Here is a 55,526-nt window from a genome sequence, read left to right as displayed (position 1 = left end):
ATTTTCTTCCCCATATCCTTTTGTTACTTGACTAGTAGGACGACTAGTCCGATCTTGTTTAACCAGCGGGGCTTATCTTATTTTCTTTAGTATCGGAGTTTCAATCTTTTCACTTGGTTGTTTATGACTAGTGGGGCCGGTCAGCTTTCTTGGGCTGAACATCAGTCAGTTTGTTTTCCTTAATTGTTGCATGCATCAGGTTTTTAAGGAATAAACGTGGGAAGGTATAAACTCCTTTTTCTTTATAATTAATTATTTTTGTCCACTCACGCTAACATTTTTATGTACATTCCCCTAGGCCATTCGGTTTCATTTGCCCAGTCTGCAGAGTAGTTGGTTCGGCATAATAGGATTTGGGGCATAGCATCTGCTGCTGTTGTTTTCATATTGTAGGTTAATCGCTGAACCTACTTGTATTATGAATTCTTTTTCTCTATTAGATTGCTCTGATAACCCGTGGAACAAATGCTGTAGAGTTTAGGAGTTACACTTGTGTATTTGGTTTATGTTGTATTGTTCGGATTTCAGTTGTTAATTGTAGAGTTGTTGTGTTTTAGGGAGCATGGTGGCTCCAGAAGAATAAGGATGGTTTATTAGAAGTGTAAATGTATTTCTATAGATTTCGGGTAGTCCAGTTTAGAAGTGACTCTGCCGAATTTTCAGTAGAGTTATTCCTAAGGTGGGCCCCACAGGGCCACCACAGATTTCAGAGTGAAATTCGGGGTGGGTCCTGTCATTGACAGGTACATAACCATTTAATAGTAACATCACAGCTCGATAATTACTAAATGTCAAGGCCTTGATTTCCTAAGTTGACGTATTGAAGCTCATGCCTCTTGATTCCCCCAAAGTACGCATCAAAAACGTCAAAAGGATCCACCTAACTAATATTGATCATTCATCAGAATGCGGTTAACACGATTATGCCTTCAGTAAAAAAAACTAAAGAAGTACTACTGTGTATACATGTTTGTGCATATATGGAAACAAATAAGGAAGCATTGATGCATCATGCAATATTTGTTCTCAAAATTTTAAAATACTTAAAGAGTTGGCACACTTTAACTCATCAAGATAGTACTCAATCTTTGTTTATAATCAATTTCTTCACAAACTTTCAATCTTTCTTTATTTTTAACTTATTGTAACTTGCTAAAACTATGATTGGGGCTAGCCAAACCAACCCCAGAACACAAAACCATATAACCAAATAAGCCAAAATCATATACCATTTGTAACCTGAAAATACACTTTTACTGTGCCCAATGATTGCAATTGGTACACGATTTGCTCAACATGCAAGTCATCGGCCTCTCTATACGATAGTGACCATATTGAAAGGTACCTTCACTTTCCCAGAAAACACAAATACCACAGCTAAATCAGCACAAAGATATTTGGGCATGCAATAATGTACTAAAATTGATCATAAAACCTGTTAAACTCAAATACCAAGGTCCACAGCCTTACCCATTTCCAGTAAAGTCAAAAAGGAAGGAACTAATTCCTTCATTTTCCAATGCAGCAGCAATATGTCCAAAACTAGTCAGTTCCTAGATATCAAAAGAGAGGCTATAAATCTGATTATGAAGCCTACCCGACATTATAGTTTTCACATGAATTAGGTACTCAACTACGAATTAGATAATATATCTAACCAATCAAAATTCCAAAGCTATTTTCTAAATCTATGAAGCCCCCCAATAGCTTGCACTCAAATCTGCATATTACATGAAGGATTACAAAGTCAAACATAGAACTTAATTGCACAATCTATATGACCCAAATGACGATACATTGGTAGCTGGTTATGAACAAAACAACTACCTCTTTTCCTGATTTCAACAATGTTGCTCATTAAGAACTCGAGGGATTTTGGCTTACAATCTCTGTAAGATGTTGCCAGCGTGCTAAACAAGCTCACACAGATTAATGATCGAAACGCCTAGCCTACTTTCATCCTTGCCAGTGTCCTCAACTCATTAAATACTCGCATATTTGCCAAAATTGATCACTGCCACACATAAATCAAAATTCCGGTTATAAACACCAAATCAAATCAGTTTAATTACAAGGAAAAATCAAGCAAAGAGCTACGAGATGTTACAGAGTTTGTTGTATTTATGAGGCGAGAGCCTCGAGGTTTGGAGCTCGAAGAGCATTTGAGACGAGTATTTGAGAGCTTGTCTGAGATTGTTAGTGTCCTGAGAAAAGTTGAAATCAAAATTAGGTTTTCAGAGATTGAGGAATTGTATAAGTCTAATAGAAATAAGATTAGGAAATGGGAGTGAAACTTTGCAGGAAGAAGGCTCAGTTAAGAGAACAACCGGTGAAAGAGAGAAGGAAACGATGGACTGATAGAGGTGAAGGGCTTGAAGTTGAAGGGACTGATGTCATATCGACGGCAAATTGAAGCGAGATGGTCTTTACTTTGCCGAACCCGAACCACCGCCAATCTTGTCCACACAATTTGGGGATTCAGTAAAAAAAACCCTAATCTCAAATTTTCAGAGAGAGATGGAGGAAAGAGAAAGTGAATTAGGGGCACCACAGACAAACCTAGGCAGAGGAGGCCAGTGAAGGACAACAATCCAAATCTAATTGAGAGAGGACTAAGAGAGAAGGGGTTGAGAGGGTTCAAAAACTGAGAGAGATCGAGATGCTTTCTGTCGAGAGAGAGAGAGAGGGTCAAGAGGCTAGCTAGGTTTTGTTTTATATTTTTCTTCCTTTTGGACACGATGTGGCATGGCAATTAAACCTAGCAAAAAATTCAAAGTTATTCACACAACAGAAACCTCACCAACTATAGTCTGACTGCAGCATTAAAAATCAAAATGTGAAATCATGGGGGGAAACATGGTGCTTACAACATTTTGGCTCAAAATATTGCCGTCTAGTTCCAAGTTCACATAACAGAAAAGCTTAAATCTATTGTACAATTTCTATAGCTTGCACTAGGCCTATTTAGGGAAAGACATTCAAGCAAGCTTCCTCAAACTTTGGTGCTCAGTTTTTCAATCATACAACGGAAATAGTGAAACCGTTAGATCTAGTAGCCCAAAATTCAGTGTTTCAAGAGGCAACCAAGACTCTAGAGTTAAGGGAAATCTGCCGCTGAATTTTTTCAGACAACGGACAATACTTAATTCTATTATGCAATGTAGTTTTGATAAAAAAAAGTTATCATTTTGTTGACATTCAGACAACAGAACATCACTAATACCGTTGTATAATATAGTTTACTTAAACACACAACAGATGATTTCTATTCGGTTGTGTGATTAACTTTTTGTAGTAGTGACGTCACCCTACCATAAAGTGATAGAGACTCATTGCTGGCACAAGGCCATAATTAACTAAAAATAAACAACAATAATATATAACAGAAAATAAATTTAAAGCCAGAGCCCAAGCCCAGGCCCAAGAAGCACTAGGCACAGCAAGGAATATGCAAGATTCCAGCCCAATCCAGTGACACCACAGCCCTACTAACACTGCCGCCACCATAGCGTCACCATCACCGCGCCTCTGTAGTGTCCCGGTTTCCGTCCAAAGCCCAGTCACCATAGCAGTCAAATCGCCGACCGATCTGAACCCCAAAAACCAAAGCACTGGTGAAGAATACGAAACCCCCGAACCACAGATCGAATCGTGGCTTCAATGACACCAATCCTCCACCCCATCCCTCCAAACTGCCTGTCCCCAGCCATCCCATGCCAAGCCATGCTGCCTATCCTACCATCCAACACACTCAACCTCAGATCAGATTCGGATCCGATCGAGATCGAGTGGTTCAGTCCCCTGAACAACGACCAAAACTCGGTCACCACCATCCTTTCCATCTGAGAGAAACACTGCCACGAAGGCCAGAGCTCGTTTGGCTGCATGCGCCAAGCGTGAAAGAGGCCAGAGGCCCGCACCAACGAGGGTGCGCCGCTGGACGAGGAAAATTGTTAACGAGGGGAAACCTAGCTTGTAGAAAGAAAACTTTTTTGGTGATATTTTGCTCTGTCTAATGTATTAGGAAATGAATTCAGAAAATTCGAGACTCTTATTAATAAATACATAGATTTATTATACGTTAGTTTAGTCTATATAAAAGTTTCATTCAAAAATATATTTTTATAAATACAATTAATGTGATTTCTTTATTATTTTTAACTAAAATTTCCACAGAAATTGAAACTTTCTTTGAAATTTCTTAAATTTGAAGTACTGAAACCGAAATTTGAATGATTGGTTCGAAGTATCAATCAATCCAATTGTTTTTGGCTAGATACCAAATTATTCGAACTATGATTCCTCAATTACTGTAGACTAATTAAACAAGCATAGCTACCTAGTTTCCTTTCTCTACACTACTTATTTTGTAGTCTGTGTGCTTCTTCCTATTTTCTTTTTCTTTCCTTATCAATTATCACATTGTGCTTTCCTTTAAATTGAAATCGCTCAAGGTTTGCAGTTGTTCAGTGAAAGTTTTAACCCATATAGCTTACGTGATGATTCACTTTGGTCCCTATTAATTACGAAAATCAAATAATTAATAACAAGAAAGTAGTAATCGACTCCAATCTGTCTCCTAAACTTATATAAAAGAGGCAATGGAAAAGTGATGACTGTATTAGAGGAACGAATAAAGACCTCGATCTGGCTTCTTGAGCTTAGATAACTATACAGGCACTTAACCAATCAGCTTGCAAAGACCAAAACTAAAACCTGGACAATTACATAATGAATCAGACTAAGAGAGTTTATTCATACTTCACACTGCATTTCCTCACCTACAAAACTACATGTAAAGTATAGGACTAATAGAGTTTTTTTATTCATTATTATCGTCATTTCCCTAGCGAAATTGGTTAACTTGTTCAGATTGTGCTTGTGGAAGGACAAGGACGTTCATAATATCATTTGAAATTATCTCGAAAACCTCCAATCCATGTATGTACAAATGCGATTTGGGAGTCCTTGGATATTACAAAGATAGCATAATACACAAATTATGAAGCAATAGTGAATTCTGGGATACATAAAGCACTTGTTCAGTTCCGCAATTAACAGTTATCTTCCGATTAAGCACATAAGAATAGGAGAACCAAATATCGGTGATGTAGACTATTGTATCATATTAGTTTAGTATTATTTGTACAAGTTGCTGTAAGCTAAGATTCATTACAATTTGATTCGCCTTCGAAAATTTGAACCATTCAAAATGGTAAGGAACTCTTTTTTTTTTTGAAAGGGGTTTGGAACCCAGCCTAGCTGGGAGGCTCAGCCCCACGCCCGGTTCCATTTATTATATTAATATTAGTACTTTGCAACCGGGGGGGGGGGGGGGGGACATAAAACCTGAATCCCGTGCTACAATAGAAGCATTACAATAATCCTCGTAGAGAACATCCTGAATAATAGCAGGTGTCTCATCTAACCAAACATCATCAAGCAACAAGTAGCTAGCAAGGTGTGCAAGTCTATGTGCAACACCATTTGCTTCACGGTAAATATGTCGAATTTCAACAGACTGAAAAGCAGATAAGTAATCTGTACAATCGTCAAAAACCCGACTTACCTCCGAGAAATTATCCTCTTCACTCTTGAGTGCAGCAATCAGAAGGGTAGAGTCGCTCTCAATAACTACATCCGACCAACCTTGGTGAATACCAAGCAGAAGACCCGCTCTGCACGCCTCAGCTTCCATATTAATCGCTGAGTGAGCATGCAAAAAATGCCTAGCAATAGCGGCAATACCCGTGCCCAAGTCATCTCTGACCACTACCCCAATACCTCCAACACCACTGTCCACTTGAAAAAGCTCCGTCAATATTAAAAGTTGGTTAATTTCCATTAAGTAATTAGATAGCTGTACTATATATACCCAGTTTACAGTGTTGTGTAAATTAAGGAACGATAATTGGAGAAATGATATGAACGTACACCATATGACCAAACTGGCATAACATGACTTCAAAATCATATGCTACATTTTAATTAGACTTGTCTCCCGCTGTTTCTTAGATGCGTTCGAAAGACGAAATAGTAGTGTACTCGATCGGTTAAGGACTGAATAAGCTTTCCACTTCTTTTCTAATAGTAGACTTAACCATTCCTCTTCAACATCAGCTTACGGATGATGCATTAGACGCGGTTGGTGTGTTGTACACCCTATCAGAAGCTTTCTTCACCTACAAAATGAATAATAATAATAATAATAATAAAAGAGCATGAGATTATTGTAATAGAGGTTGACAAATGAAACACCATATGAAAGTAGTTTACTTCTTTCTCCCAGTCTGTGAATAAGATTATGATTGCAAGAGACAGTGCTTGCACAAATAGCGCAACAATGATTCCCATCCAAAGACCCTATAAAAGAACATATTAGTTTGTCTTAGTATGATTTGAGTAGTGTTATATTCCCTCCCAGAAGGATTAAGAAACTTAACAGATTAAAATTTTAAGACAAACAGTGAAAGGATTTGGCGTCACCTTTCCTCCAATGTGGAATAAAAATGCTAATAATATTGCAGTAGGGATTCCCATAAGATAATAAGCTCCCAGATTTACATATGCTCCAATCTTCTGCTGTCCACTTCCTCTTATGATACCTGAATTTGTAAATTAGTTTTAGAGTCTTTTCATCAAAATAAAAGAAATTCACATTGAGTAGATAGGACTTGATTTTGAAAGTAAAATTCCTAATGAACTCAGGGGACGCTATAAATTCAAAACCAGATAATTCAGTTAGAAATGGTTTTTTATGAGACCAGAAATTAAGCAAAATGGGAAAAAACCTGAAAGCACAGATTGAAGTCCATCAAAAAAGTGGGATACCGCAACCAAAATAAGCATTTGCCCAACATAACTGACAACTTCCTTTTCACTGCTGTAACAGTAGCCCCAAACTTTTCGACCCAGTATCAGTATTGCAGCAGCCACAATACCTTCAGTAACAACAATGCATAGTGCAACACCTACTGCTAGACGAGCTAGTTGTGGTTGCCGGGCACCCAATTGATTTGAAACTCTTGTGCTACGACACATTATATGGAATTATGGATATAAAGACCAGGAAAGAACTGTTCAGACAACTATGCACAAGAGAGACATGCATTAGACAAACCTTGCTGCACCTGCGAATGCAAGAGGAATCATGTATAACATGGAGCATGTGTTAAGGCTGAAACATGTGACAAATTCACTGTTAGTTAACTACTATCAGAGTTGTATCTATTTCAATTAGTCATTCGAGTTAATGTCACACACCTGATTGATAGCACTGAGGTTTCAAGCTGTGGATTTGGAAGAAAACCGGATAAGAGAACCATCATTTCGAATGACCAGATTTCTAGGCTGCTCGCAGAAATAAAACAGTAAACAACCAACAAAGTACTAACATTTAAGAACTTCAAATACATAAAAAAATAAAAATAAAAAATAAAAATAAATTATGTATTTGGATGTGCACAAACAATCTGGTACTGGCTTCTAATGCTGTAATCGGTGCAATGTTATACCACAGCGACATAAATAAAAGTACCTGATCATTATAGCTGAAGGAATAGATAGTCTTATGAAATTGGGAATTCCATGAAATGCCTCCTTTGAGAATCCAGTCCATGTGTGTATACAAGAAGGAGAAACTCTGATATAAACAACCAAGAGTAATGCATTGATCCAATATGAGATAGAGATCGCGACAGCAGCGCCTCTATATCCCAAGCTGGTCTTGTATATCAGAAGCCAACAGAGAAGCAAGTGCACTAGTGTTGCAATACCTGTGGTAGCTATCATAGGAACCACATTGTTTTGGGTTTGCAAGAATCTGGAATGACATTGTTGGACTGCGTAAGCAAAAATGCAAGGTATCAGGAAACGAGCATAGTTTCCAGCGGCAGTGGCAATTTCTGGATCTTGACCGAAGAATTTGAGAATGTGGCCTGCATTGAACCATATAGTTGCAAGAGGAATGCAGGCCAGCAGAAGAACAAGCATTGCCCTCTGCATGTGTACACCAAGCATATGATACTGCTTTGCTCCATACGACTGCCCGCAAAATGTGTCTAATGCGCTACCCATTCCTATCTGTTCACCAATTTAAGAGAACAGATACTATTGTTATTGCCATACACAACGATTTTTATCTTGCAAAACACCCTTTTGTTTTTGAAGAACACCTTTATCAAATATCAAGCAATTGTTTAGTCAAGTAACTTTGAACAAGCAAAGTGAAACAACATAGAGATTAGAGATTTCATTTCAACAAACCATTCAAATGATTTCTTTAGTAATCAAAATGACTAAACAGGCTTTCCGAAAGTGAGGAAGATTTGTAAAAAGCTAAATTGTATCATTTGTAGTAAATCAAATATTGGAATAGTTAAACTGAGAGGGGGAAAACGGATTATTGGATTTTCAGTTACTGTCCATACATAAGGATACTAAATAAGTGCCAGGACTAATTAAGTAGACTACTTGTCTATTATATTTCGTTGAGGGTTCCAGGTCGCTCTGTTTTCTCTGTTCTCTCCCAATGTTGAAACTAAAAGACTATATTTTATTATGTAAGATGAAAGATTGAAAGGATAAGACATCTTACTATCAAGCTCAAACCAGTCACAGATGCAAAAGAAGTGGCCATGGAAGCACCTGCAAGTGATAGCTCCCCAAGATGGCCAACATACATGACTGAAATAACCTGCATACCGAACAACAAGAAATTTGATGATACCAGCGGCCCTGCCAACAATAACTGCTTCTTCAGTTCCCCGAACAATTCTCCTTCCGTGAATCGTCCCTTTGTTGATTGTAATGCATGTTCTTGGGGCAGAACTGGAATCAAGGGTGATTCAAGACCAGCAGATTGTTCTTCGTGAGCCATTGGTTGTGTTCTTGGTTTTCAAAGAGCAAGTGTTCAAGTTGAGAGCATTGACTGCGCCCACATAGTGCTGATTTTTTTGGGCCAAATTTTCCTTTGTTTTTCCTTTTGTCTGAATTCTGAAATCATCTTTGTCACGTTATAAATTCCTTTATGTGGGAAGAAATCAAGAAAAGCAATATACAATTTTTTTATTTTTTATTTTTTTTTTTTTATAGGAGCAATATACAATTTTAAAGCTCCATCATACAGCCATGGTCATGCCTGGTAAGATATTTTCTTTATGTCTTGGTATTTCTAATGGATATGTAGTCAAAATTGGAGGCAGAGTAGAACTACTAGTTGAGAACTGTCAATCCCTAAATATTATCTTTTAGGAGATACTCTAAAAGATTTTCAAAACTCTATTCTTCAATTCCTCGAATCTGAAACCAATCAAATAAACGCACAAGCTAGCTCACAGTAGTCTCTAGACTTGGGCGTTTAAATGAGTCGCTTTTGTGGAAAGCATTCCCATATACTATGTATACACATTTCCATATCAATCTGTTAACGATATATATAAATCATAGTTAGTAATATTCGAAACAGGAATTAAACGTTAAAATACCTGAATAATTTGGCAAATTTTAAAATTTGAGACTACGTGTTTAAAACGAAATGTAATGAAAAATACTAACATAAAAAATACGGACATGTTGTAGAGAAAGAGATTCGGGAGAATGCTTGTGTGCTTTCATTGATAATAGAGACCTATTTATATAGAGGTTCACAAGTACAAATCTTAGATTACAAGGAAAGCTACTCAAATGTTGATTAGAATATCTAGGAGATTCTACCCTATTACACCTACTGTTCTAAAACTCAGCTGCCCAAGTCACCTAGGCGGTGACTAGGCGTTGGGCAGCGGCTGGCCGCCGTGATTAATACCAACTCAGTGAGGTAGGTGGGCAAGGATTTGGGAGGCCGATTAGTTGGCCTAGGCGGTGATTAATCGGCCTAATCATCTGGGCGGAGTAGGCGGACTAATAGATCTATTTCTCCGAAATCACTCTTATTTCAATGGCGCCACGGCCACCGTCGACCACCACCACCTCGACTCTGTCCCCGTCGTTGACCTCCAGCTCCTCACCCACTCCGAAATCTACTCCCTCTCTATCTCCTCCTCATCTGACATCTCACTACTTCGACGACGACGTCGGCCAAAATTGACTGCTCCATCTTCTTCACTCTTCAGGTGGTCGGCGCCGACTTCTGAGAGTCGCCAGTTGCTTCCTTAGAGTATTACCTCTGGTGGACTTGCGAGCAGTACAACCATTGATTTAGAAGAAGAAGAACGATGAGAGAGACAGGCCAGGAATCAATGATATATATATATATATATATAGGGAAAAAAATACAAACAGTACCCAACCTTTGACCCATTAGTAACTTTACTACCTGACAAAAAAAAAATCACTTTGGTGCCTGAAGTTCGGACCCCGACCCAATATTAGTACCTAAAACACTGTTGGCTGTTACGGCGTTAGCCATGTGGCAAACTTTGAGGGGTATATTCTCGTCCCTTCACTCAATCTCTTCTTCTTTCTCTTGCTTTCTTCGTCTTCTTCTTCCTCCCAACTGTTGAATATCAAAACGCAGAATACAAAGGCACCCACTCATGTTTTTCCTTCATTATCTTTTTCTAATTCATGACCAAACTCAACTAATATCACATTTCTAGTAACGCACTTAATCCAAGATTGTAACAACAACCCAATTTCCATATTTTTCGGTTCTCAGTATAGTAGCTAATCAACATGCCAATCTCATTTTCCAGCATAATCAATTAAAATACAATAGAGCCAACAATAATCATAGAGCCAACAATAATCATGTATCCACAAACCCATTCCACTTCTGCACCGAGAAGAACAGTAGCAATACACATGGAGTGTGAGAATTGAAATTTACGTTCACTGTATTAATCATGGGTATTGCTACTGTGTCTAGTTTCGAATACGATCACTGAACAGGAAGCTTTCTAACTTCGAAGCCAACACCTTGCTACCATCCAATCACACTCGGATTTGCACTCCACTACACAGATTCTTAAAATGAACATCACCAAGCAGTTCTTCCTCCAGAATGCCAATCAACGTCAGAAACAAACCAGAAACTCAGCCGACAATACCCCAAACAACAACTTTATCAAAACTAGATGACAAATCGAAACCAAGGACACCAACATATAGAGTATCAAAAGAAGATCGAGTTTTATACCTCACACATCGTCAACGATGAAGCGACGAAGCCAGAAAAGCTACTGGCGATGGTAATTGTGTCAGACCCCGAAACCAACCAAAACCCAGTTAATCAAAACTTGATCGAATTCAAAAACCAGTGATACCCATCATGTAGAGCGTGAAGAAGGAAGAGGAGAGTGATTTCTATACCTCATGCATCCCAATCAGTCACTGGAATTCGTCAAAGAACAACCGGAATTCGTCGAAAACACAAAGCTTTCCGACTTGAATTCCTTTTCCTGAGTTGTCGGCTGGACGATCTGACCCCAGAAAGACGTCGGCGATAAGGAGACGAAGCTATTTGTTCAAAATAGCAAGAAAAGTCTTCTTCTTCCTTTTCTTCCACCACAAATTCGTCATATGTTTTTGGCAAAGGACTGCGAATTGCAATGGGAGATTGAGCATTAAGAGTTGAAAAGAGGGACGATGAAATTGGGGAATGAAGGTGAAGCAATGGGTAATACCTGGCTTTACCACAGACCCAAACTCGTCCGATTTCAGACCCGAACTCCATCTATGGCCGCCAAGTACGAACCTCTTTCTTTCTCTCTCAGCCTTGTTTCGGGTGAAGTTTGAGCGAGGGTTATGACGACGGCGACGGCGACGGAGAATGGTGGATTGTGCGGCGAGATTTGATTGGCATAGTGTGGGTGGCTAGATTGGAAATCTGAGCTTGAGGAAGAAGAAGAGATTGAGAGAAACAAGGAGAGTTGGGAGGAAGCAGAAGACGAAGAAAGTGAGAGGAAGAAGAAGAGATTGAGTGAAGGGACGAGAATACCCCTCAAAGTTTGTCACATGGCTAAAGCCGTAACGGCCAACAATGTTTTAGGTACTAATATTGGGTCGGGGTCCGAACTTCAGGCACCAAAGTGATATATTTTTTTTGTCAGGTACTAAAGTTACTAATGGGCCAAAGGTCGGGTACAATTTGCATTTTTTCCCCATATATATATTTATATATATTTTTTTTTTGTGGGCTGAGTGAAAAGGTCATGGCCAAGTTGTTCCCAATTATATGGTCTTTGTGTTTCCTCTAGTATAATTTTATGTTATAAAAATAAAATCAAAATAGAAAGAAAAAAAAACTGCCTAGGTCCCTTAATTACCGTCTAAGTAGCGCCTAACGATTTTTACAACCTTTGATTACAACTGATACAAGTAATCAGAGTTTGGGCCAGTCAACACATATTCACGTATCCTTAAACACTTACCCTCAGGTTGCCCAAATGTCAGTGCTTCTTTCGTTGCCTTGTCAAAACCTTGCCGAGTAACAAAAATCCAGTGAGACAAAAATAACCTCAGTCGAAGGAGAAAATGAATACAACACATCCTTCATTTTTTGAGATCAAAACATATAGACATCTCTCCCTAATGTCTGCATCTCCCTATGGTGACTGCGATCATGGGAGCTTGGATGACTTCCGTAGACCAATGTTTTTCACATATTTCTTGCAAGTAGATTTGGGCAATGACAAGTGAATAAGTCCACCACATTGTTCTCAGATTGAACTTAGTTCACCTTGATCTTGAAGAGAGTCTGTTGTTATTGATTTTAGAAGAACTTAGGCAATATGTGCTTGGTGTTGTCGCCTTGCTTTATTTGTTTTATGCAAGTAGTATTATCCTCATAAATGCTCATAGGTTCATCTGTGGTAGACTTCAAACAATAAGTGCATTGAACATGCTTAATTATGGATCTTAACCATTTACATTCACGAATAGCTTCTGAAGAGCTACAATCTCTACATGGTTCGAAGATGTAACGACAAGAGTCTGTTTTCTAGACATCCAAGATATCATGGTCTTTCCCATGGTGAACTAGTTTGGGAACGACCTTTGTGTCGGTCAAAGAGATACCCAGCATGAACAAAACCTTCCAAAACATCATTCATGTTTTAAGGAGGCGATAGAAAGCGCTGGTCGGCATCGGCGACTTTGGTGTATGATGGGTCCGAATCCGTCTTTTCTCTGTAGGGATAGAACAAACTCATATTAATTGTACCCCTTAAGTATCGAAAGATATCTTTTATGCCAGTCCAATGGTGTCACATTGGCACAGAGCTATATCTAACTAACAAGTTCACAACAAATGAGATATCCAGTCTTGTGCATTGGGCTAAGTTCAATAATGTGCCTATTGCACTTAGGCAGGGCAATTTTGCCTCTAGTACGTCTTTGTCATCATCCTTAGGATGAAACGGATTCTTTTTAGGGTCAAGACTACGGATGACCATAGGGGTGCTTGCAGGCTTAACTTTATCTTCATTAAAGCTCCTAAGCGTCTTTTGGATATAAGCTGATTGATGAATCAAGATACCATCAATACAGTGCTCAAGTTCCAAACTGAGACGGAATCGTGTTCTCCCTAGATTTTTCATCTCAAATTTGGATTTTAGATGTTCAGCGGTTTCTCTGAACTCATCAAGGGTTCCAATGATGTTCATGTTGTCAACATAAACCACGACAATGGCAAATGGGGAACTTGTCTTCTTTATGAAAACGCACGGGCATAGTTCATTGTTGACATATCCCATCCCAAACAAGTAGTTACTTAGACGGTTCAACCGTATCCGTCTGGATTGTTTTAATATATATTGAGCTTTTCAATGTTATTGCAAATACGGTTCGTGGTCTAGAGCCACTTGATTTGGGTAATTGAAGTCCCTCAGGGACTTTCATATATATTTTCGTATCTAGATCCCCATAGAGATATGCAGTGACCACATCCATAAGCTGCATGTTCAGTTTTTTGAAACTACCAAGCTGACAAGGTAGCAAAACGTAATAACGTCTATTATGGGAGAATATGTATCCCCATAGTCGATTTCAGGGTGTTGTGAGATACATTGCCCCAGAAGGCAAGCTTTGTATCTTACGATCTTGTTTTTCTCATTACGCTTTCTAATGAAAACCCATTTATGTCCAACAGGTTTTGTGTTAGGTGGTATTGGCACGATATGCCCAAATATTTTCCTCTTTGGTAGAGAATCCAGTTTTTACCTGGATCACACCTTTCCATTTATGCCAATCTGCTTTACGTTGGCATTCATCAACAGAGTGAGGTTCGATGTCATCAAACTCAATAATCTCACGCGCAACGGAGTAGGCGAATACATCATCAATGATGATGGAGTTTCTCTCTCACGTCTCATGTATACTAGTGTAGTTTACAAAGATCTCTACATTCTCAAGAATAGGTTCTGGCATTGAGGTATCCCCCAACGATGTTTCTTAGATATAACCATAATCTGGAACATTTTTATGGGACGGATTTTTTGTATCGATGATCAAAAGATCTATTTGTACCACAGTCGCTCTCTTTCTAGGGCAGGTATCCTTCAAACCAATCGGCCTCCCTCATTTCCTTGTGGGGCCTGCGACTATTAACTGCCACTACTACAATAACATGATTTAAGGACACGGGAAATGAGTCCTCTATTACATTTAAGGACACCTAAAAAATGTGTCCTCTATCCGGGTGTCATTATAAGTCACATACAAGGACACTGAAAAAGTGTCATCTTTTCCTTACAAGGACACTTAAACTGTGTCCTTAAAGAACAAAGTAAAGTGTCCTCGTATCTAATAGATGACACATAAAATGTGTTCTCACATCAATAGAAATGTGTCCTCTTTTCCCTACTATGACACATAAACTGTGTCCTCAAAGGTGCAAAATAAGTGTCCTTGTATCTTTTAGAGGACAATAAAACGTGTTCTCATATCAATAGAAATGTGTCCTCTTTTCCCTACTAGGACACATTTCTTGTGTCCTCAAAACAAAATGAAAGTGTCATCCTTTGCTTATAAGGACTCATAATCTGTGTCCTTAAAAGTTGAAAACTATCCAAAAAAAAATAATTTATCCAAAGCATCTGAAAATCACCAAAAGGACTATATTACTTACTAAAATACATTAATATACATACAAAAAGTATGAAGTGACTACAAAATGAACTAGAAAAAATAACTTAATGAATACTCTACTAATCTTCTAATCTTCGGTCAATAGATGATTCTCTTCCTAGTCAAGTCTTTCCTACCATTTCTGTCCAAGATCACATCCTGCTTTTGCAGCAATCTGAAACCGCTCTCTTGCCATTCCTGCCTGGTCTCTTACAATGCTTTCTGCATTCTTTCTTGCCTTTCTGGCTAAAGAACCCCTTTTCGAAGTCAAGTTCATCACAGATTATGGGACTTCAACACCTAAGACATGCAAATATGTTGTTAAGACTGAAAGTTCATGACATGGGACAGAAATATATTTGTATTAGATTGATACAAACCTCATATATTTGTATTAGATTGATACAAATCCATGTTAGTATAGCATACTCTGATAAACTTTTGAGGCTTTTAAACACAGCGAGTGCAGGTGGAGTGGCTGTCCTCATAGCTTCAATATCAAAAGTTCTCACCATCTCTGAATGTACTCTTTCCTGTATTAGTAATTGAATATTATGGTCAGGCATGTTGAATATAATCAAATAAGTTTGGTTCTTTTATTTTAATGTAAAGGAGTTGTGGAGCTACGTTATATTTTGTAGAAAGATCATAGGTACTATTTAAAAGAGGCAACTAAATCATAATGAATTCACTTTCAAGAATGATAGAACTTCAACCCTCTTTGCATATACTCACAGACCATATACTGTAAAAACAAAGTAGTCCTACCACTTACATGACTTAGCAATAAAATGATATGTGAGAATCACATATTTTTTTTTGGAGGCTTTATGTCAAATTTTTATAAATACTGGTAAAGAAGGGTCAAGCCCATGTCTACAAAGTAAAGCAGTGTTATTCATTTGTGATGCTAGAATTTATAAATACCATTGATAGTGGCAAGAATATGTATGCAATTAATAAATTGGCATACTCATCCAATACAAAAATAAGTATATATCACACCTTAAAGCAGCAAACATCTACTACTATCAAACATACAGTTGATCACACTGATACAAAATACCTCATTGAGGCGTTCGTCATCCTTCATCTTTTCCAACATCCAGCGATCAATTAACACCTTATTTCAGGGTTTAGAGCATCACCTCCACTAAAAGTCCCTCAGCCTGGTTTGTAGGGATTCCAATAAACCAAAAAATCTTGTCAATCTAATATTACCCAGGGATTCAATAATCTTATCTTCAATTTGAAATCAAAATCAAAATAGCAAAGCTGCGTAGTAATGGTGTAGCAGCGTACCTATGTTTTTGCATGACTGAAAGATGCTTTAACACCAAATCACAGCATTGATATAAGAAACACATTGATATAAGAAACAATTACAACCACTGCAAATGAAACCTGCAATAAAAACCCTCAGAATCAACACAGGGATTTAGTGCACTATATCAAACTTGCACTGATTACAAATCACTACAACATTAACTTGACTAACTTTCTAACAATTGAGCTAGACGCTTTTGCTGGTATATTCCTCTACCTTTATGTGGACAAATAGAGTCATACTTTTGTTCATATCTCCAATTTTAAGATTACTAGCAGTACATTATTACACATCACAAAATGGAAAATCTAACATGTGGACGCATCAAAAGAGTTGCATAAAAGGAACTTCAAAATGTCTAATAGATAAGATAAAGGCAGTGTAGTCAAAAGGTAAGGGCTAAAGTTCACAAAAAACATAAAACAAACACTCCCCAACCAACAGAATGGTTGTTCAAAAGGCTCAATTTGTTATAGAGAAGATATGTTCCAGAACAGTCTTGCTTTCATGACTTCTACCTAGTCTTTTATTTCTGAAAGCTAGGAAACTGAAGTTCCATGCAAAGATATCCACAGAACAAAAACACACAAACATTTAAATGTTCACACTAAGGAAGTTTGACTAAAATGCCTCACTCAAATTACCCTTTCCTTTAGATCTATGTGCCTCCAAGACTCCAAGGTCCAAGCATTCTCCAACAATGCAAATTAGAGTAGGTGGCATTCTAATAATATCTAAGTTGAGAACTTAGCATGAGGACTTGTACCTCACCACTTAGATTAGATCTGAACAATTAAGATCACAAATGGGTAGGACTGGACGAGTTGCATCTTTTTTTTTTTTTTTTTTTTTTGGAGTAGAAACGAGGCATGAGATGCACCTTATCCATCTATAAGTGATCTAACAGTTCAGATGCAAGTCCTCAAGTTTAATCCTTAGCTCAGGTCTTCTTTAAAAGCCTTCGTAAATAACAATATGAACAGTGAAAAGTTTTCAAAATGACTGAAACCCACTGTATTACAAGTTATACGCAGCAATATCAGTGTTGTCCTATGTCACAGGGATCTAACTTCAGCACATCTATGTATAAGCATTATTAGTATCACAGGTACAAACAATAAAGATGTAACAGTTTACAAAATAAAAGTAGCACATTCTCATCCTCAGGCAGAGCACCATTGAGTAGGTACCACATACTCAGTCAAGCTAAGGCAAGCAATTAAATCTTTGTGAAAAGGCAAGCATTCAATATTTGTGCCAAATTGACGTTGATTAGGAAATTCTATGAGTTGTGGACCCTGGAACAAGTCTCAAATGAATAGAATTAGAGAATCTTATGAGTAAATCAGTCCAAAAATTGATAATTGAGATCTCAGAATGCTTTCCAGTGAATTTATACCAAAGTTCTATAAAGCTAATCTTTCCTGACAGCATCATTCAGTGTCAGATTGCAGGCTGTGGGAACTTCTTCACAAACATAGTAAAAGGAAGATAGATAGATGGTGTATATTCATACAGTGAAATATTGGAATAAGAGGAAAAGAAAACCCACCCGGTACTTTTGAAAATTCCTAAAATGCCTGATTCAGGGCCATGACCAAGTCTTCCAGAACCTCCTCCCCAACTTAAGGACTCACCTCCATCTGGTGAGAACGTATAAATTAAGGCTCAGAACTATTGTAAATGACTAAAAAATCAAGCAAGTGTCAATATTGCACCTTCAAGCCTTCAAGCCTTCAATACTAATACTCTCTCATGCAGTTCCTGGTTGACATGCCATTAAGTTTGACACCAGATCCAACTTATTAGTTGGTACTTGCTTATTCAGCTAGTTAATACTTATAAAAAAAAAAATTAACAAACTGGTGTTGAAAAGGAGCTTACAGATTCTGCAAGTTAACCAACTTCCCAAGCTCAGGAGGAACAGTTCCAGAACACATGTTAGTCTCAAGGTTCCTGAAAACATGTTCTCCTTTTCATCAAAGAAGGCTAAATCAAACAAAAATTAAACTTGATTTAACAAATACAATGAAGAATTAGATGGAGATAGAGGCAGAGCATACAAGTACTTTAGAGTGCTGATGTATCCCAAGAAGACAGAGATTGGTCCAGTTAAGTTGTTCACATTAAAGGACCTGCAGTTTACTCAAAGTTCAATCATTATAAGTCATTATTGGACAACAAAGAATATGGAGTTAAGAACTGAATTTACAAATATTCCAACTTTGCAGAAGCCCATTCACTCAGTATCACTAAGAAAATTCCTTGTGAGATCACTATAAACAAGGCAAACATATTAGTAATAACACTAGCATTTGAGAAAAAGTAAACATTTTCAGATAGTCTCATGGTACATTACATATAGTATCAACAATATATCTAATGACCTGGTTTATGTTGCTTATTATTAAAGAAGAAATCTTGTGAATAAGACAGAGACAACTAAACCAACCAATCTCCTAGCACTATATGATTTTCAAATTAACGCAAAGCCAATAACTCACAGCACAGAACTATGCAATTTCATAGTTAACCAACTCAAATACTTAAGTCACAACGATAATCAAACAAGAATCTAGGATACAAACAGTGTTGGAATCAATGAACTAGTCAGGAACTGAGTGCATGTACAGAACAATTACACTAAACACCTTCACAATAGTACACTACATACTACAAGTCACTAATTGATTAAACAATGAGAACCAATGTTAGTAAACTACTACAAAACGCTCCAAACCAAAGACTTTGCATCTCAAATTCACTGATACTAAAACCCAGATAAAAAAAAAACCGATCAAACAAGCAAAAGATCAAAACTTTACAGAGATGGATTCAGAACATCATCAAAAGCAACAAACTTTACAAACAGAATTGAAGATTAAGCAGAAACCCAATAAAAGATTACTCAGAAAAAGAGAGGGAAAATAGATTTACATTGAGCAGGGAAGTGAGGATTTGGGGCTTTGGAGAGATAGAGTGTGCAGAAGAGTGAAAAAGGCGATGACCCAAAAGAGTCCTTGCAAAAAGAGCTGAAGCCATTCACTCAGAAGACCATAGAATTAAAGGGTTTTAGCTTTTCAGAACTCAATCAAGGATAAAAGTGAGAGTTAAAAAAGCCAAAAGGGGTGCCCAGAGATCAGCCATCACCAAGTAACAGATCCAACGATAACTAATATGGCTGTGCAGTTAGAATTCCAATTGAATCAGTTCAAATTTTTTGTTCAGTTAATTCAACTGAAATTAGAAACAGTACGAAATGAACTATTAGACCTAGCCAAAGCAAGAACAATTAGTTGTACAGATCTGGAATGAAATTGAAGAAACTAAGATTGAAAGTTACCGGAGGCGAGAATGGTCTTCCAAGTCCTTGGCGGAGAGGCTGGCGTTGCCGCCCAAAACAGTGAGCAAATATGCAGCGACAACCTTCATCTCTACTCTAGCTAAGGCTCAAACGCGGCAGTAGATTGGAGGCTCTGATAGAGCATGTGGGTTTTTGGCAGAATTTAGGTTTATATACAGAATTGTTTTGTGCGGGAAAAAGAAGGGGGAAGTTCAACTTTTGGCAAAAATATTTCGGCGGGCCACATAAGTTTGCTCCTGTTTTTTCTTTTCCCGTCCTTGTAGGGTTATTAGGACACCATGATAAATATGTGTCTTTTATGGGTGTCCTTATATCACGGTATTGTAGTAGTGTGCCACATCATCGCCACCACTAGAGGCAGTAGCGCCATCCCTTGGGGTGCATCAGGGGCACCGCTACGTCCTAAATTTAGGACGTCTATTCTTGTAGGCACATTTGCAACAGGGATATGTGATCTCATCATTTTAGCAAAGTCAGAAAATGCATCAGGTAAAATATCTGCTACGTTCTGAAACTCGATGATCTTTCGCACTTCAAGTTTGGATTGTGAGGTACTGGGATCGAGATAAGACAAAGGGGGGACAAACCACGACAATTCATGTCATTCCTATTGAATGTTGATAGACGTTCTTATCTCCCCCTAACAACAAGAAAATTGTCTCATCAAAATGACAATCCACAAAGTGTGCGGTAAAGAGATCGCCTGTCAAGGGTTCTAATTAAGTAGTGGACGATCGTTGGAGCCTCATATCCAACATATATGTCTATTCGTCTCTGAGGACCCATCTTGGTGGGCTGTGGCCGCGCAATTGACATATAAACCGTGTATATACCACCTAGCTTCCAAGTGTAAATACCAAAGATTAAGGCTCGCTAACCTCAAAGGCAAGGGCCAAACGCCAATAGTATGGCCCCAATAGCATGAGGAATAGGATGCTCAATATTAATCCCCAATAACATGTAATAGTCATTGAAAATCTTCAATGTAAACTCTCCAACATTTTCAAGTCGGATAGACTTAATAGGATGATCTGTGTAGTGAGCCTGTAGTCGTATGATCTATGCTAGGAGTTTAGCATAAGCAACATTTTGAGAGGACAATAGTGCCATATGTGACCAATGTGTCGGTCGGTCAACGAACACCTTAAAATATTTGAAAGATCCGCAAGTTGGTTGGATTGGTCCCTTTGGATTCTATGTAAAAACTAAGAACTGAATGAGTACTTTCGTATTGTGATGCCCCGGAAATTCATAATTATTTTCCGAGGATTTTCCGGAATTAATTTTATAACTATTGGACGGTTTCGTGGCTCGTGGATGGAGCGGAAGTGTTTCGGACGAATTTCTATTTAGAAGTATGACTTTAGGGGGGGCCTCAAGGTTGACTTTTTATAGGTTGGGATTCTCCTAAAACTTCCTTCACGAAAGTTGTAGAGCGCGTCGATACGAGTTCGTGGACATGTGGAACGCGAGAATCGGAGTTCGTATGAGAAAGTTATGGCCATTGGAAGAAATTTCCATTTTGGTATAAATAGAAGTTTCCCGAAGGAGAAACTTACTATTTTCATAATTTCCTTTTCCGGAAACCATTCCTTTCTCTCTCTTCTCTCTCGTTCGCACCTTCAGAATCGAAATTATCCGGCTGACCCGACCCGAACCCGGACGGTCCGACCTGACTTTTCCGGCTAACTGCGGCGGTCTCCGGCGACGAAACTTTCCAGATAGGATCGTCTCCTCCTTCTGGTCGTCCCTCTGGTGTCCTCTAGCGCCGATTCTCCTCCACAGCGGCGCTGCTAGGCGGTTCAGTTTGTGGATTTCGGACCCGATCGGAATTCCTTGTTCCGACGTCGGCGAGGCTTCAAGTCTTCTTGGTTGAGCTCAGAGCAGCCTCGTTGATCGATCCTTGGTGGTTGTTTGGATCGATTCATGTGAAACTTCGATCAACTCGGATTGGATTACTGTTCACAGCTTATGAGGTAGTTTTCGACCCCTTATGCTTGTTTTCTGACTTCGAGCTAGTTATGAGAATTCACAAGTATGCTTAGATGAAGAACTTTGTTGTTGGGAGTTTTGTGAAATAATGAGTTTTTGGCCGGCGGCGGTGCACCACCGTCTGTGGTGGCGTTCCGGAGGTGTTCCGGCCACTTAAGGAACTGTTTTTGGTATTATATATGTTCTACTCGTTGATACGAGCGTTTCGATATATAATATGCAAATTTTGGAGTTCGTATGGAATTGTTATGATTTTTGCAGTTTCATACCGATCGATTTATTCGATCCTTGAGGATTTGAGCGTCTGATCGACTTGTGGTTTGGCCACATCGATCATGGACGAATTTCGGGGACTTTGGGAGGTCTCGGATGTGGTTTCGCCTCATTTGGCGTCACCTTGGGAATTTTGGTTCGATTTAGGGTTTCGAACGTTATTCCTTGTGATTCGTTGACTGAATGAGAGCTGTAATTCCTTAGGTACGTGACGTAGTACTCCTTGGACGGCTATTTTGTGGATTGGCTGCCTTGTCCTGAATTGAAGAAGCAGCGGGAGTCTTGAGGTGAGTAATCTCACAAGGTTCATTAGTGAACGAATTTCCGTTATCGTTTGTTGAGTATGATCGATATGTGTTATGAGCAGGATCGATATTTGTTATGAGTATGATCGATATGTGTTATGAGTAGGATCGATATTTGTTATGAGTATGATCGATATTTGTTATGAGCAGGATAATATTTGTTATGAGCAGGATCAATATTTGTTATGAGTAGAATCGATATTTGTTATGAGCAGGATCAATATTTGTTATGAATATGGTCGATATTTGTTATGAGCATGACTACCCTATTGTCTTGGAGTTATTAGGTTAACTATGACTATAGTTGCTATTGTGGCATTCTGAGTGGATGATTATGTGTGTGTGTATATATATATTATGGGATGTATATATATACATATGTATTCATGTATTAGTGGGTTCGTGGTGAATCTTTGTGATGATTGTCATGTAAAGCTTGGGTAGGAATAATTGTGTAATGAATTGATGACATTAGTATGATGAATCTATGTGATGATCGCTATCTATGTGATGACTGGCGATATTTGCGTGAATCTATGTGATGATCGCTATCTATGTGATGACCAGCGAAATCTATGTGATGATTGATAGGAGCATTTTAATGCGACGTTTTAACTGCATTTCCCTACATTTTCTGCGTTATTTCCTTAATAAAACTCTGTTTAGGAAAGTTTCCATTCTTTGATTGGGAAAGTTCCTATTTGTAGAAAGTTTCTATTTTTTGTAGTTTCTATTTATCATTTTTAGTAAGTTTCCATTTTCGGTAGTTTCTATTTTTCATTTTTAGAAAGTTTCCCATTTTCAGTTTAGGAAAGTTGCCATTTTTCATTTTAGGAAAGTTTCTATTTTTCTTATTAGTTTCTATTTTCAGGACCTCCGAGCTAAAAAGTGGAAATGAACTCACAAATGGAAAGAGGAGCTTGCGAAAGTCAAGGGGAGCAAAGATGAAGAACAATGAGCCACAGAAATGAGCAGAAATGAAGAAAAGAAGTTTTCCTGGTCCAACCAGGAAACCCTGCGAAAAGGAGGAAAGCTTACCTATGAAGTTTCCAACGTTATCATGAAAAAGAAATGGAAAAATGAAGTGTTATGACGTTGGAAGGTGACAAGGCTTGAAGTTGAAGCAACAAGCAGGCCCAAGAACTCTCAAGACTCATTGGATTTTCGGCAAATTGGATCAAAGGCCCACAAAAGCCCATGCAACTAGGGTTTGTGACTCAATGAAGAAACCCTAGAGATGTTTGCCGTCCAAAATGAAGAGAGAAACAAGGAAAATGACGTGGAAAATCAGAATTATCAAAGGAGATTTTCTAGGGAGATTTTCTAGGGCTACTTTTATGGAAATAAATCAAGAGATAAACCCTAGAAGGCTCCTAGCCGTCCAAGCCAAGAGAAAAAGGAGGGATTGCCGTGCAAACCCTAGAGAATTCGGCCAAAAGATAATGAAGAGAGAAATTAGGGTTTTGCCGTGAGGAAAAATCAGAAAATAAAAGAGATTTCGTGGAGATTTCTTAGGGAGCTTTTAAAGGAAAGAGAATATGTGTTGAACACAAAAAGCTCTAAAAGGAGTCTAGATTCATCCCCCTTTAATCTCTAAACATATTGTTGCCGAAATTGGTGTAGAAAATCAGAAATTATCTATATATTTCGGCAAGAATTGTTTAGGGAATTAATATTGAAATTTTGTGATTGGTTGCACCACCTCATAGGGCTTATGTGGCAAGAATTCATTGGAGGAAATTATGTGGAGGAAGCAAGCACATGCCGTGAACTTCTCTAGGGTTTTGGACGGCTTGGACACCAAGGAGGACGTCCCCTATATAATCTCCCCTCTTCTCAACGTTTTGGAGTTCCCACTTTTGGCGTTTACACTTTGAGAAAAAAAAATCAGAAAACTCTCTCTAGCCTAGCCGTGTTCTTCTCCATCCTCTAGGGCAACCACGAAGTTCAAGCAAGGCCAAGGAAGAAGAAGACAAGCCGTGCACATCATCCATCACCATCCTTGAAGATTGCTTTCGAAATTCAAGAGACCATTCATCACTTCATTCATCTCATCTTCATCACGGTGTAATCCGATTCTCCTTGTACCTTTGCTTTGTATTTTCGTTGGTTTTGCCTTAGTTGACACATATGTATGAACAAGTGTTGTTTTCTGAAATTTTATGATTAATTGTTAATTTTCAGATTCATATATTGTGATTTATGGTTGCTTTTGTGTGAGTGTTTGATTAAATTTGCATGATAGAAATCTTTTGTATGATAATCTTGAATGGTTCGAAACATTTAGGGTTTTTATGTGAATGTTGCTACGAATTTGAGAACATGGATCAACTTTTTGGTTTTGTGTTCTTGAATCGATAAGTAGTAAAGGTTTTGTACAAAAACCGAATTTAATCAAAGAAGATTGCAATTAGGTGGACTTTTTCATACTAAGTTGCATATTTGAGTTGATAGCCTTTCTAGGTGCTTAATGCGTTAAACATGACATGATTGACTAGCTTTCTAGGGTTTGATTGCATGTTTGATAGGATTAATCTAGGTGCTTTCGCTTAGGTTAATTAGCATTGAAAGTAAAATATGGGAAATTGTTTGCTTTTGAACGTTTCACATGATCAACTCCTCTTGCATGACTATGATGAACAATGATGAACTTGAATCAATTTTAATCATGAGTTTCGACTTTGATCTTTGTTCTCACATCCCATTTGTAATTTTATGTTTTTGCATTTTAATCATTTTGTTAGCTTAGCTTTTATTTTCGAAAAAAGAAAACCAAAATCAAAAATATCCCCCCTTTTCGTAAATATGTATTTATTTTGTTATATTTTTGTAAATATTATACTTTGTTTTAATTTTAATTGTTTAATTGTTTGATAATGACAGGTGTACCCTCAATCCCCGGAATAGAACGATCCCTATTTACTTTATACTACTAATGACATTTCAGGGTTAAATTGGTCGCTTCCCAAAAGCGACACCAATTTTTGGCGCCGTTGCCGGGGATTGAAAAATCATTTGTCACTTTGTGAATAATGTGTGTTTTGTTTATATTGTGACCGAAAAAAAAAAAAAAAAAAAAATTACTTGTTAATTATTTTGTAATTGTCGAAAATTAGTTAGTTAATTACTTAGGTTGTTATTTATATTGTTGAATACGAATTTTTATTGTAGGTTGTAAATTAAAGAAGGAATAGGTGAAGTCGTGTTTATTAATATTGACCTAAACCCCTTATTGGTACCTGGTCCAGGTCCTTTAAGGTTGAGGGCGGTCTTTATTAACATTCATTGAACTGTCTTCACACTTAGGACCTTTTTCTTCCAAGTAAGTATAGCCTATGTGGGATGGTGTCTAGGAAGGGGACAACGCTCATGACTGGTTCTTGAATCCAGAAGTGCGTGCAAATGAGCCTAAACCACAATGTGGGAGTAGCTCATGCCAAAATGGATTCTACCTCTCGTGGTCGCCCTCCCCTACCTGGCCATTTCAGTAAGGTTGCCCAAAGGATGTAGGAGGGACTTTGTGTCTAGACGAATATACTTGGGCCGCACGTCCTCTTGATTTACCGCTTGGAATTGAATTTGAAATCAATGATATATATAACAAATGAAAATATTGTGATTCACTAAGGTATATTGGATTACACATAGTCTTGAAAAGGGTAGCTGTTTCAGTCCCATTGCACATCGAGACTCCCTGTTCCCGTACCTAAGTGTTGAAAATAATTGTAAAGAAAAGGAAGAATAACAATTATTTGTAAGTATTTTCGTACAAAGGAAAGGAAAGAATGTGAATTTTTGTACTTAAGTTCATAAAAAAAAGAAGAAAAAAAAAAAAGAAAAAAAGAGAAGTTGTACAAAGTGTGACGTTTTGTTCTTGTGTGAAAGTATTGTACAAAATGTGTCTAATCTTAAGAAAAGAAAAGAATTAATTGTATATATCGTTAAATTCTTGATTGTTATAAGTGTGTAAAATCGTATGAGTAGATAAGAGCCCTTTTGTTAATATTGGCCTTAACCCTTCATTAGTGCCTTTCTAAGGTCTTATGAGGTTGTGGGCGGCTTTTATTAGCTATCTATATGATGACCAGCGAAATCTATGTGATGATCGCTATCTATGTGATGATTGGCGATATCTGCGTGAATCTATGTGATGATCCTTGAAATCTAGGTGATGATCAGTGTGATGATTGCTCGGTAGCAGAGCTGAGTTGTTATTAAGTTAACAAAGATCGAGAGGACTGCTGTGATGGTTGGGGCTACCTACAGACGTCAGAGTGTGGGACTTCGATGACTACTTTGTCTTGAATTGCTTGACTTAATGTGACCTCCTGAACTAAATTATATGCAGGGGTTACTATGATTCCTTTTGCTTGTTTGATATGTGATTGCCTTGTTTCTTCTTGATTGTATTGATTGATGGTTTGATTTATCTTAAGAGCATAGTGGTGACGAATTGTACTCTGTGTTGAGGATAGGAGGGTGATTCTTTGATTTTTCACCTTTGATGTCATGTTGATGACAAAAGCTCCTGGGGGGGGGGGAAATGGGAAATGAGTGTGATTTTGGAATTCGCTGTAGTGCGTTATGGTGGCGTCAAACATTGCTTGAGGAAGTCTTGTTTGACCTAAATTTGTGTAATTGGATGCTAGGATTGAGGTTATGAGCAGGAGGCTTTTGTGAAATTTGTGTAATTGGTTTTGAGTTACTCATACGAGATTCATAAGCTTACCGGGTTTGTTGTGTGGCAATCCGGTGCACTATTCAATGGAATGGTGTAGAGGTTAATCCTGCAGGTCAGGGAAATCGTGGCTGAAGCTAAGGTGGCGCTTTTGCAGCTTTACGGTAGGAAGCCATCTTTGTGACTTTACCGTTGATAAGGATTTCCGTTGTATAGTTACTCTGAGCTGCATTTACGTTTTATCTTGTTGTTGACAATTTAATTCGTATGCTTGTGTAATATATAACTCTATGGACGAGTGTATATTAACTTTGAGGGTTCAGGGCATCAATATCTGTATAAGTTAAAGGGAAAAAGATTCCAGGTATTTTGTATTGATGACTGGGCGTTCACGCATATATAATTATGGGGTTATATATATCGATTTTCATGTGTGCAAAATCAGGGGCGTGACACGTATCCTTTTCATAGGACAGTCTCGGTCCTAATTTCCCTAAGGAATAGACTTTGCAGAATGAGCGAGAGGCCTTATAAGCAACAAATAAAGATTTTGGTTGGGCTGGGGCGTCAAAAATGTCATTAGAAGCAAAATTAGAGGACATGGTGCCCCCATTGGTGTCACCATTAAGGACGGCGGCAGCAGTCCCACGTGGTCCTGGAATCAATTTCTGATTCTTCATTCATGTTGCTCGAAAGTATGGATGTCTGTGTGAAATCTTTAATATACGGATCATGATGTTACAACCAGGATGACGTAACCTTTCATGCCAAAGCCAATATGTGTCTGAATCTAAGAGATCTTCTCTTATTACATTATTGGATTCAATAAGTCGAATAGTAGTGAAATAAAGTCCACTAGAAAGACACATAAGTTTGTCTAAGATGCGCTTTCATCCGCAATCATTGGAGGTGATGCAAAGGAACTTATTTCCGCTCTCAGTAAATGTTTCCTCATGGAATCCATTGGCTCGAATATCTTTGAAGCTCAATAGGGTTTGATTTTGCCTAGGAGTATAGAGAGCTTCTACGACATTGATCAAAGTGCCATTTGGTAAGAGGAATTAGACCATTCCATGTCCTTGAACCAAAATCAATGGTCTAGCCATCCTAGTCACATAGGAGTACGTAGGCAATATCTCTAAGAATAGTTGCCTACAGAGGAGGATTGTGTGAGTAGTCGCACTATCCATGAGACAATGAAGTTCGTCAGAGTCCATTCATAAAAGAAAAGCTCATAATTAAAATAGAGTCGATATGAAAAGAACTCAAAATTTTATTCATAAGTCAAAGGTTACATGATTGTTTCTAACCACAAAGAAATCTAATCTGAAAACTAGCTAATGCAAAACAAAGGTAGTTGTTTAACTTCTTTCAGTAACTCTAAATTAAGCATGGCCAGGAAAGTGGGAAGAGATGTCGGTGTAGCAAAGATCTCTTAGTACCACTTATCTTAACTACTTTCCTAGACATCACACTTACTTTGGATGAGTCTAATTGAAGAAAAGCTAAAACCAATGGCATCTACTAAATACTATGGCAATTGTCTTATCACATCATCTTGGAAAAATAAAGACTTAATAAACAAAATCGTTGATCTCTTGATCCTGGCCAGATTTGAAGCCTTCCACCCTTAACTCAAGATCTTCATCTTGATCTTCTTGCTCCATGTAGTGTGCTTCCCTTACTTCACGGTATATCTTGTATGCATTTGCAACCACTAGAGGTGGTAGAGGCGACTTATCTCTTCCCACAGCGGCTTTTTCGGCTCCCGTCTCCTTGTTCTGGCGGTCATATTCTTGAACGGAGCAACTATATGGACCAAAACATCCAAATTGATCCCTAGAGTTAGGGTTTTGCTCGTGGCATCCTCCCTTAGAGGCACCACTATTATTGGACTCTGGAATCGTCTGTATTCCTACGGGTTCCAAATCATAGTTCTTCACAAGAATGTTGTTTTGCTTTTTAGCAACAGATATAGCTCATATGAGCTCATGAAACCTTGTGATCCAGTTTTCATTAACTTCAATCTGCTAGTTCTTAGCAACCATCAGAGCAAAGACGGGGAAGGTGGAGAGAGTGCTCTCAATCAACATTGCATATGTGATGTCTTTACCACAGAACTCCAACAAGGCTTTTGAATTGTAGTTAAGAATTGACTTGAAATCACAAAAGCGGAGGTTATGCCATTACACTTCTAAATCTGGAAATAGGGAGTCACAGACGTCCCCAAAGCGCTCTTCAAGTGAGACCCACAACCTTCTAGGGTCTTCTTCATTTAGATACTGGAGCTGAGGAGATTCATCCATATGATGAGTCATTAGGATGACGTCTTTAGCCCTATTTGCATCTAAAGCTTCAGCAATAGTTATGGTGAGCACATCTGTGCTAGGCTCTTGGATCGTGCTAGGATCCCTTGGGCCTTGAGATGTTGGTGGACATCACGAACCCAGTTGTGATATCCTAAGCCAGTTGTTCCCAATGGAGCAAAGTCCAGCTTGTTCAGGCTACTCATCCTGAAAAAGAACACGAGAAAATGGTTAGTTTCGGAGTAAAAGCTACCACAAAAACAATATGAATTTCTGAGCGTAATTGCTCCCAAGAAATTCAATTCCAAGTGATATTAGATTAGATCGAAACAATGATGTAGTGGACGATCATTTAATAAAAGTCTCAACCAACTCCTCGTTCGAATATAGCACGAACTCCCACAGTTTGGCTTAAGAATCCCACGTGAAAAGGAAGTGGGAGGTTGCAAGTCCTGGAAGAAAAGAAATTACATAAAAGTAAACAAAAGTAGGAACTTTTATTAAAAATGACCTCTAATTAGGGTGCTAGAAAAAGTTGCCGGAAATTGGCTGAAAAAGGTGTCGGAGGCCTGTGGTGGCCGGTGCTTGGCTGGTCATCGACTGGTTATTGGCCTCAAGGGGCTGGTCGCTTCTGGCCTCTGGTCGGTCGCTGGCTGGCTTGGCTGGCCTGTGGCTTGCTGTGGTTGGTGCGTGGCTTGCGGTGGCCGGCGAGGGTGGTTGTGTGGCCAACAGTGGCTAGGGTTTTTTCTTCTTTTATATGGTTTTGCCTATTGAATTAGGATTAGAGCTTCGTGCTGATAACGTGTTTAAGGAAAAGTGATATGGGAGAATGAATGTGTATGTTCCATTGAATATGGTCTCTTTATATAGAGGATTACAAAATACAGTATCTAAATCTTACAAGGAAAAGTAATCTTACAATGATTGAAATATCTTGTAAATATCTACCTTATTACAATTGAAATAACTAATCAGGGTTTGGGCCAGACACATATTCTAGATATCCTTGAACATTTTTCATTTATTTTTATTATTTATAAAATAAATGTAAAATTACAATAAAAATGACTATATTAGTCCTCATGTTTAGATGGAAAATGTTTAATTTGACGGAGGAGGAGCAAATTGGTAGTTTTTGCCAAGTTTAAGGGGTTAATTCTTGCAATTGCAACTTGAGAGTGTAAATTGACAATTATTGCTAAATTTTAGAGTATTTTGAAAATTATGCCCTTTTAAATACGTTGCCCGACATGCCCTTATTTTCTCAACTTTTTTTCTTTTGAGTGGAGAACACACACCTTCCGTCTCATCTATCCTTTGAAAACTCAAAACAAAACGTCAAAACCGTCTATCGGTCCTCTTCGCATTTCTCTTTATTTCTCTCTCCCTTAGCTTGCACTAGGAAGATTTGCCCGTGCCTTACTGCGGGATTTGGTATTGTGATTGTTTTCGTACATGATGACAATATTATTGGTGTTGTAATGCATGGTACAAATGGTTTGGTTTGGTTGCACAAAAATTGAAGGCAGTGCAGCTCCAATTGAGGACAGTAAACATGTAATGAAGACCTGTTGTAAAGATCAGATGCATATGATGAAAATTTGAAGTATATATTTGTATAATTCGTGGAAGCAGAATTGAGAAAATGTAATGAGGCAAATATTGTAGACTTTTTGTGTGAACTGTAGTGTGAAAGTTATTTATCCCTGCATTCAAATATATAATCTAGTTTAAATTTTAGATATTTATCCCTGATAATAATAATCACAATCTGCAAGTATCATCAATAAACACCAAAAGGACTGAGTTCACAACAATGATAATTATATATATACTTATGCTAGTGCCACGCCTAAAATCATGTACATACCAATAAGGAGACAAAGAATTTAGTAACTATATTACATCAGAGATGAGGATGTAAAAATTTATAATTAGATGCAAATTCAATACATACAAACTAAACTCAAACTATAACCAAAATTACAGAAATATCTTCCTTTTTTAAGTAACCTAAACTGAAAATAACAAACGAAAGTCCAAAACAATAAAACCAAATTCTATCTTTTTGAACACTAAATATTTAGAGTTGAGAAAATTTTGACCTTCAAATTCACATGGAAATTCAACATGGACTAATCACGAACAATCATTTGATTTATCATATCAAATGAAAATAATAAGTAAAATCATTTTAATTATGTAAACTAAACATGTTATCATTTGCAGTACCTATATACCTATGTATCTATCCATTGGCTTACATTCCAATTCATTTGATAAAGTATTTTAAAAGATAAGATCTTTGCCTTTATTCTCCCCAAAGATGACTAATCTTTTTTATTAGGGGTTAGTGCACATATAATCTTCAATCTCAAATCTAAATCTCTCTCAATGGGATAGAAACTGTAAACAACTAATTGTATGATCTGAAAGTGAAATTTCCATGCAACGAAAAGCTAAATCAGATACTCCTCTCACTATGTAAAAGAATTAGTCTGGTCAATTTAGAGGTAAGTTAGATTATAATAAAATTTAATAGAGATTATTGTTAATCTTATGCAACACTGTGATGTTAGCAGGTTGGATTGCAAGAAAATCAACAATCAATATGCTTTGATACATTTGGATTCAAGAATCAACTGCCAACAGATTCTGCAATTATTCATTATAAATGGCAAAAGTAGCTACTATTATGTATTTGCTGTTAAAATACATGAAGTGATGAACAAAGAATGGATTTTTAATGGCATACTGGTACTATTATGTATTCACTGTTACGATACATTAAGCGATGAACAAAGAAGATAGACAACTAAAATGGAAGAATACAAAATATAGACAATGAATTGAAAAGCCAAAGTAGGGATCAATGAATCAATAGTGGATAGTACCAATTGTGCAAATTTGACCTTGTAGGGATAGTACCTCTTTGAAAACCCAGAAACCTGTTCAACCAAAATTTTCAATCTCTCGTCTTCTTTCTCTTACCTCAACGATCTACCATCAAAATTAAAAACCTGACATCAAATCCGAAGGAAAGGAAACTACCATATTACAAAACTTCAATTCAATTACCATTTCAGTTAATCATATTAGCCAACTCTTCAATTAAGCATAAACACTGAAAATCAACTAACTGAATTTAACTTTCAACAAACTCGGAATCAAAACTCTGAAATTACACAATCAAATTCAATCACCCAAGAAAACCCCCAACTCAGTAACTCTAACCGTAAAAGCTAATCAAACCCAACATAATAAAACCGAATTCCCAATTTCTGAAACCCACAATCAATAACCTGACTCAGAAGAGAACAACAAAACCCCAGCCAAAACGAAAAAACATAGAAATCTGGGAAACAATACCTTCGATACCAAACACTCTAAAAAAGAATCAAAATTCCCAATCTTCCGATTGAGGTGGGAACAAAAAAAAAAAACCCAGGAAGAAACTGCTTCGCCTTCTTCTTCTACTGAATCAGAGGGGATCGAACTTCTTGATGATGAGATTATGTTGTAATTGCAAAACACCATCGTCACACTAAAAAACAGATCGTGCAAGAACCGTAATACCGTATAGAACAATGGAAAACTTGTAATTGAAGCAGACAGAAAGGGCAAAAACTCCACTTCATTTTGCACAATGATGAACAGTGAACCGAGCTTTAGATTTCCATTCAAATAATTGATAGTCATGGAAAGTTCTTTTAATCGAAAATCCAAAACACATTTAGGGTTTAGGATTTTCACTTTAGGACATGTTTACTAACTTGGAATGAAAGGGAATGATTACGGGGTAAAAACATTCCTGCGTTTACTAACACATAAAGGAATCGGAATGATTCCGGGTAAAAGAATTCATGCGTTTACTAACACATGAGAATGGATGTAGGTCCCACCTCCTTATCAGGAATCGATTTCTGAATACTCAGGAATTCGATTACGAAGGAGGGAGATGGGTTTAGGAATCATTTCTCCAGAATCAATACCGATTCCTTTCTTCTCCCATTCCATTTGTTTCCGATTCATGATTAGTTTATAGTAATTTAATTTGATGATACCATGCAACTATCCAACGCAACCCCAGATGAAGAGCAATGACTTTTCGACAGCCATGTCATACTTTAACATACACTATAAGTTTCCTAAAAAATGACTAGAAGAATATATATGTGTGGACTAAATATGTTAAGCAAAGAAAAATAAAATAAATTAGAAGCCAATAAGAAACAATTCAATCACAACAATACAGTCTTGGTGTGGATCGTGAACAAGCGTTGTCAGATTAGAGTAACACGAGAAACAATCTCATTGAAAATTTTAAATTTTAATTAAAAAGTTGATGAATTGACAAAAATGTCATTGACTATACTAAATTTTAACGGTATTAATAGTCAGGGTATCAAAATGCTAACGAAATGAATCTTAAGATATGCAAATGCAAAAATTTGATAGTTTGGTATAAAAATGAAAATAACCTCATGATTTGAGGGGTATTTTAAAATTAATCTTTTCCTTTCTTTTATTTATTTTTTATTTCTGGGTTCTCCGTTATTATACCAGATATCGGCTACATAGCTTATCTAATGAGCAAGTGCAATGTAATCAAATTTTCAAAAACAAGCTAATATAACAACCCATCTGATCAGGCCATATATATAATACACAAAGAATCATCCACATAGGTCTATACAACAAGCCAAGAAACCTGCAAATCGTGCTCACACATGCTCATGGATTGAGTATATATCAACCAAGAAAGCTATGTGGATATGAAGATTCAAAACTGCACAACTGTTTAAGTCACGGAGAAAGCAAAAGAAAGCAGCTCCTGATCATGTCAAAGGAAACTATTTGGACGATCCTCTTACTTTTCAATTGGGAAAAAAATACAAACAGTACCCAACCTATGGCCGACTCTGAATTTCTGTACCCAAGTTTTCAAAACTATCACAATCACTATGCCAAAAGTGGTATCAGACAACAGACAAAAACTGTTGTCTGATTTGGAGTGCCACCTTTGTAGAGGTGACCGCTGTCTGATGAAAAATCAGACAACGGTGGAACACAGTTGTCTGAGAAACATACAGACAACAGGTATGTGTTAAACGTGTTGTGTGATACTCGGAAGAAGGCTCGACAGGTGGCTCGGCAGATGCCAGGCGCAGCTGCGCTGCAGTTGCGGCGCTGCCTTCAGACAACAGTGCTAGTTTTGAAGATGTTGTATGTTGAGCTTCTCAGACAACAGACTTTTATTTTGTGTGTTGTCTGATTGATATTCAAACTTCAGTTCTTGGACTATAACTGTTGTCTGATTAACTCTCGGACAACAGAGTTTAATTGCTTCTGTTGTGTGAGTATAGATTAGAAGACAATGATTTGTTAAAAACCGATGTATGATATGAATGATTGCAGTATGATTTGTCCCTATTTTTTGTCATTCAAACAAAGGGTAATTATCATTTTGTCTATTTTGTTGTCTGATTATTTTGAACATATCTCATTCCTGAATTAAATTGTGCATTTGATCCATTTACATACCAAATATAAACATTGCAAACCATCAAATATAAACATTGCAAACCACTAATCATTGAACCCAACATTTTAAACAAGAGAAGCATTCCAGTGCATGCCCATCTACTTGGGACATCAAAAAGCTGATACATATATATCTATTGTTCCAAAACATGCAACACATGGTGCATGACAATGTACTAGCAGAGAAGCACAAAAAAAGATGTTTTCCTTCGCAAAAATGGACCAGCATCAAGCACGCTACTTCATGGCTCATGCACATATGTGTTGACAACAAACTTCCCCCACTCATTTCGCACTTGATCAGTATCCGCTTGGGTGTATTGGCTGCTACCACTCATTTCGATGGAGCATTTCTTTAGCTTTATAATATGCTAAATCATGGATCTACAAAATAAGAAAGCATTACTAGGGAAAGTTATATCAACATAGAGTAATTGCTTAGGACAAATAATAGTCATAGTTGTCATACCTAGCCTTTTCAACTTTAACTGCCATATCATACTCATGGTTATTCCCCATGCTTAAAGCAGTAGACTGTACCAAAGAGAACATGTTAGGACTTCAACAATTATCCTTTATGGGGAAATTTGATAGATTATGGAATGCAAAGTAAAATCCAAGCAGTACCGTCTTATGAGTACAAGTTCACATTCAATAAACTGAAGTTCATGTTCCATTTTTATAAATTTAAACTACCAGTATCCAATGAAGGAAGACACTCAGACAAATCTGGGACAAATATGACAATAATCTCTTTATGGCTAAAGAATCCATCTTTCCCAATCCTATCGTAGTGTATTTGCACATGCCACATATAATGAAAACCTAGTCATAAATTAAACCTGCAAAATCAAACTGACTTGCAACTACTTAACCATCGCAATAATTATAAGGGGAAAGCTATACCTTAAGAAAACGATTCCAGTTCTTGCAGTTCTGCAGATCAGGTTTCACAACATCCTTTCCATATCTACAAAGATAACATCATTCAATATAATACCAAAAGTAGTATCGTCTTTGCCACTAAATAATAGATAGCAAGCAGCACAAACCTTATTGCAGTTTGAATTAAAGAGCTATCATCAACTGATGGATCACCGCCATCAGTGGAATTCCATGGACCACTAATTGTCATGAATGAGCAGTGTTTTTAAGAATGGCAAACCTAATGATATTGTAGATATGAGGCATGCGATCATCAGAGCTTCTTTCATATGACAGCTCCTCTGAAACATTCTTGCTTATCCCACTCATCAAGATAATCTGGAAAAGGGATAGAAAAGTAGGATAGTCATATGATTCTATGTATTAATAGAAAGAAAACAGACAATGTCAGGATCCTATATATGTATTAACAGAGGCAAAACCGACAATGATCATGCTTAGAATCTTCAATTATGTTGAACATAAACTCTAATTTGAAGAAGGTTCCAAATATTTCTCTATTCCAGGAATTAACACTCGTTAGTTACGTAGCTTGTGGGCAATTTAAAGAATAGCAAACGCAAGGAGGAAGGTCAGAGAAGTAACCTACCTTCACATTCCACACAATATTCCCACCTCCTGATATTGCAGGTTCTTCAGCCAATATTTTAGTTGTTGGTTCTTCAGCCCATGGTGCCGGATTCTAACTTGCATCAAAAAACTTTGCCTGTGTTTTTATAGTCTGTATTGCTGACAATCTTTATAGCACAATGAGTCTATTGTTGATCATTGGATATGTGTAGTAATCAAGCTCTTTGATAGTAACTGCCAAAATAACAATTTAATTAAGATTAGCAAACAGGAATACTCAACCAAGAAAAAAAACAGAAAAGAAGGATAAATCAATGTCCATTAAGAAATAAAGTGTTTCCATTACCTGGTTCGAAGATTTATGCAAATCTGATCCCAAAGATCCATGATCTCTCTGCCGCGAAGATGCTTAGAACCCCCTCTAAGTCTATTGATGCATAGCAAATGCCCAATCCCATCACAATGTATCATACCATATAACAGATGTGTTGTGTCTTCTAAGATACTATCATTTAGAGACTTAATCCAACGATCATCCTTGGGACATGATAATTTCTCTTCGACACAAAATGGTTACTCCAATCTAAACAACAATAACAACATATTGTCACGCCGCAACCACAAAAAAAGCTAAGAAATAAAGCCAAAGATTGCATAACAGAAGCTTGAATGACAGTGGTATAGTACGTACAAAGAATCAAACAGCAAGTTGCTAGTCTAGTCAGTACACTTGGTTGCTTTTCCTATGAGACCAAGGTAAAAGCTCTTTGATAAGTAAGACACTGAAAGACTAGTACTATCAAAACCTCAAATTTCCGGACTTATTCGCTACAAATAATGTAATCCAAGGGGTTTTTTTTTTAGTTGAACATTGCTAGAGTTAAAAAAATAAGAATGTTCCTAAGGTCTTGGATTACAAATTTCCCTAATTCCTAGACAGAAAACTGCAAACTTCATAACCAAACTACTATGTCTAGCAAGCGACCTATTATTCAAGTACTCCTATTCGAGTACATCAACTTCGATTGAAGCACATTCCACAACAAGAAGTAAGAAATAGACAAATTGCACAAGAATATAGCCGAAAATGATACAAATCAAACGCACACAAACCCCAAATTAGATCATAGGTTCAAAATCTCAATTACCTCCAATACATTGTACACCACATGCAATTTGATTGTTCCTTGACCACGAATCATGAATTATATTAAGCTGATATCTGAAACAACCCAATGAGTAGATAAAAAGACCAGTTAGTACATTTTCATAATTCTGGCAAACTGGCTTTAGTTAGATGCTACATGAATATTCAAGACTATTATTTTGGAAAAAGCACGTATTAAGTTCTTCCTAACCTGTTTGCTGCAAAAGAATGACACCACAAGCCATTATTGTAAAACACCACAACGGATTTTTGGGCTGGAAGTTCCAACTTAAAGGAGATTCACACTAGACATGCAAATGCCCTTTTTTTTTTGTGGTTTGACCCAAAGAAGTTGACTGACGTAGGCATAGAAAGCTATGCATTTGTATTGATACATGACAATGCAAAGTTGTAATGCCAATCAGATAATTACAAAAAATTATTATCATGTTTATATCTAACATCCTTGAGTATAGATTTTCAAAAGTTTTATCTCTATACTTGCTTCATTTATGTCACTAACGTATCAATCCATGGAAGGGATAACTTTGATTCAAATTCAAAAAATATAATAAAAATTACAAAGGAAAGTACCAGAGCAAAGAAATTTATCACAATGAAATCACCATCCATGCTTGGGCTTGATCCAAATATCGTTTCAACTGCCGAAAGACATTCTTTTGTATGTTCTCCAGAAAACAACTTTTTCTGCAGCGAAAGAGGCAACTCTACAGAGCCTGGTAAGGCAAGAGATCCAATGAGAAATTTGCAAAAGTACTTTCTACCTATTTCTTAAACAAATGCTATTATATTGAGAGTTTGAGAGAATGATGAGAGAAAGAGAGTAATTTGAACCTGTAGTATCATGTTTCTGATGGATAGAGAGAACAGGTGGTGATGAAATTGGAAGATTGGAAACATTCTTCTCAGCCAAGTGACAACGTTAGCTCTGCATAACAACCAGCAAATAAGACTAAAAATATAGCTCAATAGCATATCAAAGAAACAAATTTCATTTGCATGAACATTTCCATAAGATTAGGTAATATGAACGTATCAATGTGAACATTTTGTGAGGAATAGGGAGTTGCTGTTTCTTCTGTTCTTACTATTAATACTAGTAATAATTTTGTGAGGATAATTAGACTGCTAATAACTTGACTTGCAACTTGTCAATTTAGGATGGTATAAGTAGTCAATGTTGAACCCTCCGATTCTGGATTGAAACACTTTCATTTAAGTGTTTTGGTCCTAAGAGAGAGAGAGATATTCAGTTTTTTGATTCACTTAAAGTGAATCTATAGAAACAAACACTCCAGTTTTTTTATTAAAAGTCAGCATAAGCTGGTATATAATTTATTGAGTACATGTAGTCGTTGGCCAACAAAGTAAAGCTGAAAAACTGCAAGCTCTAAAAAGTGTCAAGGCCTGCAGTATCATGGGACAAATCATAAATTCTTGTAATAAAACGATCAACCTGCATTTGAGACCTACAATCTCCCTAACTATTGTTGAACAAAATTTAAATTCCACAGTATCCCGTACGCAAAGACCATCTCTAAAACTTGCAGCCTTGGGATTATATGACAAGGTTAAAGGATGCCTGGCATAATACAGAAAAGGAAATGTAAATCAATGAACATGAAAGTAGCAGATTCTAGTATTCATATATGAATTTCTTGTGTTATATGCTACTTCATTGGAGTTCGAATGCAGTGGACAATGCAAAATTGTGGGATTTACTGAGCGATAAATGGGACAATGCAGTGGCCTAACTCTGAGAAAAACGAGGGTTGTATTCTTGGGCCATCTTGAATGGTGCTAGATTATTCCTTAAAGAGGTGAACAAATGTCATTACAAAAATAATGAATGAGTTGGGGTCAGAGGAATCTGCAATTTTTTTTTGTTTTTGGAGTCCCAAAAGGTTGTTTCTTAGGTAATCCTAGAAGAATTGTCACAAACAAAAAATCTCTAGCATTGAAACCCTCACATGCTTCAGCATCCACCACAACATTCAAAACAACAATAACACAAAACTCGAAAACAACAGATACAAAAAAAAAAACAAATGCACCTTACTCTTTCCAGCCAATGAATGGTTCACAAAGTTCTGATCTTTAGGTAGAAATGACATAATGTGAAGAAGATCTGCACAACCCACAAACAAAAAAGCATATCAAAAACACAAAAATCACCAGCAACCCAGAAACAATGAACTGAAATCCAAGCAGTACCGTCTTGTTTGAGAAAAGGGTAGTCATCAACAGTGAGACTGACGAACCAGTCCTAATTGGTTGACAACCGGAGCATAATCGACGCGCCGTGGAGCACGGCCACCACCGCCTCCCTCTCCTCCGCTCTCCTCCCGCTCTTTTTGCCTTTTACCTCTTCGCCCTTCTCGTCTTCCTCACCCTCGCCTCCTCCTCCGCCTCCCTCACCTACGCCACACTCTCCCCACCCTCTTCTTCCTCCTCCCCCACCTTCGTCCCCCAACCCCCATATCCCACCCGACCAGTTTCTCTCCCGACCCAACAGAGCCACCGCGTCGTCTACCACGACAACAACTCCTCCGATCCGACCCCTCCTTCCTTGGCCCACCTCCTCTCCGGGTCTAAAGGCGACTTGGGTCAGATCCTACGCCTCCTCGATGCCACCTACCACCCCAGAAACCAATACCTCCTCCACCTCGATCTCTTTGCTTCCCAGACAGACCGTGACCAACTGGCCCTCAAGGTCCAATCCGTCCCCATCTTCAGAGCCGCCCAGAATGTCCATCTCATTGATAAAGCTGATGTTGTGTACCGAAAAGGGTCGTCTTCTATCTCGTTCACTTAAAAGAGAGCGGGAGAGGAAGGAGGAGAGGGCTAGGTTTCGGGGAAGAGCCAGAGAGGGGTCGCGTGCTAGTTCTTTCAAGGATAAGTGAGTGAGGTGAAAATGAGCTGCCAGAGCGAGTGGGAAAACTAACCAAGTGTGTGGGAAACGAAAATTTTGTTTCCCCCGTGTCGAAATTTTTAACTTCGTTTTCTCCGCCTTTTTTTAACTTGTATAATCAATTCAGACAACACATAAATGAAAATTTGTTGTCTGATAGTTTACACTAAAACTTCATCCTAGGGATCCAACAAGCAAATCTCCCGCCTAGTGCAAATCACAAACTCATTTCTCCCACCTAGGCACATTCACACAACAAAAATAGGTAATTCCGTTGTAGGATCTTACAATCATGTACCCGCATTTCACCCAAAAATTAACCATTTTGGCGCTAAAAACTCTCATTTTGGGAACATCTAATTTTCTTCCAAACTTGCACAACGCAAACCAAAAATGTGTTGTATGATATTTTGCTCATACAACATATATAGCTATACTGTTGTACAACGTGAGTCAAAATTTCGACCCAAATTTGAGGAAGGTGGGAGGGAAATTTCTTTTCATTCAGACAACAGACAAATTCTTATAAGTGTTGTACAATAATCATGCACCAACAGATTTCTGATTTCTGGCGTCCTTATACAACAAAATCTCACTAAATCTGTTGTATGAAGCATTTTCAATCAACACACAACAGATTTTTTTTTTTCGTTGTCTAAAAAGCGTAGTCTGATGCAATTTTTAGCATAGTGAATGGTACCCAGATTATCTAACACGACCTAACATTCATACATGCCGTCCACTTCGCCGTTAACGGTGTTAACTTTGTAAGGGTAATTCTGTCCTTCCACTGTTCATCTCTCTTCTCCTTCACACCATGGGTACTGTTCATTTTTTTTTTCCTCTCCTCCTGCAAGTGGAAGGACAGATTTACCCTTGCAAAGTTAACACCGTTAACGGCGAAGTGGACGGCATGTATGAATGTTAGGTCATGTTAGATAATCTGGGTACCATTGTGATAGTTTTTGAAGTTGAGGTACGAAAGTTATTAGTGGCCCGTAGTTCAGGTACTGTTTGTAAGTTTTTCCCTTTTCAATTTTCATAACAGTACGTCCACTGACAGTTTGGCCCGGGATTCGTTAAAAGAAACATCGCCAAGAAGACAGTCTAGCTACCTGCTGCCTACCACCAGATGAGTCACTATTCTTGTTACTGTAGGTGCCTTTTGTTTTTTTTTTTTTGGCAATCAACAAGAAACTGATATATTATAGAGAAACTGTTACGCAGGAAGGACAATTAATAAACAAACAAAAGTAGACAACATAACTCAAAAGGCCCAAAGAAAGAAAGAAAACAAACAAAGTGGGCCTAACCACTGCAAGTGACCTAGCGGTTCTTACCTAGTTGGGTGTGCTCCCCAACCTAGGTTCGAACCTCGAAACTGTCAAAGTGGTCAGGCACTGTGCTGCAATGCACAGTTGGAGCATTTCACATGCGCCGAAGGGGTTTATCTTGAGTCTAGGAAGTCTTTGGGTTCCCCTTGACAAAGTCAAAAAAAAAAAAAAAAAACAGAGTGGGCCTAAACCAGGCAAGTCCACAGTCTTGGTTAGCCAACAGAGTTGCCGTCAACGAAGGTGCCTTTGAATTGTTACAACAGTTATAAGACATTCTACCTATTCATCGCTTCAAATTCTCACTTGCAGCTTAAGTCTTAATATGAGTAAAGGAAAGGTGGAATATAACCATCAAAATCACAAAATAAAAGCAGCAACAACAACAAAACCAACAATCATAGTAGAAGATACATATTTATATTTTTGTTCTTATATCTACATGGGAAGATCAGAGAGCAAGATTGAGTAGGACTGTAGGAGCACTCCACTCACATGTTTCTTGAAATTAATTGTCAATGAAAAGTTTGTACTAGTTAGTAAATTCTTCGTACACACAACAGATAAAATTGGTAGAGGATGAAGGCTGAGCTACTTTTAAATAAAATTACAGAAAGAAGATGGAAAAAAAAAATTATACAATGCCCACTTAACTCATCGCAGTAAATAGGCTGGGTCTCTGAATCCCGATGATTTCACATCCAAATCACTTTCTGGGGCCTGCAATCATCAAAAGATTGTGCACTCTAGTGAAAAAATTCGTAAAAATTGCTTAGGTTCGATAGTGATTCCAGTTTATATTGTTCATAATATTTGTAAATATTTTTTCTCTATTAATTAAAAAGGATGATTCAGAGCACCGATGTGTACTTGTACTAACATGAATGGATAGTTTGATTATATCAAATACACTTTTTCATTATAAAAAAAAAAAAAAAATTGGTTATAAACATCAATGGTTGAAATTATCTTATAAGTGTTGGGTCACTTGCATTATCAGTGCATTGAATAATATCTGATTAATGAATCCATTTGCTAAACAAAAATAATGCAATTGCTTAAAAAAATATATTCAAAGAAATTGATTGACAACAAATGGATGCTATTTTGTGATGCTTTTTTGTAACATTATAAATTTCAACATGTTTTTTGTAACAGGCGGTCTCAACCGTCTCACTATAAACGGTTAGTATATCGTTTTTGTACGATATAGTGGTAGCCCCAAAATAGTATAAGTAGATAAGAAATATGCATACAATAAGTGGTTAGTGTGTTTCTTTATTTTCCTTATCATTTTACAAGTTTGGTTTGTGATCGGAATGATTATCAATCTCTTTGAAAAACTAATACATGACACGGATAATCATCTAAGTCATAAAATTGTTTATAATTAAATGGTGGGTCATGAGAACCAGAGGTTAACGACTTTAGGTTTAAGATCTTATAAGTTTAAAATATGACTATTACGGACTAACAAAAGAACAACGTTGATTAGAACGAAAAAAAAAGGAAGAAATTTTTTTGTATTCTTAAAATTTCTAGACATCAATTATATGTTTGACATTCTCAACTCAAAAATTATAAATGTCTCTGTGCAAAATCAATTCATCATTTATTGCCCAATTTCTTAACTTCAATTTTACCAAAAAAAAAGTGCCATTTTGTGTCACCAATAAAATTATATCTTCAAAAATAAAATTAGTGAAATTAAACATCATTGAGTCATGTAACCGTAACTATATAATAGACGGTTGATCAATCTTATTCATTACACTTTTTATATGTTGTTGCTTAAATACTGATCCATTTTGAGCTTTTCCTAATCGAAATTACTCAATAGTGCTATTCTTGCATAAACTCTTTCGTTTCTTATGAGCTTCAGTTGGGAGTTTTATGTCTGTGGCCAAACCAATCGCTTCAAGGAAGCTAATTATATACCAAGTAGTGTCAATCTCCCACCATTCCAAGCCTTGTCGAGCTGAGTACTCAAAGGCATGATGATTATTGTGCCATCCTTCGCCGTGTGCTAGCAACCCTAACAACCTAATCAAAATCAAACTACAAATTACATATAATCCGGCCAATAATTACATATTAATTAATTAGCCAAATAATTGATATATAAATATTAATACCAGTTGTTTCTAGACAAGTCGCCAGTATTCCATACTTGCTTTCCCCATATGTGGCAAATCGAGTTTATTGAAAAAGTAACGTGGAGAAAAAATACAGTCCTTACACCCTGCAAAGAAATATAATTAAAAAGACAACCAATAAATGAGTTTGATAAGATATGGTTCCCTTGAGAAGTCAACATCTATGTACATAGCCAAATAATTGTCTCATGCTCCTTTTCAAAAAAATAAAAAAAATAAAAAATTGTCTCATGCATGTGGAACAAACAAGCTAGGTGATGATCAGTAAGAGCAAGCTTACCATTCCCCAAACCAAGAACGGCAGCCCTCCTCCAGCGTATAGCAGAATTCCAAGAGCAACAGAGTGACAAGGATACGTATAGTGAAGAAACCTATAATACCACTGCTTCTTTAAGTCTCCGACATTCTTGAATTCTAGTGCGTCGGGCTACATAAGTTCAACAGACACATTATTAGGAAGACATGCATTAATTTTCCGATTGATATATACATGCATGATTTCCGATACAATTAAGTACGTAGCTTTTTATTTAGGTTTTTTTTATTAATTTTTTTATCCATTTACTCTAATTCTAGGGTCATTTATTCTACTTACCCCATATTTCCCCTTACCTATGAAGATTCTAATAAAGTATTCCCTAATACTAAATTAAGTTTTTTTTAGACTGTTTTACCCTCACCCCTTTGTTACAGAGAAAGAGAGAGAGAAAATAGAAGAGAGAGAAGTCATAGGAGACTTTGCCGGAGTCCTGTCACCGGCCGCCACCCATCGGACTTTTCTGAGAACCTCATCGGAAGTCCCTAAAAAGGTCGTCGGAGATCTCATAGGTTGCCGGAAAGGTTTATTGCCCCCTAAATAGACCTGTATTGCCCCCTAATAGAGGGGCAATAGAGGTCTATTTCCCTCCAATAAAGATCTATTGGGGGCAATAGAGGTTTATGAAACCTCACCGGAAATCTCCAAAGAGGTTGTCGGAGATCTTATATGGGGCTGGAGAGGTCTATTACCCCACCAATAAACCTGTATTGCCCCCAATAGACATGTATTGCCCCCCCCCCCCCCCCCCAATAGGCCTTTCGGTCGCCGGAATGAGAACTAATCTCCATAAAATTAGACAAATAAAATTTTGATTATGAAAAAAAGCGAGGAGATTACATCAATTCAAAACATTTATTGCCTCCAAATAGATGTCTATTGCCCCCCAATAAACCTTTAACAGACATCTATTGCCCCCCAATATAAACTTTTTTTTTTCTTTTCATTTTTCTCTCCAGGGCCTTCTGCCCCCATTTTACCAAAAAAAAAAAAAAAAAACTGATAGCAATCCTTTTTTTCAAAAAAATAAATAAAAGATCTAATAGCAATCACCAATTTCTTAGCACTATTGCAAATTTGACCCAGTTAAGCCTACAATAGAATGAAGCGAAGGTCGAGAGCACAAAGAGCACGAATTGTTGCTGGGCATAGTCCTTCATTGGAAAGGGAGGGGGAGGGGGAGGGGAGGGGGAGGGGGAGGGGGAGGGAGAGAGTTTTATTTATGCTACTTTTATCTCATTTTACAAGAAGAAAAAAATCACTGTATTCAGGTAGATGAGGTCTTCGTCGGAGTAAATCATAGTCATAAACTCAGGTTTTGAGACTCAAGAGGTAAATGCATATATATTATATATACATACGATGATATGCATGTACAGTATAATCTCAATAGTAGTGTGTATCTCAAGTATTTAGGGTTTGTATTTCAGAGGGAGAGAGAGAGAGGGAGAGGGAGAGAGAGGTGTTCATATGTACGTACAGTTCCAAACCGAGAATGATAGTCAACGATCCAACCAATATGACTGTACCAAAATCCCTTGATGGGACTGTGAGGGTCATCCCATGTGTCTGTAAACTGATGATGGAGTCTGTGTGTGCTCACCCATTCAATTGGACTTCCCTATAAACCATACAAGAACAGATTAATGAATCCCTAAAGTATCAAGCTAGCGAGACCAAGTGGATGGGTTAATTAGCAGTACGTGCTTGGATGCAGTTCACAAACCTGGTGTGAAAGGACGGCGCAGTAGGCAAACGAGTACTCGAGCCATTTGGGAAGCTTGAAACTGCGGTGAGCAAGGTTTCTATGAAAAGACAGAGTTATACCTACCCCTGTAACAAAATAGAGTGCCACAGCCAGCCAAAACGCAAACCAGTTGAAACAAAACGGCCCCAGAAGAGCAAGGCAATGTATGGCCAGGAAAAACAACTTGGTTGTTGAGGGCTCCATTTTTTCTTCCATGGTGCTAAACTGCTAATCAAGTGAGAGAGATAAATTCAAAACAAAATCTTTTCCGTCTGGTTTGAAACGGAGAAGAAGAAGAAGCTTTTATAGTATTTGGACTCAATTGCATGTAAATACAAACACATATTTTGCGTGGCTTCTCATATTCAACTGATGTCACTAGCCAGGCTAGCGTTAGGATATATATTTAGTTGCGAGGGGATTAGTTATTTATGAGGATATACACACACACACACATATCCTATTCAGAGCGATGCCTCGCTCTGAAAGGTTAGGGTTTAGGGTCACTTTGCGGTCTCATATCCACATCTCGACCGTTCAGGTTTTAGGTACTAATGTATAGATCATCTCTGCAAAATTTCAGTCAAATTGATGATCTATAAGGTATCTAACTTGTTTAAATCAATAGACGAACTGAATCTGTCTAATCTGAACCGTACTAGCTTTAAGGCAGTTATCATTGCCTTAACGACCATCAATTTGGCTGAAATTTTGTAGAGATGATCTATACATTAGTACCTAAAACCTGAACGGTGAAGATGTGAATATGAGACCGAAAAGTGACCCTAAACCCTAATCTTGCTCTGGATAGGATCTGATATACATATACATACATACATATATATATATATATATATATATATAGAACTTTTCTCAGGTAAGGATATCCTTACCTAAGCTTATGGAACGGATTTCCAGTTTTTGGCCACTTTTTTATCACATATTTACATCTTAAACATTCAGTTTTTAGGTCCTAATGTATGGATCAATTCTGCAAAATTTCAGCCAAATTGATGATCGTTAAGGCATCCAAAATTGCAATTTACACAAACGAACCAAATTTGTCAAACTGGAACCGTTCATGTACATTGTTGTAAATTGCAGTTTTGAATGCCTTAACGATCATCAATTTGGCTGAAATTTTGCAGAGGTGATCTATACATTAGAACCTAAAAACTGAACGGTTAAGATGTGAATATATGATCGAAAAGTGGCCAAAAATTGGAAATCCGTACCTAAGCTTAGGTAAGGATGTCCTTAGCCAAGAAGGACCGTGTGTGTGTGTATAATATATTTAACTAAAGGGATAAGTATTTGGTTACTAGTTCCGGCTAGTTTTGAGGATTATGTGTTTAGTTGCGAGGGGATGGGTTTTTTTTTTGGTTAAAATGGGAGCCAGGAAGAGCATAGTGCTCTCCCACTCTAAATTTATTTAAATAAAGATAATGTACGATCGAATAGGGTGGCACAAAAACCACTCTTAGAGAACAAAATGAATGACATCAAATTTAAACAATCCAATTAGCACAAAGAGAAACAACAAATCAATGAAAACAAAAATTAGGGAGACCAAGCTTATCTCATCGACATTGGTCAAGAGTGAAATGAGGAGGCTCGTCCCACCAATTCAATGCAACCAACGACAAACTAGTATTAGCAAGAGTATATGTCACTTGATTACCTTCCTTGAAAATATGAGAAGATCCAAAGTTCATCTGAGATATGCGATGCAAATAATTGCCCCATGCCACTCGTAAACGCCATGGAACAAGATGAGGATCACGGAGAAAATTAAGCACAAGGATTGAATCCACCTCAAGCGCGCCAAATATGTTCCATTCCTTAACCCAGGTCAACTCAATAACTTGAATAACTGCCATGACCTCCGCATCAACAGAGTTAGGAATGTCAAGGTTTGAAGCAAAAGCACCAAGGAATGAACCATGAAAATCTCTAAAAATTCCACCAAAACCCGCTCTCCCTAAACACTTTGCCATGCACCATCAGTATTAATCCCTTTTTTATTTTTATTTTTTTTATCTAGATCATACGGTATCCTCAAAAGCTTCCTACCTAGGCCCAGAAACTAATTGGGGTCAGGTCAAAACGCTTCCTCCCCCTGGCCACAAGAATAAATTAGAATTTAAACTCCAATCAGCGTCGACAAGATTCGAACCCGGGTGTGGAGGTTGCACACCTGGAAGCTCTTACTAATTCGACCACCTGTGGTGGTTATTAATCTTAATCCAACCCAAGAGGTGAGGGTGCCAATTAACTTCAGTAATCAGAGGAGCCCGTTAGGGACGACATATTAATTCAAAATTCATCAAAACCCGAAACTACGTAAAAGAATTAGACAGACAGCATCCGGCTAATTTGCTAGATGCTTTCATGTGCCCCATAATTAATTGACGTGCTGCATCAACAACAATGGTACAACCATCACTGCATCAACAACAATGGTACAATCATCACGCCCCATAATTACTTATTGGTGGTGGCGGTGTCATTTATAGATGGCCAGAAATAGAGAGAGATAGGCGGCCATTTTTGGTTTGATTTTGACCACTAAAAAAAAAAAAAAAAACTCAACCTGCCTAGTCCCCACCTAGCCCGCCTAATTCCCTGATCGGTTTTCTCTAATGATTTTCGATTAATCAGAGCACCTGGCCCCCGCTTAATGCCTAGGCCCTGCCTAAACTCATTCTTTGAATCCTGATGTATATTAAAAAACGCAGATGAACTAAGCAGGCGTTGGTTGTTTTAATTAGAAGATCATATCTGTGCATTTGTTAACATGGTATGGAATTGGATTCACTCAAAATTGCTAGTGTCTGAGCGTCTCCCTGGTTTAAGATTACGCCTACGTACATAATGTTCATGGAAACAGGTTAAATTACTGGGAATAACTGTCGGGAATGAAGTCCAATTCCAGTTGCGTTAATTAGCATCATGCATGAACACGGTTTTTCAGAAGCAATGTTTGCTATGAGGGAATCGTTTGCAACACTTGAACACCTCAGATCGAGTAGGTCATATTCTGATACCCCTTCGCCTATGACGCCAACCACGGATTCCAGAAGAGCGCACCGGGGCCCGGGTTTCGATTGTGTAACTCCGGCCACCTCCCTGGAAAACCGAACCACGCTTTGATGAATGATGATTTAGCTATTAGAAAGCTGAAGGAGGCAGCACATATCACACAGTAGCTTGTGCAGTTATATATTTGATTCAGTTATATTGAAATGTTTGAGATGATCGGTGTAAAGTAAATCAAGTGGCATAATAGCTTTGTATCACAAGCAAAAGTGTAAAGAAGATTAGGTTATGCTTTCACCTTGCCAAGCAAAACTTCATGAAGACACCTGCAGTTTCTCTTGTTTATAGTCAATTATTCTCATCAGAGAAACGTACTCATTCGTACATACTCGAAAACTGCCCATAATGTTTAATCATATATATGAACAATCATTAGTACAATAAAGCTAATAAATTGGGTTAGTGTTGGTTAAATATATAGCAAAATATCAATATCAAGGCTTGAACTTAAAGCATGGTCCGAGACATATATATGTCTGCCCCATTAGCTGGTAGACATTGACATGGCGTGACAAGGTAGAGAAAAATGTCTGCCCCATTAATTACAGCTTGCTTCTCATGAAAATTAATACTGAAAAACTGCACATAACGATTAACCATATGAACGATTCTTAATTAGTATAATAAAGCTAATAAATTGGGTTGGTATTGGTTAACTATATAGAAAAATGTCAATATCAAAGCTCAAGGCTTAAAACATGGTCCAAGACATATGTCTGCCCCATTAGGTGGTACATATTGGTGATGAAAAATTTCAATTGTACTTTAACCACTAGTACAAAAATTGAATCAGATGACGGCTAAAAACTATCGTCTGATACGGACCTGACTGTATTATATCTCGCTGCCGGCTGATGAAACATGATTTAGAGAACCGTCGTCTGAAGAACTCAGCATCCATGTTGACAGCATGTCGACAGGCTGTCAACAGCATTAACTGTTGTGTGAACGTTACTCAGACAATGGGCAACTTAAGAACCCGTTGTGTCATTGTGATTCAGAAGTCGTTTTTTTTTTATAACCGTTGTGTGACTATTATTCACACAACTAAAACATTGATAGCATCCGTGATCTGTATTAATCTCAGACGACAGTTTTTATTGTATGACTGTTGTGAACATATGTGTACATATAATAGTTTTTTGTGCGGTTATTGTTGTCCTAATAGATTGATTCAATGCATTATATATTCTGGAAGTGGAATCAAAAATACTAAATTAACAGTAATATATAGAAGAAATTGTTATAATCCACATCATGCACCATAATGGATTGTGCAAAGGTAATCTTTTATCTACAAAAGGAGTAGATATAATGGTACTCTCCTAGCAATATACGTACATATCCAGAAATTTATTTAGCGAGTCTAGCTTTGCAAGCTCTGCTGCTCTCATGGCCTCATTGGAACAAAGCCTTGCTTTATTGCATGTATACACTCTGGCCCCCAACCTTGGCAATGCTATCTTTTCCTGCTGCTAAGTCTACCATTTTAAAAATGTTGATCACAGCTCTTGAAGGTCACCATCCCATTACACTTGGTGGCTTTCCTTGGGATCATGTAGGCGCCATAATTGTCCCTTGACAGCTTCCTACACAGAAGCATGCATGATTAACACCAAAATAAGGGAGAAACAAAACCAAGTCTTTGCAATCCACAAAACCAAGAAACAAGTCCAAGCAGCTTAAAAGACATTATGCAACACATGAAGTCAACTCATAATCAGACTCAATCCTCAATGACCTGGGATTACATGTAGGTATCAATAAAAGAATATATTGTCAAGAAAGCAAAATAGATAAATTAAGCTTACACTTGGTCTAAGTTCTGGATTTTTGCGCAACATGCTTTTAACAAGACCTCAACTACAAAGGAAGGAAGCAGGAGAATATATGAGGGAAACAACGTTATCAGTCAACAAATAGATTCATTGACAAGCACAGGCAAATATGGATTGACAAAATTATCTCAAAATTTCTATTGCATATCAAGAAAAATAATATTATTAAAAAAAACAGTAGCAGCAACACCTCTCATTAATTGTAAACAAAACATAATACATTAAAGTTTCCAGTGCAAATGTCTAACCTCAACTCCAATTACTAACATTTGGTATGAAATTACAATCACAATAGAACTCGAGACTCTGAGGCACATGAAGAGGGAAGTAAACTTACAATGCACCGCAGTAAACCGTTGGAAGTGGAGCCACTATTGACTTGTTGATTTTGTTGATCAGAGATTGTATATCCTGCAGGGGAGGAGGCGTCAGAAATAAAAGTAAATGAAAATTTAAAATGTGCTGACTGAGTACACCAGAGAACAATGTTGAAGCAAAGGCAATATGAATCATAAGCAGAAGCATTGAAATAAAATTCATAAGTTATTCAGGACAAAGCTAAATTTGTCATTCTATTCACTTCATCATTCCTTATAATTGTTGTTTAATAAACAAATACCAGAAAGAGTGTACAACATTCATAATTTGACCTACTCAAAATCTGCAGAGACTTACAAAGGCTTTAAATGCTGGCTTGTGAGCGGCCATTTCATATATACAGCACCCTGGAATATGCATTTCATTACATTTATGTGTTTCGTAAAAAGTAACACAAAAATTGTGTGCAGCAGAGGTGGGGGAGGTATGCTGATTAAGTCACCAAATGTTAAGAGCTGCCAAGGAAAAGGGGAAACTCACCGAGAGACCAAATATCTGACTTAGAACGATATGGTATATCGGCAAGAAGCTCAGGGCACATATAACTCGGAGTTCCCACAACCTACATGTACGTGAAACAGAAAAATCATGAATCACACAGAAGGACAACATGTAAATATAAAATTATATGTATGAGCTGAGATCAATATTGTTTTAAAAGGCTGAGGCGTAGCCGAGGCGTTTTCGGGAGAGCCTCAGCAAGGCGTTCGCCTTGAGGCGTAAGGCGTAAGCCTTACGTATAAATTAGTTGTATTTATGTATAGAACTAGTCTTATATATAGAACATGTATTGTAACCAAAAACTAAAATTTGACAACCAAAATCAGACTACTCCCTCCCAATTACACAATGAAACTCAGAAATTAATCACACAGACTGAAAAAAAGAGAAGTTGGGAATTGTTTACATACAATTCTGATGGTAATGGCTCAAAGCTTAAAAGCTGATTATAGCATCATTGTTATTGGCTTCACTGAGATCCCTCAAACTTCTCCTTGAAGGAGTCTTGTCTATGCAGCCACATCATGTGCCCCTGAAACTCACAAAAGCTCCTAACTTTACTTCCACCACCCAATTGGTAAGTACCAGAATTACATTACAAGCCAAAAAAAGAGAGGTGTAGAAGAAGTTGCTATACTATTAAGGTTATGCTACATATAATGCTGTTCTAAAGGAGTATAGAATTAGACCCATTCTATCAGTTTTCAGTACTTGATAAACAATGTTATAAAATAATCAATAAGAATATTAGGAGACTTGAGAATGTAAAATATTGACGGCATAGGTTCAATGAATCATTACAAAAATGACATGGGAGCAGGACATAGGTTCAATGAAGAACAGAAACTACAAAACAATTTTTACAAAAAGCTGACCAGACGATAAACAATTATTACAAAATGCTGACTATAGGTTTAATGGCACATTCGTTTTTATCACACAACACAAACATAACCGTCAGTTTCTCTATAAGATAATAACAGAAGCTAATTATCAGTGATTAGTACTCTAGCCAGCCTCACTATACTTGAAGGTGTTTGATCTGCTATACAAGGAACATTACTGCAATAAGTAGAAGCTTAATTGAGAAAGCAATTCTGCTAGAGGTAAAGCCAGCAACTTTGGCCATAATGAAACACCACTCCTTTATTTTGATTACAAAATGATTACAAGAAACACATGATAATCCCAAATTGCTATTATATATGAGTAATATGACCAAAGCACATGAAAATCCCCAACACTATGGTCTGCATATTCTGCAAACCTTGCCTATACCCATGTTCTTCCCCTCATTTAGTATCAATTGCTATCACTACACCGATTGCTATCATACATGATTTTCATTCATTTATGCTATTATCATAATCTCACACTCCTAGTTGCACCAAAGTGATTGATTGAACAAGAAAAACAGAACATTTGCTGCAAATCGGATTCATCAGCAAGATCGAGGAAATCAAATTCATACCTTAAATTCTTTGCTGCAAATCCGATTCCAACTCTCCAGGTGAGAAAATCTCTTACTCCAAGTGCGAAAAAAGCCTCCTTTAGAGCCAAATCCTTTAGAAAACTCATGGGCTCTTGATGATTTTATCAAATTTGTTGCCTGGGATTGGGATTTGGAAGTGAAAGAGTCAAAGTTTTGATGGAGGAGGCTAAAGGAAGTCGAAAATGACTTCAGCTCGAGACCTGAAGGAGTTTTAACTCTCAAAACACCAAAACGACGTCGTTTTGGTGAAAAAAAAAAATCTCAGGCGTTCGCTTTAGACTCCTTAAGGGGCGCTTTGGCCGCCTTTTTCGCCTGCATCGCCACCTTGTCCGCCTCTGCGCCTCACCTGCAAAACACACTCATTTTCTACAGCGCCTCGAGCTTTCTGAGCCTGAAGGCGCGCCCGAGGAAGCTTTTTAATACATTGGCTGAGATACTCACAGAGGAAGCTAGATCATCAGAAGTCAACATTTTAGCAAGACCAAAATCACCTACATTTGGACATGTATTATTAATACTATTACACAACTACCAAAGGCTAACTAAAAGATGTGTAAACAAACTTGTAGTATCAACTAGAAAACAAACCCGCGCGATGCTGCGGGATCAAAATTGGAATAAAAACAATTAAGCTATCCGTAAATGAAACGGAAGACGTGCAAAATAAAATTGATCGAAATTGTTTATTAAGTTAAATTACATTGTATCAACATGTCCATGGCTTCACACGTCTTCCATTGAGTCATTTAGAAAGTTCAACTTAATTTACACTATTTGCTTCATAACTATTTCGTCCTTAGCTAAACAAACACAAGGTCTGCAATTCGGGATAGAGCCCACGTTGCCCCAACACATTGATTGGGACTTATAATATAAACAAAAACGAAAGAATAATAATACTACCAAAACTTGCCACAAACTGAAAAATATATGTTGGTGGAAAGCACATTCTATGACATGATACAACTTGAAGATCAAAAGCATGTGTTATTTTGTTTTCAGGTCTTTACATTCCAAACCATAAACTTGAACATCCACCACACAATGAAAAAGGTAAGGAGCAATTTGGAAGAGCAAAGGTTGCAACAGAAATTGCTGGTAACCTATATCTATATTTTAAAATTTAAAACACTTGTAACTCATACAATTATCCTTTAAGTTCTTTCAGTCTAGAAATAATGATATCCTCTCCTTCAGCCTAGATTCATAGCAAACAAAAAACAACTCTTGATATTTACAGTGATAGATTTAGAATTACCCATTGCACTTGCAGGAAGCCAAAACAAACCCAGATCAAAGCAGTCCTCTTCTCCTCCGCTCAATAACTGATCTCCTGTAAATTGAACTAAAATCAATTCTCATGCTAAATTCAAAGGGCGAAATTAATCACTCCCCAACAAAAGTGTAGTTAGCAAAAACACTTACTGAATGCAGTGTTCTTTCCCGACCCTCAGACGAATCTATTCCTGTATAAAAATATATATAAAAGAAAATTCCCACATGCATCAAAAAAATTAAACAATCATCAGTAAAAATCGAGAATCAGAGAAAAAAATCCACCTACCTAATGACCTTGCTGATGACAAACCCAAGTTTTTAGGGTCTGCAATGAAAGCTGAGAATTCAGGGACCAAAGCTGAGAAGATGGTGTAGTAGTACTCTGTTTTCATTTCATCTTTTCACAAAGGATGATCAAAATGTTAGCTTAAAATTTAACAAAAGTATGTTTCAAGTTACATCTGAAATTTCTATCATAATTCAGACCGGTTTACGTACACCAACAAATTGAAATTGATATGAAAGTGTTTCAATTAGCCTATCCAACTTCGTGAAGCTGTTCTACTCTAAATATGTCAAGTACTTAGAAGATAGGAGTGTTCTACTCTAAATATGTCATGTACTTAGACTATAGAAGTCAATTTCTTCACTTATCTCTAGCTTTTTGCTTACTGTCAAAGTAAAAAAAAAGACGTTCCCAGCCACAACTTCCATTATTAACTTAAAATCAACCTTATGATTGTACAGGTAAAGTTTGAAGTCTGAACTCAACCATCCATTACCACAAGTACTCTTTTGCAGAAAGCTAGCTGGACGCTTTTGTTCCTAGCTAATTAAAGAGATCAGAACTTTAGGGTTATATGGGGAAGATCCTCTTATCAAAGAGCATAAAGTCTGCAGAAGATCGCCTCATAATATTTTCAGTCAATTAATCAGTGTAT

The 55,526-nt window shown here is 37.4% G+C and overlaps 4 protein-coding genes and 1 long non-coding RNA gene across 10 annotated transcripts; all 5 read right to left on the bottom strand.

The window, feature by feature from the left end:
• Nucleotides 1–5,823: 5,823 nt before the first annotated feature.
• On the bottom strand, nt 5,824–8,987 carry LOC112198096 (protein DETOXIFICATION 16). 2 transcript variants are annotated; one of them, XM_024339144.2, is made up of 8 exons: nt 8,597–8,987; nt 7,538–8,082; nt 7,264–7,350; nt 7,121–7,177; nt 6,792–7,030; nt 6,487–6,605; nt 6,277–6,363; nt 5,824–6,182 (listed from the first exon to the last, which is right to left on the bottom strand). In XM_024339144.2, the coding sequence occupies exons 1-8, from the start codon at nt 8,876–8,878 to the stop codon at nt 6,117–6,119; spliced, it is 1,482 nt and encodes a 493-aa protein (XP_024194912.1). In that variant the 5' UTR covers nt 8,879–8,987; the 3' UTR covers nt 5,824–6,116. The 2 variants fall into 2 exon arrangements, with proteins under 2 accessions (XP_024194912.1, XP_040373673.1); XM_040517739.1 differs by lacking the exon at nt 6,792–7,030.
• Nucleotides 8,988–15,042: 6,055 nt separating this feature from the next.
• Nucleotides 15,043–19,967, bottom strand: LOC112200319 (LRR receptor-like serine/threonine-protein kinase ER1). 3 transcript variants are annotated; one of them, XR_005809578.1, is made up of 9 exons: nt 19,737–19,965; nt 18,457–18,528; nt 18,278–18,349; nt 18,112–18,157; nt 17,946–18,036; nt 16,369–16,470; nt 16,133–16,235; nt 15,447–15,599; nt 15,043–15,366 (listed from the first exon to the last, which is right to left on the bottom strand). XR_005809578.1 is itself a non-coding variant. In XM_024341342.1 (5 exons), exons 1-4 carry the CDS (start codon nt 19,823–19,825, stop codon nt 18,136–18,138), a joined length of 255 nt encoding a protein of 84 aa, XP_024197110.1. In that variant the 5' UTR covers nt 19,826–19,967; the 3' UTR covers nt 17,698–18,036; nt 18,112–18,135. The 3 variants fall into 3 exon arrangements, 1 of the variants encoding a protein (XP_024197110.1); XR_002936275.2 differs by lacking the exons at nt 15,043–15,366; nt 15,447–15,599; nt 16,133–16,235; nt 16,369–16,470 and adding an exon at nt 17,225–17,691 and having other exon boundaries at nt 19,737–19,967; XM_024341342.1 differs by lacking the exons at nt 15,043–15,366; nt 15,447–15,599; nt 16,133–16,235; nt 16,369–16,470 and having other exon boundaries at nt 17,698–18,036; nt 19,737–19,967.
• A 16,536-nt stretch (nt 19,968–36,503) lies between these two features.
• LOC112196566 lies at nt 36,504–37,563 on the bottom strand. The gene is made up of 3 exons (XR_002935275.2): nt 37,519–37,563; nt 36,717–36,953; nt 36,504–36,604 (listed from the first exon to the last, which is right to left on the bottom strand). It is a non-coding gene; the product is annotated as an uncharacterized LOC112196566 (long non-coding RNA).
• A 6,046-nt stretch (nt 37,564–43,609) lies between these two features.
• LOC112199006 (palmitoyl-monogalactosyldiacylglycerol delta-7 desaturase, chloroplastic) lies at nt 43,610–46,215 on the bottom strand. The gene is made up of 5 exons (XM_024340079.1): nt 45,979–46,215; nt 45,733–45,873; nt 44,217–44,363; nt 43,916–44,022; nt 43,610–43,823 (listed from the first exon to the last, which is right to left on the bottom strand). Exons 1-5 carry the CDS (start codon nt 46,213–46,215, stop codon nt 43,610–43,612), a joined length of 846 nt encoding a protein of 281 aa, XP_024195847.1.
• A 4,243-nt stretch (nt 46,216–50,458) lies between these two features.
• Nucleotides 50,459–52,416, bottom strand: LOC121052601 (serine/threonine-protein kinase Nek3-like). Of its 3 annotated transcripts, none has more exons than XM_040517942.1 (5): nt 52,226–52,416; nt 51,795–51,876; nt 51,612–51,661; nt 51,274–51,347; nt 50,459–50,687 (listed from the first exon to the last, which is right to left on the bottom strand). In XM_040517942.1, the coding sequence occupies exons 2-5, from the start codon at nt 51,853–51,855 to the stop codon at nt 50,588–50,590; spliced, it is 285 nt and encodes a 94-aa protein (XP_040373876.1). In that variant the 5' UTR covers nt 51,856–51,876; nt 52,226–52,416; the 3' UTR covers nt 50,459–50,587. The 3 variants fall into 3 exon arrangements, 1 of the variants encoding a protein (XP_040373876.1); XR_005809590.1 differs by lacking the exon at nt 50,459–50,687 and adding an exon at nt 50,909–50,961; XR_005809589.1 differs by lacking the exons at nt 50,459–50,687; nt 51,795–51,876; nt 52,226–52,416 and adding an exon at nt 50,909–50,961 and having other exon boundaries at nt 51,612–51,684.
• Between the last annotated feature and the right edge of the window lie 3,110 nt (nt 52,417–55,526).

This window comes from Rosa chinensis, chromosome 4 (genome assembly GCF_002994745.2).
Source record: "Rosa chinensis cultivar Old Blush chromosome 4, RchiOBHm-V2, whole genome shotgun sequence".
Lineage (NCBI taxonomy): Eukaryota > Viridiplantae > Streptophyta > Magnoliopsida > Rosales > Rosaceae > Rosa > Rosa chinensis.
This window is presented reverse-complemented; position numbering and strand designations above follow the sequence as displayed.

Bases quoted from the DNA above. Each gene is read 5' to 3' on its own strand.
- LOC112198096 (XM_024339144.2), bottom strand. From the start codon at position 8,878: ATGGCTCACGAAGAACAATCTGCTGGTCTTGAATCACCCTTGATTCCA. The intron at 7,031-7,120 runs GTTTGTCTAATG...AATGTGTCGTAG, and splicing joins GCATTCGCAGGTGCAGCAAG to CACAAGAGTTTCAAATCAAT. The intron at 6,606-6,791 runs GTTTTTTCCCAT...TTACAAATTCAG, and splicing joins ACTTCAATCTGTGCTTTCAG to GTATCATAAGAGGAAGTGGA.
- LOC112200319 (XM_024341342.1), bottom strand. From the start codon at position 19,825: ATGAAGGTTGTCGCTGCATATTTGCTCACTGTTTTGGGCGGCAACGCC. The intron at 18,529-19,736 runs GTAACTTTCAAT...AGTAAACTGCAG, and splicing joins GAAGACCATTCTCGCCTCCG to GTCCTTTAATGTGAACAACT. The intron at 18,350-18,456 runs GTATGCTCTGCC...ACATGTTTTCAG, and splicing joins ATCAGCACTCTAAAGTACTT to GAACCTTGAGACTAACATGT.
- LOC112199006 (XM_024340079.1), bottom strand. From the start codon at position 46,215: ATGGAAGAAAAAATGGAGCCCTCAACAACCAAGTTGTTTTTCCTGGCC. The intron at 45,874-45,978 runs GTTTGTGAACTG...TATGGTTTATAG, and splicing joins GCGCCGTCCTTTCACACCAG to GGAAGTCCAATTGAATGGGT. The intron at 44,364-45,732 runs GTACGTACATAT...GAACTTATGTAG, and splicing joins ATCATTCTCGGTTTGGAACT to CCCGACGCACTAGAATTCAA.
- LOC121052601 (XM_040517942.1), bottom strand. From the start codon at position 51,855: ATGTGCCCTGAGCTTCTTGCCGATATACCATATCGTTCTAAGTCAGAT. The intron at 51,662-51,794 runs GTGAGTTTCCCC...TGCATATTCCAG, and splicing joins GTCAGATATTTGGTCTCTCG to GGTGCTGTATATATGAAATG. The intron at 51,348-51,611 runs GTAAGTCTCTGC...CCTCCCCTGCAG, and splicing joins AGCCAGCATTTAAAGCCTTT to GATATACAATCTCTGATCAA.